Raw genomic sequence first — 72,089 nt, forward strand, 5'->3', positions numbered from 1 at the left:
ACTGCTAACCAAGTTCAACAGCCTGGAATGCACATTTATTCAATGATCACAATGTATTCAGGATTATCACATAAACTGTCTCTAAATTTAAGTAAGACTGAAGCTAGCACTCTACAGCATCAGTGTCAGATAAAGCTCAGGAAGCAACAGCAGCAGCAAAACCAAGTTACACTGCTTTTTGTCTTACAGATTGTTTCTCTAGTATTTATTGAGTGGTGAAGTAGCTGTAGCATAGAACTAAGGAGAATGATGGAACTTAGAGAGGGCAGATCTTTTGGCAAATGTGTAAAATACAGTTTAAAAAATATCTTTACTGCAAAGTCAACAACAGGGCATGCAGTAGCAATGGCTAGGTGACAAATTGACAAGAGTTTTGTTTAAATTTGTACATAGGGTATCTTCAGATTCCAAAAGCCTTAGCTTAATATTTGTAAAGTCTTAATTATCATGAAATATAAAACATTACTAAAGTGTCCTTTCTAATATTAAAATGTGGCTTTTTCATTTACTGATTTATTACCTTCATTCACCAGAGGTCTGATTGAAATTCAGTCACTTCACAGGGATTGAAGGTCAGGTTTATTTAGTGAAGGACCAAGCATTTCCATCTCCAAACACAGAGACAGAGCAATTGCAAGCATTTAGTACCATATGGAGTCAGATTAAACTATGAACAAAGTATTTTCAGACAGTGAATCCATGAAGAGTTTTACGGCTTTTCCATTTTAAAATACACATACTGTGTCAGCCTGTTCCAAAAGGTATTGACTTTGTTTCTGCCTTTTATTCCTGAGGGAAAAAAGAACACTAGGAAGAATTCACAGCCTTAGAAAAGTTTCTTCTTTATTCTCAGCAAATTGCACAAGGACTAGGACTCTTTTCTTATTTACTAATAAAAACCAAGCAAAACTCACAACACAGTTTAGTTTAAATTCAGCTAGACTGTGTTTGCTATTTGAAGTTGTAGACTCCTGACTACTAAATGATGTTGAGTGAATCTCTCAGGATGCAGCACTAGCAGACCCATCGGTGATGGGACACTCCAGGAGCACAAAGCACCACCCAAGAGGAGCAGCCTTGTGGCCGGTGACTTGCAGGCCTGGCAGCTGAGCACACACCAAATCAGCCGTGCCCTCTGACATGGCCCACGACTTTCTGTCCTCATCCCAGGCAATGCCCATCTTCATCCAACACTGCACCTCCTGGCTGCTGCTGATATGGACTATACAAAGAAGATTCAGAGCAGCCACAAAGCTTTGCAAAGCAGCAGATGCTTGGATCATTTTAAAAAATATGCACTGGGTGCTGGAGTCCGGTCTGTCTAGTTTAGTCCTGTGTCTTTCTTCACCATGCAAACATACTTAACCTGTAGCAAGAAGGAAAAGAAAAACCAGTTCCAGTTGTCCAATATATGGATATATATACATATTTATTCTACAATCACTAAAAGGTTGTATAACTTCCAAAGGTAACAGGAAAATAATGCCATCTAATTTAGACTTATGTATTTACTAAGGATGCTACTCTTTCCTGAGATGTTTTTTTTTTTCAGCTTGAAAAAAAGCACTCCATTTGTTTCCTCTAATGCCCTAATCACTACATGAGGTTATGCTTTTTCTTGCCTGTTTCCTGCCCAGTCTTAGAGAAGTCCTGCAGAGCTGACTGTCCACAGCTCACTGAGGGCAACAGCACGGGAGAGTACTCTCATGATCTCATGGTGAAGAACTAAAACTGAGTGATGCAGTTTTCCTCAGGAATATTTAGCTTACCAAGTAAATGCTTCACCTATTACATAATCTTACATAAAGAGACCGGGAAATAACATCAAAAGTTAGCTGCAAGCTCCTCAAACATAACTTCTCAACATTCTCTTTTTTACCTGCTCAGAGTTCAGGTGGATTGGGACCTGAATAGAGCTTTAGGTGGAACACAGTTATCATTCTACTCAGGACAGTAATTAAAACAAAAATAACCTGGATTAATTCTTATTTTAAAAACATAGAGATGCTTTTTTAACATTCCAGATCAGAGGTTAAATAAAATGTTCAATTTGAAAAATGCTGGTTTGTAGACTGAAAAAAAAGTGAGATTTGCCTGACACTGCAGAATTAAGATATTAAGAAGAAAATAACATATTGGTCCCTTCAGGTGAAAAATTTGCAAAGCAGAAGCCAGTAGTAGATCAGATAAAATTGGTTTTCTGTCCTAAAGTACAGAATTCCCCACGAGTGTGGGGGAATGAACACCTAATATAACAAATGAACACCTTAAAAATACAGTCATTATTAGGGGCAGAGTAGGACAAATGCTGTATATTGCAAAGTTAATGAAGTTATTTTTGTGGCCTAATCACTGACATTCAAGAGATTTTTCCTATGAAAATCAAGATGTAAATTTTAATTTTGGATATGTATTAGCTATTTGCATAGGCAAGACTGTTTCACTAGAAATTTACATGACTTCATGTGCTAGCTTAAAACATTTTTAAATGGAAATAGCATGAATGTATCTTAAGCGAATGTTACATACATTCCAACTAAATATATATATAACATTAATTTCTCATTGCTGCTATTCTTTTCTGCCATCCTAATTCTCTTTTTTCCTCCCTTTTTAGTGAAACTGTTCTTCCTTGCAGTATGCAGGAAAATTAAAGTTCCAACACACTTGGAAGCCAAAAGTTCATTTGTAGTATTCATTAAGCAGTAAGCAGTCAAAGAAGTTTATTAACTTTATCAACATTAAGTTGATAAAACAACAAAAGTAATTACTTTTACTGGTGGAAAATCCTGCAATTGAGTGCGAGCAAAGTATGCAGTCCAGTAGTGTGCCTGAGTTATGTTTCATGCACTCATATTGTCACACAATCTTGGCCTGAAAAAGGAAAAAAAAGAAAACAACTAAAAGCAACCCCAGAGATTTGTATTTTGAAAGCTCCTTCCCTTCCCAAACGGAGAAAAATTTTAAACACTCACGCTTTATTTTATGTGCTTCCTGGCAAGGCACATTTGATTTGTTGACAAGGCTGCTGAACAGTTCTTTAACATGCAAGAGATCATTTGGTCATCTCTACAGAAACAAATACAGGTGTTCTCATCAGATGACCAAGTCTCAAAGCAAGTGAGATTAACCAAAGATGTCAAGATCTACTAAAATCGCAGTAATTAAACTGTTGTAGTGACTGGAGAATATTTTGGGCATACCTGCCACCTGGTGTTTGGAAAACATCATGTCTGAAAACAACCTGAAAATCTCTTAAATCTGAATTCTCATTAAGACACAAACACGCATTGATGTATTTTATATGGATGAAATACATAAGCAGCAAAAGGTTGGTGTAATTACCAGCATCTGTCTAGAAAGAAAATGAAGACAGTGCTTTAATGTTTCTTCCAGCTCCATCTCTACTGACTACAGAAATTCTTTAACTGGACCTACATATCTCCTGTCAGATAATGGCACCTCTGGTGAGAAACATCCTGGGCAACAGCCTTATAGTACTTCACAGTCTGACTGTAACCTACAGCATGCCAAACCCAAAGAACTGACTTATATGAGATGGAGCTAGGTAAGAAAAGGACTAGTGATATATAGTACTGAGTAATGAATCATTGTCTGAAATTACTGTGATGAGTATTAATTTGTCTTATCTAAAACATTTAAAATGCCCAAGTCTTTATAGTGGAAGTGGCAATGACACTAATAGTTTTGCATACTTGATATTGATGCTCACTGGTAAAATTCAAAACAATAAGCATGTAAACTGAGATAAACCATGTTTATCTTTACCTAGCAAAAGGTTACTTCAAATGGTGGCTAAAGCTTTAGTGCAGACAACTGAACAAATCACTGTGCAATTCAGTGATATCAAACTGTACTTATAGCACATTGAAATTTTTGTCTCCTCCTCTGCAAAGCAAGATTTAAATACAACTGTGTTTCCCAATGATAACTCAGGGTGAAGCCACAGTCTAAGGTCAGTCTCAGCAATATAAACAGCATTTAAGTTTGCACCCTGGCAAGCACAAACTGGAACTATTTTTCTGGAATCACACCTTCGTAGGGCTGCCAAAAATGAAGCCAAGTGTAGCATTTGGGTTTGTCTTTTTCTTCAAGGCAATGGAGGTCAAATGCAACTGTGTCCTGAGGTGCCCCACTCCATTTCAGTTCTAATGACTTTGAAAATGACATGCACTAGAAGATCAACACTGTACATTTACTGTGTACACACACACTCCCGGCTGTTTGCATCAATAACTTTTAACTGCAGTGCACATGGGAACAAACACAACCTCTCAACTAGCTGAGATCCATGCAGCTCTTGAGGATGGCCTGTGCACGGCCAGGAGCTGGATTCAATCCCTGTGGGTCCCATCCAACTCAGGACACTCTGTCACTGAGTCTATGATTAATTGTCATTAACTTCTCCCAGAATTTAGTTACTGTCTAATACAGGGCTCAGTTGCTTTCTCAGCACCTGAAAAAAGTCTTTTCTAATGAAAACACAGATCCTAACGTGGAACTTTGTAAAGCAGAACATGCTCTTCCTGTCGTCTGTTGACTGACTACTCAGCAGACAGCTCTGTTAGCAAATTAGAACTATTTTCTTATTTTTGAGAGAGGAGTCTAATGACTCTTCTAGGATCTTTGCCGAGAGTGCAAAGGAGAAGAAAAAAAATACAAAAAGTTGAAAGAAAAACCGAAGAAAAAAAGACCACTAACTCCAAACAGAAAATACATCAGTGGTCTAGTATGCTGATGGCTACTAGCAGTGGAGCCAAGATCATTGCTTCTGTATCCTAGGAAACTAAGCTGTTTATTGGATGTAAACGAAAAAAAAAATATTTCAGGCTCCCACAAAGAGCTGGATTCAAAAGGTACATCTCCATTATTTTGGTCAGTTCAAGTCTGTTTGAGCAGACCTGTTCATGTTAGTCACAGCTCCTGCAGAACCTCTTTAATATTCCATTTGAGTTGGTCATCATTACTATTATTTTAACTGACAAATATGAAAATAATAATGTTGTATACACCAAAAATTGTGCTTTCCATTCCCATTTTTATTTCAGCATGCACAACATACTGTGGCTCATGCAAGTCTTATTCTCAGTGCACAGCTCTGAAAATGGCACTCTTCTTCAGCTGCTGCTTAAAAGGAAATTGGCTACTGAATAAAGAAACCAAAGCACTTAGGTAGCCAAAAATTGACAAATTTGGATATTCTTCACTGCTAGGAAGGATCTGTCTGGATACCACAGTACAAGCTGCTCCTCAACCTATGTGTACTCACAATACCATAAACCAAGTATGCCAAGTAGCTGTTCTGAATGAAAACCTTAAGTCTACATACTGAGTGATGAAACTTTCACTTTACCAAGCCATGTAAAAGCCCATCAATCATCAGTTGTTTCAAATATGAAGAAAGGAGTGCTTTGTTCTAAAAGGATTGATGAGATCATGTAGATTTTAGGGGAAACACTTGCAAGTGACTTAAGAATTATGTGGCAAGGCTTTGGTAGTGAGGGGGCTATAGGGGTGGCTTCTGTGAGGAGCTGCCAGAAGCTTCCCCTGTGTCCACCAGAGCCAATGTCAGACAGCTCCAGGATGGACCTGCCATGGCCAAGGCTGAGCCCAGCAGGTGGCTGATTTAAAAAGGGAGAAAAAAAACCTGCTTGGGCAGGGGGAAGAGGAGCAGAGAGAGTGAGAATGTGTGAGGAACAGCCCTGCAGGCATGTGAGGAAGGAGATGCTCCAGGTGCTGGAGCAGAGATCCACCTGCAGCCTGCAGAAGAGCTCACACCAGAGCAAAGGGATGCTCAAAGGAAACTGTAATCCCGTGGGAAGCCTGCATTGGACTGGCTCCTGTGGCCCCTTGGAAAGGAGCCCACGCTGGTACAGGTTTGCTGGCAGGACTTGTGACCCCATGAGGGACTTCATGCTTTGTGAAGAAATGTAGCCTGTGAGCAGCTCTCCAATTGGAGGAATTAATGGAAGACTGTCTCTTGTGGGAGGGACAGCAGGCTGGAACAGGGAAGAGTGAGAGGTAGAGACAATATTTGATGAAGTGAGTGTAGTATAGTACAAATATGAAACAAAATCCTACAAAACAGTACTGGAATAATTTGCTGCTTCTGAGCATAGTCTGTAGCATTGATGCATTTGTATGTGTTAAAGCAGCTTTGGGGCTAGAAACTCTTACCTGTGGATATACAAGTTATTTAAAATCCTGTTTTCAGAAAGTTTCCATTGTGCTGGTAAAGAGAGACGTGCCAAAAATCACTGTAACCAGACTTAAATAACTTGCATACCTTTGTATTTCAACCTCTGCCTGAAATCAGAGTATGCTAGTTACAGTAGCTTACTTACAGATGTTGAAGCCCACAGCTGGACAGAGACAAAAAACATTAAAATAAAAACCGCATATTTTATTTTTAGCTTTAAAGATGCATGTCTAAACAATCAGTAGAAAAAAAAAAGTAAAAAAAGTAAACACCAGCATTTTGTAAAATCACATTGAACTAATACAAGACTTAATACAAAGTTTTCATACACGACTCAAATGCAGTTTTCAAAGAAAAAGTAGTCTGGTCTTCAAGACCACTTCCACTTGAAAAAAATCGTTAAGTACCCACAGATTTTAACTATAAAACAAGGATACATTCTTTCTTTTTTCTTCCATTTTTGGAGTTGATTGCCACAAACTTCAATCATTTGCCAGTGAAATTCTCATAGTCTCAGTTACAGAACTGAAGAGAACTCATACAATGCCACGACTGAAGTCTTTCCATTTTCAGTACACACTCAAGTCAGCACAACTTGTCACATATCCTTAGACTGATCATCTTCTTCAAGTTTTCTGATTTCATTCTTTAAACAGTTGATGGTTTCACGACTTGCTTTTAGTCTTTCTTTAAGCTCAGCAATTTCAAAACTAGTCTTCTTTTTGGCAGCTTCAAGCTTCTCCCTGGTTTTCACTTCAAGATCTGCAACTGTGGCAGTTGATAAAGAAAAAATATCTATTTTAAGTGCCATGAAATTTGCCTTTTTTTTTTTAACTGAAACAGTAATTTGGATAGCATTTGTCCTGAAAGAAAAAAATCTGTTACTATTAGCTTTAGAAATTCAATGCTTGTAATCAAAATGGTATCCACATAAGAATCTGGATTTAAAAAAAAAAAGTTTGTTTTGCAGCCTCATTCATCCCTCAGCCCATCAGTTTTGCAGATAGCTATATAATTAATAAAATAATTTTCTACATATTTTTTTTAAAGATTAGGTGAAGAAAATAAAATCTGACATGGTGACAGCAAATACATGGGAAATTACAGAGAACTATGAATATGTGGTGCCCAGTGACAGCACGCAAGGCCACAGGCACAAACCGAAACATGGGAGATTCCCTGTGAACATCAGGAAATTTTTCCTGTGGAGGTGACCAAGTGGTGGCACAGGTTGCCCAGGAAGGTTGTGGAATCCCCATCATTGGCCACATTTAGAGGCCATCTGGATACAGTCCTGGGGAGCCAGCTGTAGGTGGCCCTGCTAGGGCAGGGGATGGATATGATGCACCCAGAGGTCCTTTCAAGCCTCTACCATTCTGTGTTTCCTTCTCCATGTAACTGTAATAATTTTCTATCTCTCACTGGAGTTTAATTCTACAGATCTGAAAGTTTCAGTTATGCTGCCCTGCTTTAATGAATATCTGACATCAAGTACCTATTTTTTACTATTTTTACATTCACAAGTTTTAGGACAAAGATGGTAAAGCCAACAAGTCCATGAAGGCTGTGGAATTCACTCATATCCCACAAATTACATAGCTATGGGCAGTGGTAAATATTATCTGCTTCATTAGCACATTTTAAGGAAGTCTTTATACAAAGAAACCACACTGAAAGTTTCTACCTATTGTCTGGAGAAATATCCAAAAATTTTAAATGAAAAAAGTTTAAATTTGGATGTTTTTATCCATCATATTATTAAACATTTTCTAAACAAAAACTGTAACATGTAACAATAACAAAAATCCACCTCAAGACTAGCTGAACTGAGGCAGGAAATACAATTGGCTCACATATGCACAGAGATAAGCAGACATCAGGCAAATAGGAACCCTAACTTTGAAGAGCTTCAAATTCATAATCACTCGCCATTCTTAGCTCTGCTGGCCAAAAACGACATGACATTTGTTGTTGGGTGAACAAAAGGCCAGGTGGGGTGGACTGCAATGGATTAATGTTTGTAATTAATAGGGCAGGATTTTGGCTCAATAAATACTACATCTTCTACTCTCAGAAAGCAAATAACAGAAGAAATATAGATGATCAGAACAGAAATAAACACTAAATGCATTACAACTTATGAACCAATGGATCTTTAATTTAGTTTCCTTAGTTCCTTTAATATTTTTGCTTATATTTGGAAACAAATTGGATAAAAAGGACACAAAAACCATTACGCTGTACTTAAGAAGTATGTTTGAAATTACCAACATACGTAGTTAAAGAAGTAGAAGGGAAAAAAGAGCTTTCAGACACTACTCTTTATCCACAAAGAGTTGCTGTTTTGACTTAAACATCACTAACTGTTCCGTACTTCAGGCCTTCAAGTGTGACCTTTGCTTGCAGTGCTGAACAGAACTGTACCATAATGTGGCCTCCATTTATCCTCTGTTTTAATTCATTTCAAAGATGTCAGAGTAGGTATAGTTCATGCCATCACTCTTCATACCAAGTAATTCCTAATTCCTTTTTTTTAGAGCCTTAGGGATAAGAAAATCTTAAAGTTTTCAGGAAAGTATTACTACCCTTGCAAAAGCTGAAGTTAAATTTAATGCAAAATTACCATCTTTTTGCAGCATCCAAATCCATTGTACTGTTACAGCTCCCCCCCAAAATACATTAAAAGTGAGTCAAACTATTGTTATTTCTAAAGTTTAAAATATTTTAATTTTCAACTTACACTCTGTTTCATGTTTATAAGCACCTAGTGTTAGTTGACGAGACGTCGTTAACAGCTGCTGCATCATTGCAGTAGGATCTTGAAATATCTAATGAAGGAGAAAAATACATGGTATATGGTATCACTAATACTCTTCAAAATAAAGTGAGGATTACAATAAAAATGCTCATACCATTTCATCATAGAATTCAGAAACTACAGTTTTCTTCCCCAGGATGGCATTGGTATCTGACTGAAAAAGCTTCAGCAAGTGATATAAAGTTACCTATTCAAAAGACAGAATTTTATTAGCTTAAAAATTGTAGCAAAATAAAAAACTTGTTCTACATATCAACAAGTAGTATTTGTTCCTACAAAGTAACTGTATAAGATTTAAAAATATTTAGGAATGCAAATATAAATGTCATATAGCTTCAGCAGAGTTACTTTGAATTTAACATTAACTTTTAAAACATGCCAACTATCTAAAGGCCTCTTGAGACTAAAAATGTCTGGGAAAGTGGTTTAGGACTGGTATATAAAAAATACTAATACCACCATTTCCAAATGGGTGATTTAATTCAAATTGACTTTCTCAATTAATCAGTTAGAAAGTGCTTTCTGTGACCTTATCCTCTATTGAGAAAACGAAGCACCAGGGAGGCTGTGAATTGCTTTTCACTGAAATGTCTCTTTCTGGGGTTACTCTTCCATCCCTGCACTGCAAATGGCAGGGTGGGGAGAGGACTGGAACTCTCTGTGCAGCCCTGAGGAGCCACTGACCACCTGGCCTGGGAAGGGCACACACAGCCCACGCTTCTCCCCTTCCACAAACAGGCCCAGGAGCCATGGTGGAACAGAGCAGTACCTAACTTCCCTTGGGACCTCCTGGAAAGGAAGAATGTGACAGGCTCCCAAACAGCCTTCCAAGAACAGCAGCAAAGAAAAAACACCCAACCAACCTTAGGAGAGCTTGGTCAAGCCGTGAATGGAATTAATAAAAGTCAGGGTGCTACCGAGCCCAACAGCACGGGAAACCCATTGTGACCAATCACCACGTATTCCAGGAAAACATGAAATTCAGTTTCACTCTCATTCAGCAAAAAATGGATTAAAAAAAGGATTGTTCATGTGACAGAAGGAACTCAGTCCTTCCCGAAATAAAAATCCTTTTCCCTAAAACAGAGTAATCAAGTTTCCTACTAGATCTGAATAAACAAACCTACAAGATATGGCTAAAACACAGGAATGGAAGAAAGAAATTAATTTCAGCACTTTACGCAACTACAGAGTTTCTTAACCTGGTCTTCTTAGGCAGAGATTTATGCTAGTATAGTAGCCCTGCTGCTTTTTGACTGATTTTGATCTGACAGAAAAAATAAAAATTAAAATACTTAAATATCCTAGAACTTGGAAGCTCTGTGGAAGAGAAATCCTCAGTGTGCTCAACCCAGGTAAGGTGCAATATGTGGTCACATGTTAGTAAATGTCAGAGAAGCCAAGCACAGGAAAAGCAGTCATGAATACCAGGAGTGTAGCACAGAAAGAAGAAAATGTGACCAATCCTTAGAATAATTTTCTACAAGAAGAGACTTTTATTACAGTGAGACTTATTTTGTCCAGCAATTTCCTAGAGCTGTCGGCCACCATAGTTAATTATTTAAGCTTTGTTAAAAGTTCAGTGTACTTACAGGTCTTTCATTTGGATCAATGAAAAATATCTTAATGATTATTTCAAATTCACCCCAGCCTGTTTCGGTGATTTCATATGGTGGTTTGGTAACAACTGCAATAGGCAACACAGAAGTGTTAATACCATGATAAAGCCGGAACAAAAGCCCAATCCTAGGAACAACTGCTGAAATGCAAAACCCACCTCTTAAAGGATTACCGTAGCTTTCATGCAACTTGAATTGAATTTTTTTCACATATGCAGACATGTCCTAAAACAGAAACATTGTTATTTCTGATTATTATTATTTCAGCACACCAAGCTACTATTCAGTCATCTATCCTATGTGCCTACATTCCTTCTGATTTTAAATACTATTTCTTCTGACTTTAAGCACAGAAGGAAAGCAAAGCGGTAAATCAAAAAATTAGTTCTTGCACACAGTTCTCTTTTATTTAGTTTCATCCCCATCAATGTTCTCCAGTCTTCCCCTACACTGGAAAGATCACTCCAAAAAACATAAACGAAGCATGCCTTTCCCACGGTTTTCCTTTTTGGAAACCCACCAGCCTCTCTATTTTCTCAGCTTACAGCCAAAGACCCTTCTGCCCTTTCCTCTAATCCCGGCTTTTCAAACCCCCACGTCCCGGTGCTGCTCGGCAGGAAAAGATCTGTAACATCACGGAGCGCAACCCTTACCCCAAGGCCATCACCACTAAGCCATGACCCAGGTGCCACATCCACAGGCGTTTTGCACATTTCCGTGGATGGCAGTTCCCGGTTTCCTAGCCCGCCTGTTCCAAAGCCGCACCAGGCTTTCGGGGAAGCGGCTCTGCCGTACCTCGTTCCGGTACGGCTTCACATACACCGTCCACTGGTGAGTGTGACCATCCTCCTCTCTCTTCTTCCCAAAATACCGCGCGACGTTGCCGTACACGATCGGCTTCACGATGGTAACGCCCTAAAGAAAGGAGCACAAGCGGACAGAGCGCGTTCAGAGAGGCGCTGCCGTACCGCGCCGCCCCCCGCGGCCCGAGTCCCGCCGCGGCCGCCGAGGCCGCACCTTCACCCTGCCGCCGGAGTCAGGCCCGAACTCTGCCATTCTCTTGAACATATTGCCCGGGGGCGCCGCCCGCCGCCGCCGCCGCCCGCGCCCGCCCCGTCCGGCCCCGCCGCCGCTCCCGCCGCCGCCGCCGCCCCGCGACCGCCATCCCCCGCGGCTTCCGGGGCGGGGCCGCGCCGCTGCCGCCGCCGGCCGGGGCGGAACGGAGCGCCCGGGAGCGGGCCCGAGCTGCGCCGCGGGAAAGGCACGCGTCCATGGACGGGACCCCAAAGGGCGCCCCGCTTCCACGCCCTGCACAGGGACACCTTCCGCTACACCGGGGTGCTCAAAGCCTCCTCCAGCCTGGTCTTGGAACGCTGCCAGTGATGGGGCATCCACGGCTGCCCCAGCAACCTTTTCCAGTGCCTCAGCACCCTCCCAAGGAAGAATTTCTTCCCAATATCAATTTAAAATCTGTCCTCTTTCAGTTTTAAAGTCATTCCCCTCGGCCTGCCACTACATGCCTTTGTAAAAAGTTCCCCTCCAGCTCTCTCACAGGCCCCCCATAGGTAGTGGAAGTCTTGCTCCGAGGCCTCCTCCAGGCTGGCCCCAGCTCTCGGAGATGACTCTGAGGGGGTTTGTTTCTTTGTGGAGCTGCTCCGTGCCTCAGCTGCACCCTCTGGTCAGCCCAGCTCTGTCCCTGTGATGGACTGGAGAGCTCGGTGGACTCCTCTGGAGAGCAGCAGCCAGACCCTGCCTGCAAACCATTTTCCAGAGCATCCCCCGGCCCCTCCCGTGGCCATCCAATTCCTGTGACAGGCTGGGACTCCTGGCAGACAAGAACACAGTGAACATCCTGCTTAACCCTCTCTCAGAAGGTAAAATTTCCTACCCTCTTGCTTGTACGATCTAGATTGTGTGAACAGCACTGCTCAGCTCTGAAATGTTACAGCTGTTTTCATTAAAGCAAGTTGGCAAGACTGGCAGCTGGGCCAGTCTTTTACAAGTGCTCAAGCTCTGTCTTCAAAGAAAAATTTTCTGAGGTTAATCTAACTTCTAATTAATAATTGGCTTCTGTGGAAGACTCTTTATTCCAATAACAAGATGAACAAGAGGGGGAATGGTGCAGTTCCTGATCTAAAGAAACCTTTTCCTCTCGACCATTTCTGCTTTAGCTTTTAAAGATAGAGGAGTAACCAACCTTGTTAATCTGTCAGAAAGAGAACGGTATTTAAGAGCATCAAAAACTCCATCAGAAGCTATCATACAAACCCTGTTAAGACCCCATCTGGAAAAGAGTGCACTTTTCTGTTAAAAGTCTATACTAAAATGGGTTGGGTTGGGAGGAGCCTTAAAGACCATCTTGTTCTCGTGCTCGTCCCTACTGTGGGCACAGACACCTTCCACCAGAGCAGGCTCTCTCAGAGTCCCATGCACCTTGGCCTTGAACACTTCTAGGGGTGGGGCATCCAGAACTTCTCTGGGTAACTCATTCCAGTACCTTACCACCCTTATAGCACAAAATTTCTTAATATCTAGTGTATTATCTCCTCTTACAGGAAAAAAAAAAAAACCTGAAAGGCTAATACACAAGAACAGGGCAAATTGGTGTCAACACCATGTGCCCTAAAGAAGGCTAGAACCTCCTTAAACAAATTTGTCAAAATAAAGGTAGAGAAGATATTAACTAGCTGTTGCAAATGCCTTAGGGGGTTGGGAGTTAACAAGGGAAATAACAACAGGGCGAGCAGTATCAGCACAAAAATCAGATTAATATAAACTAGCCAAGAAACAACTCAGGCAGCAATTTGCTTTTGTAACCCCTGGAGCATGGGAGGAGCAGGATACTCGTCCTGTAAGAAGTGCAGGAGCTAACACCCCAGACAGACCCTATGAGGTTTTAAGATAAAGCATGGAAAAAGTTAAATGATGCAGATGCCTGCCCCAGGACAAGACTGAGCTTCATATCTTAGGCAGCATTTTCCAGTCTTTCTTGCTATTTTGCTTTCTTGTGAGGCCTTGCAATGGAAGGCTGAAACACACCCACACCATTCCCAACCTATTTTTCCTATAAGTATGGCCAATCATAGAGATATAGGTTGATTGAAATAATTAAATTCCTTTTTTAAACCTGATACAAAGATTTGTTCACCAAAAGAATGGTTAATGGATTTATTATCTAAACATTCACAGGCTTGAATGTTATTACCAAGATGGAAGCACATTTAAGAAAAGAAGTGGCAGAACTGGAGAAACTGGCACTGGACATGTACTCTGTGACAACTGAAATGAAGGAAATCATCTCAAATGCACAAAGCTTCAACACACTCACTGAATTTCAGAGTCACATTGTGACTATGGAGGGAAAACCTTTGTTGGAACATGTGGAATGAGAAGAATCTGCATAACAAAATGACATAAGAAAGACTGGAAATGGATGGGATTGTTTGAACTAGACCACGTTAGGCAGGTTCCTGGCTGTAGCAAAGGGCTGGCAGCACCCTGAAGAATCTAAGTGCTGAAATCCACTTCTACCAACCTGTTTTTGGGAGCTGCTGGACATAATGTGCCACCATGCTGTAACTGTTGAGCCCAACCTGTGTCCAAGTGTGCAGCTTAGGTGAAGATTTTTCATATGCCACTGTTGTGAAAGAGCCACATACCGGGAGCTGGCTGCTCCTCAGAACTGAGCTCTTTACCTGCCAGCTGTCCAGATGGCACACACAACACTGTGATACTGGCATACACAACAAATAAATAAAGAACAACTTCCAACTCCAGATTCTCAGCAAAATTACCGGCTTCCTTGGCATCTTTACCCAGGTCAGGTCATTCCAAGATTTAATTCCAAAATTGTGAGGTTTAATTTTCCTTTTTCTTTTTTTTTCAAGTTCAAAAGAGATGGCTACATTTTTATTCTTTGTAAGGGGATTACATACAATCTCACAGGAGTTGACCTTGCAGAAGTGTCATGTGAGACTTTCCTCAAACTTCTTCCAATCCTGGAAAGGACAAACTGTGTGGGCAAAGAGGCCACCTGTCCCAAGGATCAAGTGCAGCTAGAGGTAGCACAAACCTGGCTCCAGCAAGGAATGGTATACCATCATCTTTCTCACTAACCCTGTTTTAACAGACTATTAATTTAATTTGATGGTAACGTGGTTTTGGCAAGTTGCTACTTTTCCCCCTAAATAAAGTTGCATTTTTAGAAACCTTCCCTTCTTCAGTAATGTACCCAAGCGCCCCACAGTTAAAAATTTGAACTAGCTATTGCTGTAATTATAACCCAAAAAAAGGAGACGATTATGTAGAGGTTTAAATTTTTTTCTAAATTCTTTTTGCGTAAAAGGCATAAAACTAGTTTTAAATATGATAAATTACTTAACTAAATGGAACAGGCAGGGGATAACCAGGAATTAAGAGGGCACAGTAGGAATCCTACATGACAAGATAAGTTTGTTTTCTGAAGTATCATACTGTTATCACTGTGAAATTAACAACAGAAAAATTTTCCTGGACTCCTGCTGAGATGGAAGCCAGCAAGCAGATAGTTTTTAATCTTATAGAGAATTTATACTTACATAGAGAGTCTCAAAATGCAGCTTTTAAGAACTGCTGATAAAACACTGGCCTTCTCTGATGTTTTTTATTCAAAGTACTTTATGTATTCAAAAAAAGAACCCACCAAACAACTTAGACATTATTTTTAACAGTATCTTCTGCAGGGTTCTGTTAGTCATTCCACACTATTCACCATTTTCAATACCCTTACACTACAGGTCTAGGGGAAAGTAGGGGCTATGCTTCATCTTGCAAAGAATCCAGGCTAAATCACTTTCAGGAAAGTGAGAACTGCAGTTTTAATTACATAAAGGCTCCAATTAACTTTTTGAGGTGGGAGCCCAAGTTCCTTACAGCTTGACCCATGAATAAGGATTCTGTTTGGCATGAATGGTCTCCTTTTCTATCCCCTCCCACCAGTGTGGAGCTGTAACACATCCAAGCAGAGCCATATATTTTTTAAGAGAAGCACAGGCTGCAGATAGTAAAAGGTGGCAAGGGTAGCTGCCTGTCGAAAGAAGTAAATGGCTACAGGGAAATGGGACACCAGCAAGCCTCAGAAATCAGTTTTAAGTATAAGAGCAACCATTCTGAAATGTGGCAGCTCCAGAGAGCTCACTGCTCCTTCAGAGGCAAATGCTGCCTGCTCCACAGGGGAACCCACCCATCTTCAGAAGGGTTTTAGAGGTGCATTCCACTACAGGCAACATTTTATCTCCCTGTGTGGACAATATCTTTTCCCTGTGTCTTAGCACCAAAGAAAGGTTTCTAAGCCTTCAAGTATTTCAGTACCAATGTATCATATAGGGAAACACACACAGGAAATTTAAAAACAGTGCACTCAAAAGACATTCAGACAATAAACAAGGATTTGGATTTTTTCATGAGATGTCAAGGTAAGGAAAATAGAGGTTGTTCATTTTGTGGAAAAGGGGAGTAAAAAGTGATGGCTATCTTCTTAAATTTAGGACAGTTCGTTCTGCTGACAATGCAGACACAATTAATGAGATTATTAATTAAGTGAATAGAAGTGGTTTTTTTGTTGCCACTAGATGGCAGAAAGAGCCCTTTTACCCTCTTTGATCACATCTACACCATTTTGAACATACCCTTACAGGACACCTAGGGGCCTATCTTCACCACTAAGATGCTGGATAAAAGAAAAAAATCTACTCAATGACTGCCGGTGCTAAGTAGATTAAAGTAGTTTTGAAAAAAAAGTTCAGCAATATATAATTTTTAAAACCATCTGTTTACACTGGGTCCTTTCTGTAAAGCTGAGAAGCCTTGTTTGCGAAGAAATTAATTTTACTTCCCACTTACACCAAGTGCACAGGATTTACAAGACTTCCAGCAGTCTGATGGGAAGCAAAGTGCTAAAAATTTTCAGCAAATTGTTCACAAGAGATGCATAAACAGGTTCAGATTGAATTAATTGAAAGGAATAGCAATCTTCTATCTGCAGCAAAGAGCTCTGTTTCTACTGGGCTGCATTTGTTTTTCACACTCTCTCGAGGAACAGAAAGAATGGAGAAAAAAGCTAGCAAATTATTGATCAGTTCCTTGAACACCATACACTTTTATGCTTCAGCATTAGGAGCATGAGCTGATCTGCATCTGTTTTCCATAATATTACACATTATGTTACAGTGTCACTTCTCTGATTCACTTCAGGCTCAAACAGTAATTAAAAATCTGTCCAGCAGAAGAGCTGAACTGCACCAGCCCTTCACCCTCACTCATCCCAAGGACAGCACCGCATCTCTCAAGCTTGCAACATCCTTGACAAATGTGCTTCATTCCCCAGCTGTCACTCCACAGCACAGCTTCTGCACCTTTCACAAAACCCTCCTTTCTCCCCGAGGGGAAGAAAGGAAATATATTCCCACCTTGCTCTCACTTTGGTCTCTGTTGTCTCTTTTGTACATCTCCCAGCAAGTTACTTTCCCTGGACACAGAGCAGGCTTATCATCTCCCCATTCCCAGCCATTTACTTACATTTTATAGAAGCCATCACTTGTTTTTGTATCTTCCAAGAGACAAAATAGCTAAAAATTCAATGTGACAGGTAAGTTTTCCTCCTTATGCAGTTCCAGTTCATCTGTCCATCTATTGTATAACAAAGTCTCCTGAGCAGCTGCAGCCTTACCTATACTCATAGAACATGAACATGCATTAAGTCATAAATTCTTCACTATGTCTGGAGTAATCTCTGTAGTTAGTCAAATACATGCAGAAAGTAGTATCATGCTTTAAGAACTTTAGGATGTGCTAAAGCCATTGTCAGAAGTGTTGAGTGTGCAGACTATATTCCTTTAACAAATTTGCTATGCTGACCAGGAGGTTATCTTTACAAAAATGCTAACTGGGCAAAACTTTCTCAACTGACTACTTTATATCTAGGACCATGATACTGCAGGCCTTCCAGGGGACTCAGCTAAATCCCAATGCAAAACAGAGGTCCTGGCCCCAAAATTATTAAACCGGTTTTTCCTCACCTTGTGTGTTGTGATTTGTTTTAGTCCAGAATTTTGGGGTACAGACACTCTGGTGCCTGCACCCGAACTTCATGTAATAATGTTTGTAAAAAAGGCATCTTTGTGATCATGAACTACACACATACCTCTGTCTTCCTTTACTCAGTCTGCACTGGACAAACATACCTTTTCTAGCTTCATAGACTTCGCTCTGCTTATCTGGGTGTTTGATTTGCTTTCTGCTGCTCCTCTCTTTTGCAGCTTACCATTTTTCCTGGACAAGCTGCAGTATTATTAAACTGTCTGAATGATGAACCAGGAGAAAATTAAAAGACAGAGAACAGCATTAATACTCCAAACCTGAGCATCTCTTTCCAGCCCAAACAAGGGTTAAAAAACACTTCCAACTCCTTGCTCAGTGCCTGCTTCCCTGAAAGTGCTCAAGATGTCTCACTTCCATAGAGATGAGTTTTTAAAACTAAAGCCTCTCTCTGATCAGTAACTCCTGTACTGACAATAAATAAAGCAAAATGCCAGCTTTGCAAGAGAAGAAACTTCAGTAGTGCTTTCAGTGAGGCTGGTGCAGAAGAGGCACAGCAGCAAAAGGGCAGACTTCTTTCTGTAAAAACATCTGGAAAACTCAGCTGTCCCACTGCCTGGGATGCAAAACCCTCAGCAGGTATGCACAGGAACTGCAGAGCTTCCTCACAGAAAAAGTTTCTACAGTCCAGTAGTCTCCCTTCAAATGTTTTAAGTGTAACAACAGAAGGCTCACAGAACTATTTTAGGCTCCCCTGCCAAACCTCACAAATGCCTTCTACCTCCCTCTCCTCCCCACATAACTAACAGTCAATATAAGGGCCACACAGCGAGGTTACTCTGCTAACTGCAGCCATGTTCAGGAACAGGTTTATCCTGGTGTGGGTGATTTTGGGTTTTTGGCATTTTTATTATGTTTCCAACTGTCAGAGGATGTAACAGATGGGAAGAATTAGCTCTCTTCGCTGAGGTGGCAAAGAGGAGGCTTCTGCACCAGATTCCACATTGCTAAGCATTGGGTACTCTCCAGTCGGAGAGAAACAAGCAAGGACAATAATCTGAAGCCTGGATTCCACCAGGATCTCTCCCTCCAGCTCACTGAGGTCTCTGGGACTTTCAATCTGTAGCAGTTATTAAGAAGATCCTGAAAGAGGTTGGAGGCAAGGTTCTTACAAGCAGAATTAAGCAAGAACACTTTCCTAGTCAGCATTATCAAATTATTTCTATGTCTACAACTCAAAGGATATTTTCCCTAGAGAACTCTCATGGAAGAAAACAAACCCCATACTTGTTACATTCTTTCCCATTCTCCAATACCATTTCAAAGCATACCTTGATGGTCCTGTGTCCTGGTAAGTTGACCTATGCTTGGACACCTCCACAACGAATTCATCCACGTACTACTGAATCCTCACTGTGTTTATCTTAGAGTATACATCCCATGTTTTGGGGGACAGGATGCTTTACACTTGTCTCACATTTCAGCAATTGGAACTGCTGAACACCCTAACCTGGAGGAAAATTGCAGGAAGATACTTTCAAAATCAAGAGTTCACAATGATTTCCCCCTCTGCTCTTAACCCAGAAGAAAGCCTGGAGTCCCCTAACCCCACCAGCCACAGCCCAACACCATTTCCATCTCTGTCCAAATTTTCACATGGTCAATGAAACCAGGCTACAACACATAATCACATTAAGAACTCAGGTTGTTACGGTGAATTCTGACACAGTACAGTAAACTCAGTGGCCAAGCTGGCTTTGCTATCCTATGGTTTGCTATTTGGACAAATAATGTCTGAGCCCTTTCGAGCAAGTGAATGCTCTTTCCATTACTGCAGGTTTGGAGCACTGCCCCAAGAAATTCAGGTTAATTTTCTAATGAACATTTTGTTTTCCTCAAAGAGACTTGTACAGTTCCACATGGGGTTTAAATACAGTCATGAACGTTGTGTTCTTCCAAGCCAATTAGATTAAATTTTTGACTGTTTTTTTTAAACTCTGATTTTTTTCTGACAGGAACACCAGCGTTCTCACATAATCTTACCACTGTCAAATGGCAGAGGGTCATCACATGCCAAAGGTGGAGCCAACAGCACAGACAATGATACCAGTAATCTAAGATGGTACAATGGATCTAGCTTGGTTTGTGCCAGAGTGAATGAGCTTTATTACGAATTATGGAAGTTCATCACTAGAATGGCACAGTATGGCAATGCAAGTGGCTTTTTGTTTCTAACACAGTGATGTGTTTTATGTAACACAATGTTCTGCTTTAGCAGTTAAAATATTTGCCCATGTAACCCCAGTATCAAGAGTAGTTTTAAATCATCAGAGGATGGTTACTGTCACTAGTACCAAATCAGTATTTTGCATGAAATGAGCTGACAGCAATTCAACCTGCCATACAGCTGTTTTACAGCTGCTGTGTTTAACACTCACATGCTCTGTAATGATTAACATTTGCCAAGTTAAGTCAAAGCAAGAAACCAGATTAAAAAGAGAAAGTCCACAGCTCCAAACATTACTATACTGATGTTTGAGTCTGAAAATGTAACTTTAAGATACTGAAATTGCTTTATATACATGCTTATTTTATCCCCTTTAGTTAACAGACTTTATGTGGGGGCACTATATTTTACATAAAAATAAGGTTAGCTTAAAAAAAAAAAGTCTGCACTACTCACTAGTTGTAAACTCTGCAAAAAGTCCAAATAAGGATAAGAGCTAGTATAAACTATTTCTAGATTCAGAAGTAATTACAGCACAGAACCTAGCTGCAAGTATCTTAGAATGTCCACCCTCCAAGTTTTAATGTCTGAAAATTTGATAAGTCTGGCAATAATGAGAATTGTGAAGAAATTAGACAAGCTGAAATGAAGACAGACAAAAGTATTTTTTAATATAAAAATGGTCTTTATTTCTTCAATACAAGGTAAACTACTATTGCAGTTTAAGACCAACACAAAAGTTGGACAGCAAATTGCTTAACAGTCTCCTAAAGGCTGAAAAAAAGAAACCTATGAAAGCTAAAAGTTGTGCAATATTTCAAGTATAACATCTAAAAAAATGTAATTATCCCTAAATTTACAGATTATTTAAGTACCTCTGCTGAAAATGTATTGAAATCCACATTTGCTAGGATACCATCTTACCTTGCAGAGAAATAAAGGTCTCCAAAAACTGCAGTATTCAACAGACTCTTTGGCCTGCCAGCATCAGGGAACTGTTTGCTATATATATAAAATCCTTTGGAGTCAGGCATCCATTTCCTTACATTTTGCATTGCAATTCTGCATTCCACCTTGGACAACCCCCCTCCTGTATTTCAAACCATTTCTTGAATATTTACTCATATATCCTTGTGCAAAGCAGGAACCAGGAAATAGAATGGTACAGGAAGACAATACAGCCTTTTGTTTAGAAAGTCAGCAGTGCTGGTAATCATCATAAAAATGTTAGAGTTTACCAAATAGGAATGTATTTCACCTTCAAAACACTTGGCTTTTTTTTTTCCTTTCTTTATTATTTTAAAAAAGGACAACTGCAGTAGTAAGGAATATGAATTTGCAACCACTTATATTTATAAAAGCACACACATTCCTCATTTTCTTACATCTGAAGATCAAAGGAATGTCTGTTTCATAATGTGATAATAATATGCACAGTTTAAAATATTTTCTATTACAAAATACTGTGTACAAGAGGGTGAGGCTGAAGTCTATTGAATATACTCTAAAGTGTTATTACTGAAATTATGTAAAAATCACATTACATGGTATGAATAGATAGGAATTTTTACAACTTAAAAGCTCCATTCCATCAGGATCAAAAGTATATGTTTACTATTTTCAAGAGACTTCTGTAAAATTAGTGTATTTTGAAGATTTAAGCACAGGCATATGCATCATCCCAGAACCCATTGCAATCACTGGGGCTACAGAAAGGGTTCATGAATTAACAAACGTATTATATATAAAATGGAATAAGGAGCTTTATTGTATTTTGTCCAACATGGGGGAAAACAAATCCCACACAAACATCAAACTGATGAGCTTCTATACCCCAAACAGCTCCTTAGTAAATTTAGCCTCTATAGCTAAATGGAAATCTAAAAATACATGGGATGTCAGACCTTAATAGGGTATGGGGAAGAAAGGAGAGGAAGGCAAAACAGGTACAAAACCAAAAAAACCCCAACTCACCACCCCCATCCACCCCAAGCTAGTCTGAAGTATTAATTGCAAGGCATCATAATTGCAAGAGACAGTATTTCTGCATAAACATCATGATTCATCAGCATGGTGCAACCACTATGTTCAAGACCTGTGCAGTCAATTACCAAAATAATTACACTGACCTGCACTTTCGTTCTCTAAAATCTTGAAGGGTTTATATTTCAATGCAGAAGCAATTTAGTGTCTCAGATCTCTGAAGAGTACCAGTCCTAAACGTGCATGGTTTATATTTAAATCTACACAACTGACAGTATCTTAACGAGCATTGTATTAGGAAATTTAAGGCTGTATCTCAGTTCACACAAGAACCAAAGACAATTTTAACAGGCTATGTATAAAATTCTGTAAATAAAAATGGGAGCAATGTCTGTTTAACCTGTACACAATGAGCAAGTGGATAAGGAAAGAAAATCAGGAATTAAGTATTTCTACAAAGAATGCCATGTATTTTACTAGAAACACAGATGACAAGTATATACAACATTTAAATCTCCAATTATCCACATACAACTAGGAAAAAAACATTTACAAGGGTTTGGGTATGCAACTAAACAATCGGGTAAAAAATACAGTTAGAAAAACTAAGCCTCACCAATTTCAAAGGAACAAAACCAGTAAGTACTCAGTCCATAAAGAAAAAAGCTAATGTCTAAATTTAATAAAAGTATCTTGTTTAACACAAAAAACAACAGCTATCCAAGCTTATAAGCCACACTGTAAATAAAAATCTGAAGTTCTGACAAACATTTTCCATAATGCCATCAGAACAAAAAATATTGGCACAGAAAGCAAAAAAGAAATGAGGGGGAAAAAAAAAGACTGTACAGTTTCCAAAATGTTATGTTCTTCTTTTTAAGTACTTTGACCTGTCAAAATGCATAATCCTGTAAAAATTTTACTTTAAAAAAATCACCCTCTACTTCTAAAAAATAAACCACCAAAACAAGTTCTGTTGGTAAAGCACCACCACCCCTAAGTCACTACTTGTTAGTTTTGTCTTTCAAGATAAAGGACGTAGCCTTAAGATAATATTTTCAATGTTACTTATAAACTCAATATTTGAAAAAAATTAAGTATTTCCTCAGAGATTATTTCATCCTTTCATCAGCAAAAGGAAATGAAATACAACTGAATGAATATTAAACAGCAGTAGCCATCATGGCATCACCACCATTCAGCAAGTTTCTAAACTGTCATTTCCTGCACGTGTACAGGAAATTGCAGGAACCTTTAGTAAACCAAGACTTGGTAAAAATTCTACTACAGATCCAGTTACACATGATGTACATTAGGCATATTCCTTTTTGGTGTTTATCAGGGTCTTTGGATTTTTTCTGTACATTTTTTTTCTTTTATAAAAAAAAAAATCTAACAAAGGAAGATCACTACAACAAGAGAGTATTACCTAAAATGCAACACAGTACATTTATCGGTTAAAACTAAATCTGGAGAACAGGCAGAAATAATGGGCTTCATACAGGGATCTCATCTCTCAGGTCACAATGGTCATTCTGTTTAACTTACATTATTTACCCCCTGCTATTCTCTCCCTGCTATTTCCATTGCCAGCAATGGAAATATGTGAATGAGAAATGACAATCTATGTAAAAAGAGCAACAGTCTCAAATCTATTTCAATGTGGACTAAAATATCAGTTCCTACATAAAATGCTTGTAACATTACTTTTTTTTATTTTAAAATTTCATATATCTACGCAATGGAACATTACTTACCTGCTGCTTTTCCAGTATTAGCTATTCCCCATTTAACTGCTACAGGCAGGTAATTTCTTCCTTAAAGTTATTACACACAGTAGTAAACAATGTTTTTAAGTAAAGAAAACAAAGTTACAACAGTACTGTTTGTAACCAATACCTATTCACAAAAAAAGCAAGAAGTGATTCATGACTTGCTTGATACAACTTTCAGTTTTACAAAATATTTAAAGGCAGTTTTCATTTTCAAACAGGATTAAACAAACACGTGAAATATCTTCTCAGAAGCAAATAGTTCAATTAACACCAGTGATCCCATGTGTGAGGAACTGAGGTACACAGTTTAAGAAAAAAAGAAAAAGGGGCGAGTCTGAAGTCCAACAGCATCAACCTGGCTGCAGGAAACCTGGTTCAATAGTAGGTGCCAAAAATATTAGAGCATTTCAGGCTTATGCAAAACTTTAGCAGTTGCACAAGCTACTGGTCCCAACTCAGTAAAGCATAAAAATCACTCACATATGCAAATACGACACTTAAAGCATATGTTTACATTTCTTGAAATTTATGAAATATAAGCACATGCTTTATACGCTCTGGAAAACCAAACAGATTTAAATGCTTTCCTGAACAGGGTAACATTTTAAGTCAGCTGTAAAATCTTCAAAACTGGTAAAAAAGAAATCAAGAGGCTTCTAAGAGTTGCCTCTTAAAGCCATCTGAGGTCTTGAAACTTAACTTAAAACATTAAGTGCAGCTATTTGAACAAGTGACAACTCCAAGAGTGTGTCTGTTACATAACGTTTTACAACAGACTAAAAGTGAGCCTTTGCACAAGGCTGACTGAAATGAAGCTTTTGCAGCTTTTATGAAATTTGCTTGCATTTGACACTTGATGAAATTTAAAACAAATTCTTTAATTTGACGCCTACTTTCACTGAGTGCTCCATTAATTTGTTTTTAGGTAAATTTACAAAACCTCATCTGACAAATTTAATCAGTGCCATTTTTTGCTGAAGACATTTAAAATATTGCCCACTGGTGAACAAGGACATACAAATGTACCTTCTCTTTTATATGCACGTGTGAATAAACCCCAAAGTATTAAGAAAATACCAAACCCATGAAGTCATAAAAATGGTAACATCTTGTTTCTTCTGGCACATTTCTAATATACAACTATGTACAGACTGCTACGGCCTTGGGGGTGGACAGGGAACACACACAAGCACTATTACCATAAAACTGTAAACAACTGCAGGATTTTGGGTGTTTTAAACCTAACCTTTCTACCCCTTATTATGGGCAGTTTAAGTTCATATGAACAGTTTAAGTTTATATTAACTGTAGTGTCAATCAGGATCAAAGCTATACGAGAGATAAAATTTTCAGTGTGCTAAAAATCACAGACCTGGGACTATCTCTCCTCAGAACAACCGACCACAGAGAGCTGCAGTTTTTACAGTTTTATAAGTCAATTAGCAAATTCACAAGCCACCTAGGTAAACACTGCTAAAAAGCAAAACAGAATTAAAGGTTTTACGTAACCACCTATTTTTGTATCAAAATTGAGTGGGAGAGCGTGACATTAGTATGTTTAACTCGCTGAATCCAAGATTAGGTTGAGGCATAGGCAAGAACTATTGCGATGTTTCTGAAGACAGCATCAATGTTTTCATTGTAACATTATCTTTAAATATTGCTGAACACATGACTTTCCCTGAGGTGTAAACATCAAATAACTTGAACAGCTTTACACATCAGCCCCATTAAACAGTTTATTACAACACTACATCTACTGTAATCAGTGGTGCTGTGTACAGACATTATATGAACAGTTTAACATGAACAAACTACTATAAAAACAAGCATTTACTTGACTTTTTTCAATTGCTTGCACATTATAATTGCCAAATGTATATAACCAGTAATAAAGTTGCAAAAGCTATAAGGTTTAAATCACACAGGTTTCCCTCAAATAAAACAGTTAAGCAACATAAAAAAGTAAAAGAGCTACTGGTTACCATGTATGCAGATTTGCTTTATTCAGATCTATTCCTGTTCATATTATCCATGAATCCTTACAGGCTCAGTTCAATCACATGAAGCAAACTGCTGGACAAGCATCTTTCCTTGAAGAATGTATCTTGTCTTGCACGCTGTTCCTCTTCCTTCAGCTGTAATGTGTCAAAATTTGTGATGTAGATTTTGCTACTCCCCAAAACACACAGAAAATTGTTGGCTTATCTATACATACATAACTTGTGCATCTACTTCACCATGATGTTAACTAACATAAAACACCCAGAAGCAGTAGCTACTCATTTGAAGTTGTTTTCTAATACATTAATTAAAAATAAGATTAATGTTGTTGAACAACGAAGTTGAAAGAATATAAACTTCACAGTTAAAGTATTGATGATAAAGAAATAACTACTGCTTCTGTGTCTGACTGCCAAATTTATATAGAACACTTCCTAAAGTATGCATTCTGCAAGAGTAACTGAACAAGAATTTAAAGTAATTTTACCACAATTAGATTTTTACATTTTTACCTGCCCACTTACATAAGTTTTAAGATGGTTTGACATTTAAGTAATTAATTGATTATATAAAGAAGTGGATGGCTCACAGCTCAGTAACATTTAAAAGCACACAGAATCTGACACCAGTACTTCAAAAGACTAGTGGCAAGCTGGATGGGGTTCACATCTAAAAATACACACTTGCAGTTATGCACAAGAACCCACTTTTCAATTAATACAATGTAGATTTGCAGGTTTCCTCACCTACTTGCCCTTGAAAAAACCCCAAGCCCTACTTCCTGCTCTCATCTATTTTGGCAAATCAGGGAACCACACAATTCAAAGTTAATTACTGTAAGAGTTCACAAAATACTTGGGATAGTATAATTTCATACACTGGATTTCAGTTGAATTCCATTACAAAACAATTAGCTATCTTAATTTCATTAATAATTCACAATTTCAACACTCAATTTCAAAATAGTTTCAATCAAGTTCTTTCAAAAACCCAACACATTAAATTATTCATTTGAAAACCAAGGCATTTAGAGAAGCAATTTCATGAACGTGCAACAGTACACAGCTGTCAAATATTCTTCTATTAGTACAATACTTTCAAAGCTGGGAAAACTAAGTATGCAATTTTTCTTCATTTCCTCAAAATGACTGTTAACAATAACTTTTAAAAATTCCAAAGTATAACCAAGTATATCCTATACACTATAGTATGCACAAAAACTAATCCCAATCAGTAAGCGAAATGTCTTCTCTTATTCAGAGATTTTGTTCCCAGGTCCTGAATGCATCAACAACTAATTTTGGGGAAGCTCCTTCCCCAGAGGCCAGTGTTTCCATGGGAGTTATGTACTTCTGAAAATAATTAGTAGCAAAGTGACAAAGTGCTACCTCCACAACAAAAACACGTTCGGAGCTGTGAGCTAAGTTAGCACAAATAGACAGGAGAGAATCTCAGTTTTCTAGTGGAGAAAGTCAGTACTTGACAGCTGTGAGAATGCACATCAGAATTTGCTGCTCTCATCATACAATTGCTGCAGCCAGAACTATGGATCTTGGTTATGTCTATGGCAACAGTTAACAGATCCAAAGCACCCTATATATGATTTAATACTACTATAAGAAAGCTTCAGTTCCTGGGAATAATTTGCTATATCTGTAAAGGTACTTATGGATCTACAGGAACTCTAAAGAATGCACAATAAGGTGAATTTAGGATTAATGCTTTTTGGTATAGGGCTTTTAAGATGGTCAGCGCCACACTGAGCCTTCATTTTTAAGAACGTGACCAACTAAAATCCAAAGTAGTGTACATTTCAGTTCCAAGTATTCTGCCAGCATATCTTGGCAAAACTGGAAACTCTTGTGGTTCCAAAAAGAAATAAATCTGTATGGATTATACCTGCATGCTCAGCTTTTTTCAGTATTCTACAAGCAAGTAGAATATTGAAGAAACAAAAAACTTTTAAAAAAATTTAATCTCTAGTCAGTATTTCTTGGCATCTTTTCCATCTGCCTCAAGCTCATACATAAGCTATCTGTCCCAAGCACGTGTTAGATTTGTACAATTGAACACCAGACAGCAATCAATTTCTCAGCATTTCTACCGAAATTTACCAACTCTCTCCAAATTTCAGACTTAGGTGTTGAATAGAAATTTTGTGGTTTAAAAGTTAGGGGTTTATGCCAGAACATTGCACAAATGAAATCCCAGAACTTGAGTGATCAAATATTTCTATATTTATGCAAGATGCAACTTGAACACTTTTTTACCCACAAAAACACATTCTTACAACAAAACCCCAGTAGATTTCTTATATATATATATATATCAAAGCATCTTGCTATAGCAGCTCTACTTTTTCCCTTTAATTCCAATTATCCAAATATTCACATAAAAGCTTTAAACAGCCCTTAAAATTTTGAAAATTCTACAGCAATTTTAAAGCTGTATATACATACAACCCTCAAGTTTTATTATAGTAGTTTATTTTCAGAGATTGGATTTCAATCTCACATGTTCACATTTCAGTAAAATGCACAAGATACATTTGTTATTATATCCTAGACGCTCCTATGAATTACTTCATGTAATTCTCCTTTATTTTATTCTATACATGAAGAAAAAGCAATATACAAATAAAAAAATCCCAGAGAAAATACCAGCTTAAAAGCCAAAAATTTCTTTTTAATTTAACCTACATTCCAGAACATCACAAAATACCCCAAATATTCTGATGCTTTAGCTGTAACATAGTGAGCAAGAAGGAATTTCAAGCTTGACTTTCTATTTGTCTTTCAGCATGTAAGCACAGACACTCATGTGGTTCTCTTCTGTTCACTATACACGTACAGACCATTTTATCAGCACTAGCATCTTCTCACATTTGTTGCCTGTTACCCCCTCTTATTTTGAGTGTACTTACCTGCTGTCTTTGCTCAGTCTTAGTGTATAATTTAAGATCAACACAACAACAATTTCATGACTGTATATCAATAATTTTACATGGGGGGAAATCCTCCTAAACTAACTTAATTTGTCAGGTATCTTTCTTCTATTATCCCAGCCTGTCTATTCATCAAAACTAACTGATGAACAGAGAGGGGCGTTCAGAAAATTCCATCTTTAGTTTACAGGTTAAAAAGATACTAATTATTGGCAAGTATTTTTCACATTCATATATGAGGGAGAGACTAAAAGGTAGATCAAGCTGCCACATGTGTCTCCTCTTTTTTTTTTTGGTAAAAAGAAATCTTAGTTCTCAAACCACAATGAGCAAAAGTAAAAAAGTTTTTTTTTTTATTCTTTGAAGAACATTGGTTCTTCATTTTCATTACTGTACATTTTCACTACTGTATTTCATATGCATAAAAGTTTCTTGGGGAACTTTTCACACAGAGCAAATTTGTCAAAACTAATGAATTCACAAATAAAGAAGCCCAGGATATGAGGAACAAAAGAATAGAAGTGTGTCTACACACACCTCAGAAGTCAGTAAAATTACAGCAACATATTTATGGAAAAAAAGTAATAAAAGTTATTCATTTGAAAATAAGTAGCATAAGATATTCTGTTCATTTTTTAAATCCTTGTTTCACCCTCAAGAAAATCAATTCATCACTGAACATTAATAGACAAACTCTGTATTTCTGCAAAGCACCAGAGTAATGGTTAAAACAAATTTTAAGAAGCACATAAACCAGTGGCACTGCTTGCCTCTATTCATGCTATGCTGGATTGCAAATACTGAATCAGATGCACAAAGCATCATTTCTCTGGTGAATGCTAAACACAGAGGAATAGTGCCAGCCCCATATAAAACACACAGTTTAAAAAAAAAAAGAAATTAGGTAAACAGTATCAATAATAGCTCAACACTGAGACCTGATATAATTCTAAACAGGTATATATACCCAGGTCTTGAACAATGTTACCACATGATTCATTTAATATTGACTAGAAGCTTATTATTAAAAATAGCCTATTAAAAGCAAGCATTTGCCAATTCATTCCAAGTTTTCTTAAAAGGCTAATTTCATACTTCACTTGATGTTTAAGTGGTTATTAGCATAGTTACAGAACCATTCCAACTTAGAGAAGCAAAAATATAATGAATACTATGTACTATGTAAGCCATCAGTACCATTTCCCCTCCTACTAACACAAAAAATTCCAACCATGTTATTTCTTGAATCACTCTAAAGCTGAAAGTAATTTCAGAGTGATCTGAGAGCAGAAGAAGCATACAAGCCTCAAACTTCAAATTATTTTGCTTACAGTGGTTTGAGAGCAGAAATATCAGAGAATAAACATGAAATATGGAGTACAAAGTCTACATACATATCAACTGTTACAATGTTGTGGTTTTGTCTTTGCAATTCAATCCAAATCCAGTTTAAATAGGAAGTAACCAATCAACCCAGTAACAAAAACATAAAATGAAAAACTTAACATTCAGCAGTTATAGAAATTCAGACAGATTAAGGTTGAGACAATGTATCAGCTAGAAATACATTATTGATTCTCAGTTTAAAAAGAAATTCTGCCTAACAAGTCAGGACTCATGCTGATGAAGTTACATTACTATTCTGTTTGTACACATTAATTCTTCTAAATATCGTTCTATTGGGTTCTCAGTTTTCTTGATTTATACAGGTTAGACACTTGTCTTAAATCCATTGTTCTATTATTTACAAAAATAATATCTTTTATATTTATATTTGCTTTCTATGAGCAAAGGCAAGATGTTCCAAAGAAGCATTCAGTTTATAGTAATTCAGGAGAATGGGTTGTCAATGTACATAAAGTTTTATTCAAGTGAAGGCACAAAAATCTTGCAACAATTTGATTTTAAGTCATGAAGTGTACAAACAGAAGTGTAAATACCTGATATGGTACAACTAAAGTTTTTAAATTTTTGCTGTTATAAACATATTTTGGAAGTTATTCCAATTTAACCCATCTCTATAAATGTAATACAGAACAAACAGAATTTCACTGTTCACAAAAGTTTTCACAATGGACCCTTAGAATCTTTCTGAACTAGACGTGTAACATTTTGGAAAAAATGCCAGTACAGTATCACAGTCATGACTATAGGTACACAATAAAGGAGAAATATAGGTGCCATTCATAGGGTGCAGGCACAGAGGCAACTTCATGTTTTCTGGCAAAACACAGTAATACGGGGAATAACTCGTTTCAGCACTGTTGATATTTATTAAATGACTGAGTGTTAAATCAGTTTATGAATATTATTCAATGTAAAAAATGAAACAAAAAATGTATGGGAACATACATCTTAGTGAAAATGAAACATACAAACCAGGAGATAACTGTATTTCTTTTATATGTGCGTGTGTGTGTATAAATATATAAAAACAAAACTACAATAAAGCTCTTCTTCATTAAGACAGCAACAAGACAAACTGTTTACAACTTAACTTAAAAAAATACCAAATGTTTTAATTTACATGTAGTATACTAAATTTGCCATTTAAATCAAGTTCTTAGGACCTATTTTCTTTGCACAAGGGAATCTTACCAAGTCCCCTTTTGAAAGAAAAGAGAAATCCCAGCACACAACAAAGCTGAAGGATCTTGCAAATATAAAGCCCACCTGAACTGAGACTGAAATCACAGCCTCAGTGCAAATTATGCTTCAGAAATTATAAAATGCAACTTAATGCTGTTTGACATATATTCTCGGGGTAAGAGTAGGAAATCTGTACTTGGCACAGTAAATCTGTATCTATGTGCATAACATTAAATTCACAAAAATCAAAGCTAGATCAGTAAACTATGCCAAGGGTTAAAAAAAATTATCTTTCATTTTTCATTCCAGGCTATTAGCCATTTTTAGTATGCTTTATTCATCTCCACCAGAAGGAAAACACTCTGGAAATGTAGCCATTACTCAACTCAATGGTTACCTCTATTAGTAACAACTATTTGCAAATATCAAAAATATGCAGCTACTATAAAAGGTAAAAACCCAGTTCAACAAAAGAAATTACATTTACTGTTGTTATATCTGTAATTTTACATTCTCTTATTTTACAATTAAGAACCAGAGTTGATTTTTTACTAAATTCCAGAAATATTTCTACCAATCCATTTTCAATGGCAAAAAGTAGCACTAACAGAAATATACTGCCAACTTTATTTCAGCTGCCATGTTTCACCTTCCTATTTAAGCCTTTGATTCCCCTTCTTTAAATCTGTTATTTCTTTTTGTGTCCCCTGCTGGTATATGAACCTGAGACAACATCCCACTTAACTCTCAACACACTTAGAGCATTTACTACCATAATTTGTTCTCTCCCAGAGGAGTGGCAGTGACACAAAAAGCCTGACTGAAAAACTAACATTTAACACATACAGAACTGTATTTTCACTTAGGACTATACTACATTTTATTTGACTTTTGTAAGTTTTGCTCTGTAACATCTATAAATGAACTCCCATCAATAAAAAACACATGCAAATCTGGAAACTAAATCTGAAGTTAAATGTAAGAAATGGAAGCTGGGCAGACAGGCACGTCTACAAGCTTCAATTTCAGTGCAGATGTAGTGGAAGGTTCTTTCAAGAAGAGAAAATGTCACTATAGAGTCACTACTAGGTAGGGTTGGTTTTTTTCAATTGTCAAATATAAGGAATCATGGGAATTAGAAATCAACCCTAAAAATGGTACATTATATAATGTCAACATTTCTATGTATTTTAAAGCAGTGCATTGAAAAGAATCATTGTTTAGCGTGCTACTCTAGCTGTCTAGACATTTGATGCATACAAGACTTCAGATACATGAAATAAAAGAGCATGTTAGTTTGTGAATAACCAGAAAAGAATCAATTCTAGTGTTACATATTTGTTTACTAGTCTTCAGAAAATGACTTTACTACCAGAAGGGGGACAGACTAAAAAATCAGGGTGGTGGGCAGCAACTGATAATAAATTTTACTGAAGGTTAATACCTGGATTTAGCTAGAAGGCAGAAGATACTGACAGGTCACATTTCATAACATAAAGAACAAAATCTGGTTATATTTCCTGAATTTGACTAAAACTCACCAGGAAAAAAATAAAACAAAGGCAACACAAAACAAAACAACAAAACCCACAAAATCACCACCAGCACCTGTGCAAGGACAACTGTATGGACACTGAAATAATCCACACACAATCTATGAAGGGCTAAGTGCTACAGTCTTTACAGAAATATAATTTAAAATACAAAATTAATATTTTTAAATACAATTAAGAAATAAAACTGTAAAACTCATATAATCTTTAAAGATTACAAAGAGAACAGTCTGACTTATTGCCTTTTTAAGGAGTGGTTCAATCACATTTCATAAAAACTGGGAACACTATTATCAGCCAAAATAAGAGAAGTGGCATGCAGAATGTAGAAGATAATTGCACAAATACCTGCTCCCTCCCAAAATGAGTTAATTACCTGTTATTACTTACCTGTGTTCATGTCAGGTGCTGCAAGAAGAAAGTGATTCAGTACATACCGAAGGATCATTTAAATACAGACATGAATGGTATAAATAATCTCCAATCTAGAGTGGTTATTTTAGTAAGTCGGTCAAGTTGAAGAAGACAAAAGAAATGCTCACCTTCTTTAACGGTGACGATATTCTCTCTCTCTGTCCCGCTCCCTGTCCCGATCTCTGTCACGATCGCGGTGCCTCTCCCTCTCCCGGCTCCTTTCCCGGTAATAGTCATCGTGACGGTCTCTACTACGTGATTTGTGCCGCCTACTTTTTTCTCGTGACCTACTGTGGTCCCTCTCTCTGGATCGCTCACGTCTTCTAAAAGAAATTACTTCATTAATTTTTTTCTTCAAAATATTTGCCATCCCCATGCCGGTTTTGTACTGTGCTTACGAGTATGAATTTGATCAAAAATAGGTATAAGGGTAAGATCTGTTCATTATGATGCAGGTATGTTTTTGTATGGAACATTAAAGATGCCTGGTACAAACAGTGGTGGCTAAGAACTCAGTTACAGGTAGTAAGGGGCTCCCACTTTCTAATGTAGCAAGGAAAAGTCAAAGTACATACTCAGAATGGACAATGACTGAAATCAGCTGGGGGAAATGCACCACATATCAAATGATCACTACAACATGGCTACTAATCTGCATATGGAAAATATGGGCCAAAACCAATAAATAAAACTAAGAGTTAAATTGAAGCTAGTCAGATCAATTTTGAAAAGAGGGTTAATTAAAAGGCAGCTTTCCTAGGTTCAGGAAAGCCTTATTTGGTTCCTTCACATATTTCCTGTGCAACTCAGCAAATCACTGACTTCTTACAAGCCCTAGTTTCTTCTCTGTAAACTAGTCCTGCACCACACCTTCTCTTTTTTAAGTAAGAGCAGATGGAAGAGGAAAGTTTTACCTGGATCCAGAACCATAAGACTTGGACTCAATTCCATGAAGGCAGTCCTGAAGAGAGCTAATAAGTACTTTGCAGCGATCATCTGCAGATACTTTGGACTGTTTGATTAAGGAAATCGCAGTTACCAAGGTCTCTATAGCACTTCCATAGTCCCCTGAAAATGATGTAAGATCAAGATCAGAAAATTATGCAAATTAAAACACAGATTTTCATCTGTAACAGTATTACCATTTTGAGTATCTTCTCTTAAACAGCCATCTAGACAATTTACTCTAACACCAAATATTAAAATACTGTCCTGATCAGTACTCAGAAGGTTTTCTTAGAAACTAACTGAAGCACAGCACAAAATCAGTCATAAGTTGTATCTAAATTCAGTGTTCTATCAGGAAAAAGTGGCTTCAGACCTTTCAGATTCCTAATTTTTAAAAAATCCTATAAATTCTTTTCAGTTGGGTAGAATAACAAACACATGAATTGAGTTTTACTAACCAGCACTGGCATCTGATACAGCTCTTGAAATGGCACTGCTTGAGATTGCCCTATTTCTATTCATGATTTCTTCAAATTCTGCTTCACTTAGAGGTGTCCTCGCAGCATCCATTTCTCTGCAAGCAATAAAACTAGTATTTTTAAAATGTTAAGGAGAACTTCAGAAGCTATCATTGCAATTTCAACAATCCAAGTTTGCAATTTTAAGCAGTGACAAACAGAAAAGAAAGCAGGATCTGGGTTTGGTTTTGGTTTTTGTTAAGGACCATCGTTACAATACAAAATCCTGAAAGCTTAAAAAAAACCCCAAAAATACCCCAACAAACCAACCAAACAAAAAACCCCAAAAAAACAATTAAGACATTGCTGTATAAATAGACTTTTTTTTTGTTCATCCCATCTATTTCAAACATTCGGCAGCACTTAATATTGTGCTTGACAAATATTTACAATTTTCGTAAAATCCTTGAAGGTACATAAATAGATATTCCCAACTGAATGGATGTGGAAATACATGTACATAGGCAATGCAGCTTTGAGCAAAATTAGAGAAAATTTTCATAACAGTACTGGAATCAGAACTATATGATCCTGTTTCCCAGATCTTAACTAAGACCAGAATGCTGTAACTTTTGAAAAACAAATATAGTTATCATCTTTAAAACACTCAATTTTCTGAATGATAGGTCAGCATTTTACAGCAATTTTTTTTTCTTAAATTTCTGGTCAAGTTTAAGGTACTCCAATTTAATCTCCCTACTAGTCACAGTAAGGAGGAAGCAATAAAGCAGAATCCTTGTACTCATTACACTTCAATTATCAGCTACCTATACAGGGTTTGCAAAGTAACAGAAGTAAACCTAAATTTTCCCAAAAGTTTTGCAGTGTCCTATTAGCCAGTCTCTGTGTCACATAGAAAATTTGGAGAAATGTGTTAAGAGATAAATGCTGAGACTGTCAAACTGGCCCACTGCTTGATATTTCTAGAACAGTGTTAGTTCTTCTGGTAGAAAGAAAATGCAGAATAATAAGCAATGCTATCCTCTTAATTGCAAGAAGTGGAACAAGATCCTATAGCCAGTTTAGCATAAGAGGAAATGTCTAAAAATTCATACCTCCCTGAGTTTTGAGTATTATTTTTCGTGTGCCTCCCATAGAATGGAATATGTAATTTTTCTCTTATGGACATGTTATTTCCAGTGAAACGCCTATGATATATAATTAATGACAATTTAAATAGTTATGGATGATAGCTTCAACATTATTAATGAAAATACTGGACAGTAAGTTATACTGTCCTATTCCCACTCCTTCCCTCCCCAGACATTCTATAAACTGCAGACAACCTTGATTTAGTCCATCAAAAAACACCCAACACCTTATAGTCTTATATTTTAGGCAATTAAGCCAAATGCTTGGATTTCTATAGAGTTTTTTTGTATGAACATCACATGTACACAAATGCTTGGGGGTTTTAAACTTTGCAGTAAAAAAAGAATCAAAGTACAGTATCTTTGCAGGAAACATTTTAAGCCAGAAAAGCGTGTCTCATGCTAGCAGTAAAATTATTACTGAAAAATTCAAATCTAACTATGTAAAATCATCTCAGAATTTATGCCAAAATTTTTTGACAAATACAAATATGGTGAAAATCAAGAAACAGCAGCAAGACAGAGATGCTTGAAATCACAGATGAAAAAGATGTTTCAAACAAGATGTGAAAAACTTGACAAGTCAAGTCAGGGACTTAAGAACTCTGTCACAGATAGGATTAACCACAGGAAAAGCCACTGCTACAAACACAGCAAGATTGCACCGAATGAGCAGAAACATCTTGATAGGAAAGGAAGGTAAAAGTCTTGCAGTAAATTCACACCTGGCTTTTAAGACACACACTAAATTTTAATTAAATCCTGAAGAAAAAAGGGACAAGCAACACTGCTGAAAGATGTAAATGGTATGACCTCAACATATGCACATATTCAAAAAGGAAAACTCAAGAGCATTCTTAAAAGGCAGCCTGCAAAGCACCATGATACAGGTAAAAGTCAGAATTTCAAGTTAAGACAGAAGCACAACCAGAAGCTGCTGCATAAGAAATTATATATAAGTTTACATGTAGAACACATGGAATGATGACACTGCCAAATACAGCGAAGACAAACAGTTCAGAGCTGAAAAGGGAAGTGAGATTACTGGTGTTGCACTTCAGGATTTTCCTCCTGCTCCAAATATGTTTCTCAGATTTAATCCCTTGGAGAAGTTAAAAGGGGCAAACTACAAGATTGGTGGGATCCTTTCTGGCCCTACTTCTAATTGTTCCTAACATTTGCATTAAAAGGGAAAAAAAAAATCAAATGCTTCCAACAAGAGGAGTAAAATCTGCTACCCAAACACATTAGACAAAAAGAACTCACCTTCCAGGTGGCCCATAGTCACCTCTGTCATATGGTGGAGGTCGGCCATATGGGTCTGTCGGAGGTGGGCCACGGCTGTCTGAAGTGGGTATGCCACTATTGGCAGGTGGGGGGAAGAAAGCTGGATTCACATGTGGTGCTGGTGGTGGAGCACCTGGCGGTGGCCCAGGGAGATGTGGAGGAGGAGCAAGAGTCAGGGGTGGCCCAAGAGGGCCAGGTGGACGAGGGGGAAATGGACCCGGAGGTGGAGGTGGACCCTGCTGAGGTGGTGGTGGACCTGGTGGTGGCCCATAGCCTGGAACTGGTGGTGGAGGGCCTGGAGGAAGTGGCCCAAGTGGAGGCTGACCAAAAGGCTGTCCTGGAAACAGAACTGGTGGTGGTGGACGATCACCACGATTAGGAGGTCCAGCTAATGGAGGTGGGAGGACCTGACCAGGTGGTGGAGGGCCTGGTGGGCCTGGTGGGCCAGGAGGACCTAAGGGTGGACGTGGGGGAGTTTGTCCAGCTAAAATAAAAACAAACAAAAAACAACAAACAAATAAAATTGAGTGAATAAATACAAAGAAATAAAATTCTTCAGGCTTTTTTTTTCCCCAGAAAACAATGACAAAAAAGAAACCAACCCTCCCTCCCTGAACACTGTGCAACATGTCCAAGACATGCATGTTCCTGTTTTGGGTCCAGTAGCTTAGAAAATTTTTAACTAATCTGTATCTATTGAAACTAGACATCCAGAGATATCTAAAAAGAACAACATTATCTTGTACACCGACAACTCCCCTCCTCAAATTACTTCATCACCTGCTGTTTCCAAAACCCTCAAGAAGATTACAAAAGCTAGAAAACATTACATCTTACTGCAGCTAGTCATTCATGTGGGGCTTCAGATAAAATACATATTAAAAATATGGGAGAAGCTGTATTGGAGAAAGTAATGTAATTGCAGTACCCAAACATTCCTTTAGATTCTCAACTGTTTTTTCAATTTGACTATGTCCCTTGGACTGTTGGTAGACAATCTATTACTGAATGACATTTACTAAAAAATATGTCAGCTGAAAAAAGAACTTCACGGCAGTGCAAACCTAACTGTTTAACGTATTTCTTCTATATCAACTACCTAACTAAACATGAAGACCTCCTCTTCAAATTTCTGGTGTTTGAAGTGCCTACTAACTGACCACTCAGTGGGCATGAATCAAAGCTGAATTTCTGATCACATGCAAACTTGTACTACAATAAGGAAATCAGTTACTTTACACTCCTCAACACAGGCAATTCTGAGCACATACAGCAAATCACAAAATCTCAACTACCATACACTGAAGCCAAATCTAATTGCTAATGTATATTGACATCGTATAAATAATTTATCTAAAAAAGCTCTTGCCTTGCTACCAAATTTACTAGGTCCAACTTCCTGTTGAATATCAACAAATGAACAGTCAAGTCCTACAATCTAGCTGTGAACACTGATTATGGCTCATTACTGAATTGCCTTGATCTTAATCATTTCCCAAATAAGTATGCCATATTGAAACACATGTAAGACTGGAACTCCATATATGCATAATTGTACCTGGGAAAGGTGGTGGTGGCCCTCCTGGCCCTGCCGGTCCAGGGAATCTGTCTCCACCTGGAATGGCACCTGGAAAACGGCCCCGACCTCTGTTACTAGGTGGAAATGCTGCTCGTGAGCTTCCTCCCGGGGGACCAGCTTTACCTTCCCCAGACATCTGGCCAGACTGTGTGGCTGCAATGGTAAAGCACATACATTACATGTCATTACATAGATCAAAATAGGTTGAAGTATTTCAACTCTTGACCCAAAGTTTTATGCAGTGCTAAAGCGTGACCTTGTGAGCACCAACTTTCTTCCCGTACACAAACCCGATGCATTTGGGAAGGAAAACATTCTTTGCTAAAATACTAAGCCTCATACTAAAGGAAGAGGATTGGAGAGACTGCCAGTCCTTCCTTCAATGAAGCCCAACGCCACATTGAGAAACACAAGACATGGTGCTAAAGTACAGCATGGAACCACTCTTCCCCATTCTATCATAAATACAGATCATCCACACATCAGAATTTAGTCCAGTTTGTCTACAAATGTTCAATTTCTAAATGATCTTGAGCTTTTTTTTTTTAAATTATGTCCACAGGAAATTGAGAAAACATCCACAGCTGTTAAGACAAGAGTTGCACGAAGCTGCAACCCTCTGTCAGAATGCAGCAGCTCTTCAGTGTATGAAGTGATTTCTTTAAACAAAGACAGAAGTTCATTCACCCGGACTCTAAGTATTTTATGGCTATTTTAAACTGTGTAGAAATTACAAGATGCTGGGCTAAAAACCTGCCATTCTACTTTTTCTGCTTTTCCAAGAGAGCACTTAAGAAAGGCTTACTTTTCCTTGACTGCATTTCAAATTGACTCAGAAACTGTTTATTACACGGAGTTACAACAGGATTCTGGCCATGCAATTCTCTTTTAGGCAACAAATCCATCAGCTTTTTGGAGGATGCTTCCGATCCCACACCCACAAGGGCAAACCTGAAAGGAAACAAAAACAGTTACACCACAATTTGTTCATTTTCTGACATCCTGATATCTCATGAAAAAGATTACACACAGTAAGCAAAGGAATACTTGACAACTAGACACCAACAATGTCTCACAGGTCTTAGTCCAGTTTTCAGAACAGAGAAAATAATTTATTCTAGGACATAAAAGAAGGAAACAAAACAGCAAGTACAGGATGCATCAAAATTTATCCCAACAAAGGCAGCTTTTTTGGCAGAGAATCAAGAGACTACATAATGAATTCATATGATGAAGTTATTAAGCATACACTCATACACTGTGCTCATTGCTGCCAAAGAGACAGAAAGGCACATTCAAGCAGTGAAATTTAGGTTGCCAGTGAAAAATGGGCTCAAGTACTTACTTTAAATAGCTAATAGAAAATAAAGATGTAAAGAAAGATTGAATAATGAAGGCTGGAAGAACAGCATTTACACTGAAGAAAAACAAACATCACCACCACACCAAAAAAAACATCTAGAAAGTCTTATATGAAGATCACCAATGAGCTTCAACTCACAAACTAATGAGATACACAGTACTATCACAAAAATTTATACCTGAAACTTAAGTCATTAGTATGAAATTATATGCCAAATCATTTCTGGATCAATAAGCTAAGATGAGCAGTTCAAAGACTGACAATTATGAAAATTGAGAACTCCTTCCTCTCCCAAACTTCAGTCCACATATAGAAAAAAACAAGTTCTTACCCTTTAGACTGGCCATTAGCACGATTTTCAAAAAATTTTATCTCCAAAATGTCATTTACCCCCAGTGAATGAACTGCTTCAGTTAAGTCTTCATCTGTTGTCCACTGAAAAATATTTTTAATATTCAACTATGAGAGCTTATCTAAAACACCAGGCAAAGGGCAACTAAATTTTCCATGGATTTTTGAGTGTGCATGCGTGTGTGTGTAATTGATCCAGAGGAATATTTTATTCAGGCTGTCAATATATTCTGACTCTTGGAGTAGTCATTTTCATTTTACAATTCAACAATTAGTTCAGCTAATTCACACACATTTTGCTGATTCCATTCATGTACTTCAAAATGGGATAACTTAAGTCAACAGTCAGGTCCTTTACTTACCTGTTAGCTCCTGAAGTACTGTAATAACTAATGAAAAAAACACCCACAGTAAGAAATTATCAGAAACGAAAAAAAATTAATTTTTTTAAATTTATCTTTTAAAATAGAATTTTGCATATGTGGGCCCTGAAGAACTTGATTTCATGTAACCAGATAAAAGCTCAACTTAATTCAGCACTGACCAGCTCTTGCACTGTTTGCTTTACTGCAATTGATTTTAAAATACTTTCATTCTAATGAAAGTAATTTTCCTAAGGGCACCTTCAGTTCAGTGAGTTATCATAAACCTGTTCTTCTGGGACAGAGAAATAAGCCTCAAGACAAATACCTGAAAACAGTTATGCTGAAAGAGTCACTGCCGATGGAAATGGCCCTGGAAAAATGTGAAAAGTAATTTCAAGAAAATCCCAGAGCAACCTCCTTTTAAACTAAAACCTTCAGCAAGAGTTTAGGAAAAATTTGGCCTGTTTAGTAACCTTGAAGTGTTTACAGGCATGAAGTATTTAACAGTTTAAACTTGTTCTCCTCTTTCATTTGGTTCTCTGAAAACCTTAAGGACACAGTAGCACAAATATCCTTTAATAACACTTAAAATGTGACAGAAACTCTCAAGTTTATATTTACTGAAGACTTTCATGATTTTTAAGACATCACGACAGCTCCAGACAGGCTCTCTGAATTTCAGGTAAAAGGAAAAATGATCCCACAACCACAAATGAAAATGGAAGAAAATCAAACCAACAACAAAGACAACTGGGTTGTGATACACATAATATTTCAAATAAAACATTTTAAAGCAAAAAATTTTACAAGTAGTTACGTCCATAATTAAAATTCCTGTCTACAACTAAACAGCAGTAAGATACTTACCCAAGTGAGATTTCCAATGTACAAGGCAATTCTCTTTCCAGTATACGTATAGACAACATTTGGTGCAGCTCCTTTACCTACATCATCCCCAACAGATGGCGGAAGAGAATCCATGTAATCACGATCCTCTGGAGCATCTCCATTATTTGCAGATGGAGAAATTACATCATCATATAAATCAATCTGATCATGCCCACCATATTCAGCCTCCTAAAATAAAAAAGACATCTTGATTACAATTAGTATTACTCTTAAAACTTATTGAAGCAAAAGTTGTGATAATTGCCATGTTCCACAGACACAGTAAGTCTGATCAACCACCTACACAACATCCCTGTTGAAAAGCTAAGCACCAGTTTCCTCCACATCAAAACATATAAAATTCTTATGACACTTACTACATTCTAAACTTATGTGGAAAAAAATACTTCTGGCCACTGTTTTCAATGCCAATACTTTTGCCCTTGTAATATAAGCAGAAATCAAAAAATCTACAAACCCTACTCCCAGAATTGTATACAATAGAATGCAGAAGTTTCATGCTTTAATCCCAGATTGCAACTAAGTACCACACAATTGCTTACTCACTTCTCCCTCCCCAAACACTCCATGGGACAGATGAGAAAAATCAGAAAAAAATAAAACTTGTGGGATAAGAAAAGTTTCAAAACTGAAATAAAATAAACTGCCTGTGTCTGAGCAGTGATCAGCCTCTTCCACCCAACTCCCACCAGTTTATGTACTAGGCATGGTGCTCTTCCACCTGATGCGTTCCTATAATACAGCAGGACCCATCAATAAACTAGGTATATTGCATCTCATTTTGTGGTAGTTTATTATATAATGGGGTCCCTCAGCACGTGTTATCTCCTCCTCTAGTGACATTCTGACATCTTTGTCTTTTAGACAGTCCACAATCATTTCCAAGATTCTTGGGCAACTGGGATATCCTCATTATATGGTCACTGCAACCCATTTATTTCATGTAGCACCAGCTACACTATGCGAAGACCACCCCCCCTTGAACATCCAGCCCAGCCCTGGGGAGCTGGAGGAGCTGTGCTTCAGCACCAATCCCTTCCAAAGCAGCTCCTTGATTGGACTCCAGTATCTCTTTCAGCAGGAGTACAGGAGGCCTCAGATACTCAGTCTCCCCAGTTCCATAACAGAGGGCTGGAGATGGCCTGGAGTCTCTCCTGGTGCTTTCTGTCAGACGCTGCAGGTAGGGTCATTTGCCCTGGCTGCAGTATAGAGCACTTTTTTACATCTTGCCCTGCCCAGACTGGCCTGGGGGCTGCTGCATGAACTATGTCCCATTTAATTTGTTCAAAAGCTTTTTGTTGCTCAGGGCCTCATTTGAAATCATTCTTCTTCCAGGTCATTTGATAGAGAGGGCTTACAATTAGACTGCAATCTGGAATATGTGCATTCTCCAAAAACCCACAACACCTAAGAAAGCTTGTGTTTTTTTCTTACTAGTTGGTGGAGACATTGCTGATGTTTTGTTGATCACATCCATTGGCATCTGACAACATTCATCTTGCCATTTTATTCCTAGAAACTCAATATCCCATGCAGGTCCCTTGACCTTGCTATGTTTTATGGTAAAAACAGCTTTTGGAATAATTTGGACGTTTTTCTTCCCTTTCTGAAAAACTTCTGCTGCTGTATGGGCCCACATGATGATATTATCAATGCAATGCAGGTGTTCCAAAGCTTCACCCTGTTCTAATGCAGTCTGGATCAGTCCATAGAATTGGCAGCGCTGTGTTTCCACCCCTGGGGCACTGGATTCCAGGTCTACTGGACATTCCTTTAAGTGGAAGTAAATTGTGGCCTGTCAAAGCTATTGAGACACATTAGCAATGTCAGCTGTGGCAAACCACTTGGCAGCTTTTGACTGCAGCTCATATCAGAGTTCCAGCATGCCCAGTACAACAGCACTCAGCCAGTGTGACTTCATTCAGGCCACCATAGTTCACTATGGTTCTCCATTATCCAGATCATATGGTCCTGCTGATCACTGCTTGATTCTCCAGTTGATAAATGAGCTTGTGAATGGGAATCACAGAGTCTCGGTTGGTGCAATGCTGCTGCTGGTGCAACGCCATGGTAGCGACCAGCACCTGTTCTCTGACCTTCAGCAAGCCCAACAGAAGTGTCCTCTGAGGGAACAGGCAAGGCAGGCAGCTGCTTAACTTCCTCCACCTCCAAAGCAGTGGTACTGAACATCCACCTTTTGGGTGCTTGAAATACCCTCTCCTAAGGCAGTCTGTGCCAGGGAACCAGAACCTTTGGGCCAGACACAGAGAGTGCTTCTGCCACATGTTCCCGGTCCAGCTCACTTCAGCCTCCAGTTTAGTCAGCTGTTGGGTTCCCCTCTCTCTCCAGAAACAGAAATAGGTTCTGCCCCTGCAGAGCTGGATGGCATTGGGGTACCCTGTGCACTAGAGCCTTCCACTCTTGTGGGCCTGATGTGCCAGGCCACGGGATCCATACACTCCTGCAAACCCAGCATATGAAAACAGCATGCTCGGACAAGCTGCCACAAGGATCACATGCACTGGAATTCTTCTGGGTCTGTGGGTGACTGCACACTGTCTGGGTCATAACAAAGGTACTGGATACCTCTGTGGTGGCCCTGGGTGACAGGGAGCATCTTCCTTAAAGGGATGTCTTTCCTTCACACTTCACAGGAGTCACCTCCCGAAGGCTGAGGCCTTTGCCAATCACTTTGTCAATGCCCCCTTCCTTACAAGGTGATCCCAGCTGCTTGATTTCCCTACCCTGATTCCAAGCTACAAGCCCTGTTCCCCAGCATCCCAGCAGCCAGGTGATCACCTGCTCACCGGGGTGATGGCTGAAATCTCTTTGCATATCCCACAGCTCTCTCAGGGATAGGGATTGAGTGGTTCCCTCTTGTTCCATCTCTTCCTCCTGTTATTGTGATGGCCCTGCTTTGTTCTCCTTTGCTAAACAAATTCTCTTCTGTCCATTTCTCCTGGTGAGAAGGGGTGACTGATACCAGCAGGGTTGTGCTCTGGGTCAGCTGCATCACCCATTGCAAGGGTTGGAGCACCTGCAGCACCTGCCACAAGGCCTGAGTAGCCACAGTGCCTGTCACACGGTTTGAGTAGCTGCAAAGAGTTGTCTAACCCTAACCAAGACCTGGCATACAATCATGATTCCGGGCAATAGAGCCATGTTTCAACATCCCAAGGATATTCAAAAATTTCAAGAGCTACTGTCATTAGTCTGGCAGAGAAGGGGAATATGTAGGATCATGATTCCTCCACAGATTGAGTCTCAGAGGATGAAAGGTAAAAGGTGTAATCATTAAGAGTTTACAATAGATCACTCACAAAGTACAAAGATGACAGCAGAGCTGAGTACAAGTAACAGATTACTTTCACAACCAGCAATTCTGTAGTATCATATGCTAGTGTTCACAAGATCAATCACATCACATGCTAGTGTTCACAAGATCAATCACATCAAATGCCTTGGGTTAGAAGAAACCTTAAAAACCATCTAGTTACAAGTCCCCTGCTGTGGGCAGGAATATCTTCCACTAGACCAGACTGCTCATGTTAAAACACAACACAACAACATCAGACCAGTTCCCACAGGTGAAAAACAGCACAACAGGAAGCACACACTGGAAGTAAGGAGTTAAACGATGGAGCTCTGAGAACAAGCAGAACAACTGCTTGAGAGTTGAGAGCATAAACTCAACATTGTGTCCAACGACTATTAAACTAATTAACAAATCCTTAAAGAATTTTGTTCTAGCATGTTCTGGTCAGATTTGTTGTTTTCTCAACCTGTCAAGCCCCATGATGGGTGATCAAAAAAGGGCTATTGTGCTTTAACTCCAGCTGGTAACTAAGTGCCACACAGGCATTTGCTCACTCCACCCCTCAAACTCTGTGGAACAGGGAGGAGAATCTGTGAAAAGGTAAAACCCGTGGGTTGAGACAGGAACAGTTTAATAACTGAAATAAAGTAAAATATAAAAAGAATAATGGCAATGATGAAAAAGAAGACAACAAAAAGGGATGAAATAATGCACAAGCCAGTAAAGTGATGCCTAACCACTGATGCTCACCACATGCTGACCAATGCCCAGTCCATCCACAAGCAGCAATTGCCCCTCCGAGCCAACTTCCCTCAGCTCCCTGTACTCTCATACCTTCCTGCAGAACAGAAACCGCCTCTGCCAGGTTTTGGTATCAGAGATATTTCAGCACCCACTATGAATTTGTATCCAGAAACTCACAGAAGCATCCTAGACAGAATAGTTCAAGGTACCATATATGGCAGCTAGAGATAACCAAACTGGACTCCACAAAACACAGGCCACAAAGGTGGAAATGCTTGCTGTAAACCCAAGATATCCACAACCATGATCAGAAGATCCACCGTCTTAAAAATATAAAAATATTATCAACTACTGCTCATACAGGGAAAGTGTAACTAAAACAAATAATATAATTGAAAAAAACCCCAACAGGTAAACTGAATTTTGGCATTGTCAATCAAGTGCATTTAACCCTCAGTAAACTGCATCGTCCCAATAAACTTCAATAGAAAAATCTCTCTCTAAAGGTAAGCTTATCACAATTAAATTAAGGGTTTCATATTTCACCTAGTCTATCCAGTTCTCAGTTTGATTCCTCCTACCATCATAGCTAATGAAATCAGGTACACAGAACTGCCTGAGACAGGCCCAAACATGACATCTTACAGCTAGACTAAGGTTGATGTCACAGGGCAATTAAGGAAATCCTCTGCTAAATGTACAGTAACTCTAGTCATCTATGTATATGAATGATTACTTCAAGGAAGTAGAATTTAGTCTTGGTAGACAGATGCAAAAACACAATTACCAAACTTACAGCAGATGTATGTACACTAACCTATCTCTCTGAGGTCAACATTGCCACAACACCAGAGTGGGCAGCAGTCCACAGCTCTGCTGCAACAAGAAAGTCCTTTGAAACAGATCATTTGTATCACACAGGCTTTCAGGTCTCCATCAGTGGAGAGAGAAAATTATTAAGACAGCAGAGTCTGCATGTAATTGAGAGGGGGCAGGGCAGGCCCAATAGCACCAGTGTCTTAATTTAAATAAATAAGGACCCAAGAGAAAACCTGATGTTGTTCACTAGACTTTCTTCTCACATCATGCTGGTTTTGCATCCAGCATGGAATTCATTCACTTACCAATCTATCAGCAAGGTGTGTGCTTTGATGATTAAGAATGATCTGAACCAGCAACTCCAAGTGTAAACAGAAGAGAGCTGTCCTGGTGGATGTTGCACAAGATGCAACAACCCTTTCTCTTTCATACCTGTTCTGTGGAAACTTACCTAAACACACCCTTCCTTCCCAGATGCAGAAGAGGGGAAAAAAGGACAGGAAGTGTTACTTCCCTAGTCTCAGCTATTTAAACAAATATTCTGCCTGTATCAGGAACCAGTTTTCACCTCTTCCAACTTTCTTAGTTACAAGAAGAACACCAAGCATGAAGAGAAATTATTTCTTCTCAATTACTGTAACTCACAATCTTGCAGATAAACATGCTAAGAAACAAAGTGAGCACTGCTGTTCTGGCCCCCTCTAAAACTAAATCAGACAGCAATGCAATTTCCAAAGTCTATGTTTTAACTAGACCACAGTCTGAAATACTTCATCATAAAATCAGGACTGAAATTCCACATTCTGCGCTAATAGGTGGTATTGGGTGAAACATTCCCGTATGAAAGACATGAACACAATGAACTTCACTGTCAAGAAGGGACAAACTTAACATGTTATTTCTTATTTGGAACTTAGTGGTCATGCTCCTCTGAGCTGCAGAGAACTACTTACTTCCTTTACAAGTGCTGTTTTGGAAATGGCTTTTGTTGTTATGTAAAATTTCTTTAAGCTGCCCATACATCTGTTAGACTTGCCTTTTCTGCAGAACTTTGTCCAATTCAAGCATTAGACACTAACTGACACCTCAAAAAACACATTTGAAAAATCAGCGAGGTAAATAAAGTTTCATTAAAAATATTTACTGTTGCTTCTGGGGAAAAAAAAAAAAAACCAAAACAAACAACTAAACTATCCAGCTTTCCCCTTACTGTTTTTTTCACTCAAGTTACCATATTTGTGGTCAAAAACTCTAAACACATGTTAGTATCCTCACTTTAAAAAAATAAATTTGTAGGTCCTGAAGAATAACAAGTTAAACACATAAAAATCTTTCTGGTCTTGATTAACTGCCTGAACATAGAAACTGGAACATTAACAAAAAAGGAGGTCTTTGATACTTCTAAGATAGCAAACTGCCTATGGCAGAAGTGGACAAGTTTGTTAGACCATAGGATTCACATTTTCTCTACAGGCCCAAATGCTCTTGGCCTGACAAACGGCACAGCACTAAAATTTAAGCAACCTGATCCCTTGTAAGTAAAAATTACAGAGTAATTACAGAGTTACAAAGAATAACTAAACAGTCACAAGTAGTCAAAAATACAAACTAAACATACGTAGTATCACTGTTCACATTAAAACAAAGCGAAGAGGTGCCAGGTAAGAAGGTCTGAAGTTTTTCTGCAGTTTAATACTTACCAATATACAGAAGTTACATCTTCCCAGGGCCCCTTTCAGCAGAACTGACAAAATGCATATGCCATCACACGTTGTGGACATATTTTATAACACATGCAGATCTGCCAGCTTATGTTTCTTCTGACCAGGACAGCCCTACTGAGCAGAAAGTTATACCACAAGGTGTCCATCCCCTCTCATGATAAGACACCTGTCTTTCTGATATAAAGGCTATTCTTAATAACTGGCTTTAAATGGCCACTAAATGCTAGCTTTTATTAATTATCACACACAAAAAAATTCCTTTGTGTTACAGATCTGAAGACAGTAACTAACACATTCCTAAGACACTGTAGTTTTCAGATAATTACCCTCTTAACTGCTATTCCATCTAAATCAGTTTTATTATCCAGTTACAAAATACAAAGTCTTTCATCCCTAATTTGTTAGCATTTAAATATCAAAATAGAACACTACAGGCATGTTTAGACATATCCACAATGCAACTATCCAAGTTTACTCACTAAGAGTATAAACAAAGTAAGCACCTTGTCCACAGCATTAAAATATTATATGCTTAAATTCTTTTGCATCCTCTTTCTGATCAGAAAGATTTTTACATGTGTACGACAAAAGTTTTTACTGTTTAACTACATACATGGAAAGGATAAAGACATGTGGAAAAAAACCCTCCAAGCATGAAAATGCAAAGCTGATCAGAGCATCAGGGAACTTGATAACACATGGTCAAATTTTCATGACCATAAAAAAGCAACCCAGTTTGTTGGCCAAACTGGCAGGAAGCCTCAGGTCAGACCCAAACTGGCCTCCTACACAAGCTCCTTATTATCTCTGCACCACACAGCAGTATTGTAGGGTTTTATGTATAAAACCACACCCTAATATTTCCTAAAGCATCCCAAACGTACTGAGGGTCTTCTGCCCTTGAGAGAATGCCATCTCCAGCTATTGACGTGCAGGTGACAGTTCTAACAAGCATCGCAGATCTCCCTCTCCTGAAGAGCAAGATGTGCAACATGTAGGGAGATGCTTAAGGTAAAATAGTCCATGCAATACCTATTTCTAACAGGGCACAAGCAATGCATGCAGGAAGTACTACATTTATGAGGCTGTCACCTCAAAATGAGATTTTAAATATATAGGTAAGACTGCTGGATAGGGAAGTCAGCTTAGAAGAAAAAAATGAAAAATTACTCAACCAAGTTTTCCAAGAAAAAGAGAAAAAAAAAGAAACCACAATTTAAACAAAAATGTAATTGGTCAGAGCCAAATTGACTAAATTGACTAAAGCTGTTAGCCCAAGGACAAAAAATAATATTTTGATGAAGTAAGTTAATAAACGAGTAAGAGGCAACAATGAAAATGAGCTTCAGCTGGAATAGGAAAGATGCATTCATTTTCACTCAAAATATCCAATATCAAGTTAGTCAGCTCATTGCAACCAATACTAAATACAACCCAAGACAGTTTACAGCTGTCATGCATCTTAGCCAGCCTGTAAACCCATGGCTCTGTGGTCTTTATTTCACCTTTATAAGCTATGGTTCATTTAGCACTAATCAAGCAGAACCTTATCTTCCACCTGCTTGGAAAAAAGGCATTTAAAAAATCCCAGAATAGCCTCAAGGAAGAGTACCTTGAGGTGTAGAACAAGACAAAACAAACAAGGGAAGTTTATCCAGTCACAAGTCCTAAATGAAGGGTTAACTCCAGATGCAAACACAAGTCTTGTCCCAGCTCGGGTATAAATACAGTTATGTACTGCTTACATAAGAACAGCAAGCTCCACAGTACCTGTTTCAGTCCCTGTTACCGCCAAAACCAGTGGAAAGGGTTTCTGTACTCCAATTTTAAAAATATTATTACATTATTAAGTCGCATTACTGTAGAGCAACAAAATCAAAAAACAAATTCATTTAACAGATAAAGACAGTTTATTTTACAAATATGATGTTTGTAAAATGCTCCCTACATAACCAAATTAATAATGCAAATTACTTTTCCCTAAAGCATTTTTTACTTGTCATCTTCACACATCCACAGAATTATGTTCCATCTTATCAATTTAAGCTCTCAGCTTCAAACCAGGAACAGCACTTCATGAATAAAAGTTTCTATGCACCTTTTCTCAATTATGTCAGAATTAAGAGGCAGTAACTAATACAACTCGCCTTCTTTTATATATGACAGAAGGAAATAGGAGAGTGCAGAGGCATCAATCTCCTACAGTAAAACTTTTATATTGTCTCAACACTTGCTCAGTTCAACAATATTACTTTAAATAGAAAGTCACAGAAATGAAATTTGGAAAAGAACAAACAGCAATTTTTGGGGGTGTGTGACACAGATAAAAACACAGTAGAAACCCCCCTAAAACAAACAAACAAACCAACTCCTCAATCCAAGCTGATGGAAAAAGGGCACTAGCCTCTTCTCACCTTTCTGCCCTATATTTTGCAAGATTTATGAACTGGAACAACAGACTGCAGAAATGCAAACCCAAGAGGGAATCAACTGGGGTGAATACAGCGAAAAAAGCAAAAGGTTTTCCTGCCTGCTGGATTAAGCTAAACTAAATTATAACAAGACTCTCTTCATTCATACCACCATGGTTATAGAGAATATCAACAGTAATGATGACCTGAGACTTGAGTAGACCAGGACCGTGTGAGTGAAACAGATCATCCCCATCACTTTTGTTCCAGCACTATCTCTTTACACTATATTTACAGCACATAACTATTCTACTCTGAGGGCTTCTGCACACACGAAATTACACAAACAATACCAGATTCAAGTGAGGGTTTTTCCCCTGAAAAATCTGCTGTTATCGGTTTTATCTAGAATCGACTAAACCAAATTCAAGTTATCACAGAATCTCAAAAAACGTACTCTTCTGCTGAATGATGTCTGTCCTAGAGTTCATTCCTGTTTAAATTCATACAGTGGGTCTTCAACTCTAAGGGAGAAACCTTCACATGCAGACAAGCTAAGAGCAAATCAGCGCTTTTCATCATCTCCTTTTAGTATGGCATTCTTTCATAGTATACCTTTATGAGATTATTAATACTTAGAATTACTGTATTAATCGATATCTGAAGAAATAGTCTTCTGAGAAAGCTACAAGTTGCTAAGAAAGTTACTGCTACCTGTGAATTCCAAAGCCATTACTTATTTCCCAGTTCTCCGTAGGGCATACGGCTGGGCCCCGTAAGCGCGTGAAAGTGCAGTTCTTCCCGGTTATTTATGCTCTGGGGCAGGAACAAAGCAATCTGGGGCAACTCAACCTGGAGAAGTGCAGCACTGGCTAACAGGGCAAATGGCATGCAAAACTGATACAAACACCGCGTTTCGGTAGGAAAAGTTGGCACACGGCTATTTGGTAAAGATGAGGGGCAAAAAAAAGAGAAAAAAACCAGAAAAGTGGAAAAACTAGAAAACTACTTATAATCCAGAGAAGTTGTTTTTTTCATCTATATTTCCTCAGCAAAATATGAACTTGTCCTGTAAAAAAGGCTTGCGCCACTTTTTAAAATGGACGATAATGACAAGCAAGAAAAACAAACGAACAAAAAAGAAAATATAAGAAGCTGGATAGTTTCTCCAGCGATGCAGAATAAAGCTGCACGAGTTCCGCCTCCCCCGCAAAGCGCGGCCGAGAAGCAGCCGCCGCTCGGCGGCTTTTTGATTCATCTGCGAACAATGGCAGCGCTTCCCCTCGGCCGCCGGCGGGAAGGGGCCGCTCTCCCCGCCGCATCCGGGAGGGTCCCGTCCGCCGAGCCGGCACGGTAGAGCCCTCTGGAGCGGCCCCTGAGAAGGGAAGGCCGAGAGGGAAGAAGGCTGGTAAGAACCGAAAAAGCGAGGGAAGGACGGAAGGAAGGAAGGCGCTCGGCCCCCCCGCCGGCAGCGGCCGCCTCTCAGCGCCAGGCGCGCTCTCCGCCCAGCCGGGCCCGCCGCCGGCACCCGCGGCCCGGGCGTGAGGCCGCGCCCGCCCCGGCCCCGCGCAGCCCCGCGCTCGGCGGCGGCAGGAGCGCCCGAACAATGGCGGCGGCGCGGCCACCGCGCTGAGGGCCCTGCAGGCGGCGCGGCTACGAAGGCGAGCGAGGGCGGGGAGCGCGGCGGAGAGGCCGCGCCCGCCGGCCGCGCGTACCTGGTTGAACTCCTCGCCCACATCGGCGTAGATGTCGATGTGGTCCACGCCGTCCGCCATGATCCCACCCGGGGCCGCCGCCAGCCGCGCCCGGCTCCCGAGCCGCCGCCGGGAGGGGGAGGGAGCGGGGAGGCGGAGCGTGGCGTCACTTCCGCGGCGGCGCAGCGGGGCTTCCGCCGGCGGCGGGCAGCGGGCAGCGGGCCGCTCCTCCCGCCCCGGGCGCGCCCCGCCCGCCGGGGCCGCCTGACGCCTCGGCCCGGCCCTGCTCTGCTCTGCTCTGTGCCGTGCCCTGCCGTGCTGGGCGGTGCCGTCCGTGTCGGCGCTGCGGGGCACAGGCTCGTGTGCCGCACACAGTCACAGCGCGCTGGGTGCTCCGCAGCCAAGGACCGAAATTGCCGGCTGAAACATGAGCACCGTGCTGCGCCTTCAAAGAGGGCAGCGCTGGGCTCCGGAGCGCAGTAAAATGAGCGGAAAGAACACAGAACAGGCACACGCCGAACTGCATTGAGCCAGGGCTATACTGTGCCGCTGCAGAGCTCTCTTTTTAACATCACAAAGTGAAGATAATTAGTGTCAAATCAAGCGGTGTTCTTTTTTTCGGTGTTAAGGTTTTTGTTGTGCATTCAGAGCTGTTAGGGTTCCAAGACAGCTTCAAATTAATTTTGAATGAATGCTCTGTTACCCAGATCTATGTTTAAGCTCCAGGTGATTTTTGGAAACATCTCCTGGTTTATGAAGGGCAGTGCACATAATGCTCTACACAATAGGCTATGTTCTGCTTTGTACATTATGTTCCACGTCCAAAAATAAACCTGCTTTTTATACTTTATCACAAGCTGACAATAAGAAGCCTGTGCTTCTCAGACTGAATCAAACTGATGTTAAAACATCATTGCAATGAATAAAAGTGTTATTTTTAGCTTGACTCAAGTTTCTTGTTTCATGACTGGAAGTGCTTCACAGTGTGTGGATCAGCATCCAAAGTGTACTGGTTTCATCTTGGGTCCTGGGCCTGTGTGCAGATCATCTCTGTCTATCTTGCAATCCCACACTGCTATGTCCATGGAAAAGAAATATGAACAGACCAAAAATAGCTAAAAAATTAGAGATCCAAAACAAAGGATGTATTGTGGAGCACACCTGCTGACAGTCTAGATATATTTCAGGTATGGAGATTCTTGGGTTATTCCTGGTGTTCTTATCCAACTCATGACATGATGAATTTATCAACTGCAGATCTTGTGTCATTCCTGCTGCTAATTCCAGAAGACAGAAATACTATATTTAAGGGTTTTTTTATTGGAGTTTCTAGGTTAAACAAACTAGCAGATTGTGAGCCCTTTGGTAAAGTTCAGAGAAGAAAACATTTTAGAGGTGGTAGTTAGGAACAAAAAACAAGACATATTTATTGAACTTCTACTGTTAGTTGCAGTTATGATTTATACTGGTACATTTGATCACAGGTTAAAAGTACATCTTCACATCTATGAATGCACAAGTTGCTGGTGAATGAAATGATTGATTGGTTTTGCAAGGAGAATCCACTCTTCTGGATTTCTCACAGTCCATGCAGATACTGTTAAAGTGTTGAGATCTGATTGGGTTCACATACTTTCCTAGTGGTGAACTGATTTAGTAACTAGTCTTCTAGAGAATAAAGTGAAGCACTGTGACAGTTACCACTTCTGGACATGCTAAATAAAGTTGCTGAAATCAAGAAGTGCCTTGCTGTCCTAATGATCAGATTAAAAAATAACAGCAAATAGTAGTCAGTCGTGTGCAATGGAATGTTTTGTATGCTCCTGAGTATTACCCATAGATAGTTTAAAAGGGCGAGGAAATGAAATATGAATGAAAAAGTCATCATCGTCACCTCAGAACCACCTCAAGGATTACCACTGGCATTTGAATGATCCCATCTGGGGCCTTTGAAGAGGCAGGAGAAGACATCAGAAACTGCTGTGCTCATTGTGATAATGAAGGATGATCAGTGAAGCCTGTGGACCCCCATATGCTCTGTCATGCTCAGGGGGCTTTTCCACTTTGGAGCCTTCTTAAATAGTTTGACTTGCTAGATATATTGTCCACAGTCATTTACAGAGTATATTATGATAATTTTTATTCTTTTATGTGTATTACTAAGCAAATCCTGTTGGCAGTGTAGGAGACTAAATATTATGCAAGCTGTTCTATTTATTTGCTGTTGTGTTTTCATTCTTTCCATGAGTAGACTTACTAAATATGTCTTCCTCTTTCTTGTGGTCATCAATAGCTTCTTTGTGAATTACTGTGCCTCAAGGGAGCAACTTCAGATTTGATCTACTCCAGTGAAAATGTTAATGCTTTATGTATTGTACACGTTTAAATTATTTAGACAAAATGTTGCTGTCCTTCACCCCCTAAAATTCAGGAGGCTGAGGTGAAGCATGGCTGGAAATAGAAATGTGATCATGACAGAAAGAATTTTTGGCAGTACAGCATAGTCTTGGAGAAGTGTCCTCATAAATTTTGTTGGGGGCAGCAGGAGCCCCGACTCATGAAGTAATTGCACACCTTCCAAAGCCTCAGCCCACCACGGGAACAAGTGGCAGCAGATGAACTGCTGTCTTCCTTCAGTTCTTCTTTCACACCGTGGGATGTTCTGTCACTTGATGATGACAGCTGGAGCTCCCTTAATAGCAAAAGAAGGGGGAAAAGGGACTGTAACAGTTCTACATAAGAAGGTAGCCTACAAGTCCCTCTTTCTCATGGATACACGAAAGTCTATTTATTTGTATATTGTTCCTTTAGTCTCTTGTGCTGTTAATGATGCAAATTCAGATATAATCCTCATTTTGAACATAAAAGCAGCAGCTGGTTCTCTGAGGATCTTGTGACACACATCTTGTTAGCTAACAGAACTCTCCATACCTTCCTCTTCAAAGCATTTCAGACCTGCAAGACAAAGGGGAGGAGAGCTATTTTACCCAGCCCTTTTTATTGTATGTGATTATCTCAAAAATATTTAAATATATTACTTTAGTTAAGAGTGGCAGAACCAGTTTCAATATAACAGTGCTTTTTAAACATTAACCTATTTTTGCCAATATCAACATGGCAAAAATATACATTTACATTTTGAAAAATAAATTTATGTAGAATTCACCTGAGGAATCAAGACTGAGAATGGATGGTGCAGGAACTTTCAAATGGACTTTCATTTCAAAATCAGCATAAACTTTTCATGCAGTAATGTTATAGGCAACAAAGTGAAAAGCTAAGCTATATAAAAGGGCTGTGTTAATCAGGATAGTACTCAAAATCAGAGGAGACCTCAGCTTAGTTGAGAAATGTAGTGTATGTTTTGTTATATAAACTTATGTCCTAACTATGTCAGTCAAACTGTAATGAATATGTTTTGTTTCTTTACTTGTAGTCCTGAAAGCTTTGATCTTTCCAGATCCTCTTGAAGCCAATTTACAGGCCCTTTTTTTTGTTTTTCTCCCACTAAAACATCCAAATGGTGAATGTCTGTACACTCTAAGCTATAAGAAATTGATTTTTTTTCCACTGAAATGCTTTCATTTATAAAATTCCACAGACAAAAAGTGGGAAAATTGTTGTATTCTAAATGAGATGGCAAACAGGCACAACTCTGCATATTTGCTTTCAGAGGCCAAAATTTCAGGTTTTGTTAACTCTTGTGTAACTGCAGGCTGACATGAAAAGAGACAATTGTGTTCCCAACAAAGGTAGCAACAGGCTGTGCTGGGAAAGAGGGAATATTACCTCATCTTTTGGTTGCAGCTCACAGTTAGATTGGATTAAGTGTAATATAAAACTGCATCCAAAGGGCATCTACAAGAACTCCTACTGACAGAGCTATTGTAGGAAAATAGCTGGCATTATTCATTGCTTGCTCTGAGTTGTCTTTTTATAGGTATTCAATTGTTTTAGGATCATACATGTGAGCATTGTGCTCCATCTTTTTTCCCCTCTGTAAGTGCCTGTCAGTCTGCTGATTCTCTTGGTTCAACTGCTCACTCCCTGGTTCAGAGCCAAGTTGAAAATTATGGTTAATCAGGATATGATTTGCAAATGGTATGCATAATCTAACCCTCAAGGCAGAAAAGTTTATTAGAGAAGGTAAGTATAGTGCAAAAGGTGATAATAAATTCAATTGCCTCATTTGAATCCACTTTCAGATGAGCTGCTAATCAGAGGGCTCAGTTACCTTCAGCAAAAGTATGAAATTGAATTTCCAGCTTAATATCATATCCTATTTTTTGATAGCTTCACATTCCCTTGTTTAAAAACCTGTCTCTAAAATTTCATTTTTACCCTTAAGACTGTCACTAATCTATTTTTCCCTTCTGCAGTTCAACTCCTCTTCTAAATTGATTGAAATCTCCTAAACTTGTTAACGGCATTAAACACATCTTTCTTTCTCTGAATTGGCTGTATGCATATACAAATAAAGGAACAGCACCACGAAGACCACTTTAGGATGTTCTTTGATATTTCAAAGAATTTAAGCTCAAGGATAACTTTGTTACATAGTTTCTGTTTACTTCTGATACCAGGAGCCACTCTGAATTTGGATAAAATCTTCACTGCTCACTCATGCATCGTGCATGCCTTAGTGCTTTGGGCACAGGCTGTCACAAGTCTGTTCTCCAGGCTTCCTCTTTGTCAAGCTGAGCTATTTAGAAATAGATTTTCAGAGAAGGAACCCTACTCCATAATATTCAGGTTTGGTCTTTTTTTAAACTTGAACACTTCCAGATTTCAGGAGGGGTAGTACCTGTCATTACTGTGTTATAAATAAGCAGAATGAGTCTGGAACTGGAATTATTCAAAGAGCAGGCCAACATTGTCACTCTGGCCCTGATCCACGTCCCTGCAGCTCTGCTGAGCGATGTTCACAGGAGCACTTGGCAAGGGTCACAGAGGACATGTCCCTGCCTGTGCCCTCTGTGAGCTCCTGCAGTAGGGACAGGATATCAGGTCCCAGCCCCTATCCCACTGCTGGGATTGCACCAGCAAAGCTGAGTGTCTCATTTGTGGCACCAAGATTTTGAGGAGATGCTGTCCCATTTGTGCCACTGACATTTTCAGGAGTGGCTGTGCTGGGGTATGGTAGGGAGGTGCAGTGGGATGGGCTGTGCCAGGTACCTTTGCAGAAGTGCTATAGGGAACAGGGATCACTCTCATCTGCAGCTTTCATAGGGACCATCCTGCCTGCAGAAGCAGCAGAGGGGAACAGAGGGTCGGGTTTTCCTTTCGACAATCCCTAGGAGTGCCAGGGACATGAGGCTGCACAGGTAGCAAGGAGTTTGGTCTTGAGGATACTGCAGAATAAATAACCATTTAAAGTCCCATGGCAGCTTCTTTGTGCTCTACAAATCAGGGACTCACCCCAGAGGAGGAGCCATCACCATAAAACAATTATGTGTGCATTGATTGCAGTTGTTACAGAACAGAGGTTTAGATTTAAACACCACAAAGGGAAGCAAATAAGCAGAATATGAATTGATGAAAGCCATGTGCACTGTTGGGCTGATACCACCAGGTTTAATGTCAGAATACCTGTATGTCATACAGCCAAGTTATGGTTTCCCAGGCCATTCTCAAGGACTGCTTCAGCATTGTTTTCATGGGTCTGAATAGAACATCCTTTTGCTGTTAACAGCTTAGTGGCAGGAAAGTATTCTTTATTCTCAACAAGGTTAGTTCTTTAGGAATTTTAAGGGTATCTTAGGAATAAAAAATTTGCATATGTAATAATTAACTTCTGGCATAGAAGGTCTCATTCTGAATTAGCCCAAATTCATTTTGAGTTACCAAAAATACACAAAATACTCATAAATACTTAGAATTTTCCCAACACTTTAAATCTGAAGTAATTATATAATTTACAAGTGCTATGATTTATGTATTAACTCTCTCTCTGTAAGTTAGTTAAGAGTACCATGGCACTTATTTTAATCAAAAGGAGACATTTGAGCTCAAATTTCCAAAGTACCTATTGAATTTGTGAGAATCAGACATCTAGAATGTCAGTCATTGCAGTACCAGCAGTAGTCAGGAAACACTGGTGAAGTTTAACATCTTTTTATACTTGAGTTGCTCAAAATCAATGGACATTTTAAAAAATATTGTTTTTCTCTTCCTGCAGGTGTGAGGTCACAAGATATCATTACTAAAGGAAACAAAAACCTAGAAAATTTCAGAATTAGTGGAAGAACACCTCAATCAATGCAAACATTCACCAAAAAAAAATGTGATTTGACTTAGTTAAAATGCAAGTAACTAAATATAAACTCCTGGTTTCTGCCTGGAATCCATTTGGGATAACTGAAGAGGAGCAAACTAGGAGAACAGTTGGGAATCTATTAGAAGAAAGATCTCATCCTAATATTAATCTGATACTTTATTGCAAGAGAAAATAAACCAGTTCCTATAATTGTAATCTTGTTTCATATGTGTGTCTTTATTTCTTTTCTTTATTTTCAAGTAGGAGTATATAATTTTATTATGAATTGAGCACATATATATTAGGAGCAATGGAGAAATTCACAGACAAAAAGAAAAGAAATTGTATCTGTGTTTCAGGTAGGAGTTATGTCTCTGTCAGACATTTTGCATTGAATTAAAAATCAGACATGAAAAGATAAAAAAAAGAGGAAAAAAAAGCAAGACATATCAGAAAACATGGGATTTGTCAGCTAGATATAAAATGGCTCTAATGGCGGTTTCTATGGCAACTAAAAATGAATGGCTCTGAAGATAAACTCAGTCATTTTTTTTTTAGCAGAGGTAGTAAGGTTGCTGTCTACTGCCACACACCCCAAATAATATTCTCTGCCCCAAGGTTGAACATGTAAAGATTCAGTATCACCAACATATAATTTCACACAGATGAACTGCAACAGCTTTTAGTTGCAGGGTTTCATCCATGATAGAGACTCAATTGCTCTGCCCTGAGCAGTGAAGCAGAGCCCTGGTTTACTGAAACTAAGCAATTTATTTTCTGAACTGATGCTCATCAGTGCTCACCCATCTTTTACATTTCCCAAAGCCAGCTCAGCAGTTTTTAACTCCTTGGAATGATGTACCCTTTCTTTAATATAAGTTTATTACACATCATTGCTATGGGATTCACAGCACCCTTCCAAGCTGAAGCGCTCCAAGCGCTCAAGTGGAGGCTGCCACTGGAGGAAGGGAAGCTGGCCTTCTGCAACCCCTCCTCCTCTGCCTGCACCTTCCCTGTGTGCAGTGGCTGGCTCATGACACAGTTTAATCCTGAGCACCCCTGACTGGGTGGGACAGATAAGACTTTGTTAATTCTGGCTCCCTCTCTCCTATTATCAATGCCCTCCCTGGCCGTGGTATCGCAGAGTGTGCCACACATGCTCACTGTTTCATGCAATAGAAAACCTCTCCTGGTAAGCTGCAAGGTGGCCATCCCATTCTTTCAGACTCTTTGAACTGAGGAAAAGCAGACAAAAGAGCAGTTATGACTCGGGGCCACAATGGTACTATGTGTGGACTGTTCAAGGGCCAGGGATTTGTGGGGAGGAAGGAGACATTCTCCAGAGGGACCAGCTGTAAAGAAAGTAGCTGCAAGTCCCCCTGCACTGCTTGGCACTCTCTTAATTAGCAGTAAAGTCCTGGCTTGTGTAGACTGTGGTGAACTGGGTCACAGCAGTGATCTGACTCAAAATGGTGAAAAGAATAAAGCTGACATGAGGCTTTAGGATCCTTTGTGTGACTAGGTGGGAGTGGTGGGGGCTGCACACACAAGGGTCTGGAAAGGGCAGGGTGACTTCTCTCAGTGGCGATTCTGGTTTATGGTTCCAAACAATAGTGAAAATAAGGCCTTGCTTAGCACCTTAGCTTGTCTGTTTTGTTGAAGTTTTGTTGGGCTTTTTTCCCTCTGAAGTTCTGGTGAACTGGCTATAGCCAGTGAAAAATTATTTTTCTTTTTCCTTCAGGTGCATGTGCTACAAATATGTTGAACAGAGGACTTTCAAACAGGAGTGCCTTCAAGCAGTAACATATTTCACACCAGCTTACTAAAAAGCCCAGTGTCAAAGCAGCTGATATGGAATTAAATACTTAGGGGAAGCCCCATCTGAGACACAACTAACTTGCATCAGTCTTTATATGAGATGACCTCTCAGTGAACTACAGCACCATGTGTTTTATTAAGGTCTGTTTTCCATTGCTCAGTAAAACTTCCAACATTTACATTTGCAATACAAGTGAAAAGGAGCAGGGTGCACAATGCAGTTCACTGGAAAGAGGGAATTAACCAGCTGTAAATCTCTGCAGCCTTTGCAGTGCAACTGTCAGCTGCCAAAAGGTCTGAGGAATCAGCAGGAAGGGCAGGCTGGTTTGGAGAAGTAGAGAACAAAGAGAAGGGAGCCCCATCAGTCTAAGACACAAAGCAGTACAGTCTTGTATTAAATTTGATGCTTGGTGATGCAACCAGGTGCATCTTGGATGTGAATTCTCCTGACTTTATTTGGAAGCAAAGGTGTTGAGAAAATATGAAATACCATTTGGCTGCAGGTTCAGTAAATTAGTAGATGTGGTCTAGAGTATGAACAAAAATCATAAAAATTATGATTATTATACAAAACCTCACTTTTCAGGGTCATAGTTTCTTTCTTTGCATCTAGAAAACTAAAGCCTGACACAGAAATAGTGCTAGCACCTTTTATTCCATTCTAGTATGTGATGTATTTACACATTTGCATGAGAGTCTCTGGAACATAATTACCTCTGAGTTAATAAACATGTAGAAAAACTGGATGATTGCATATCATTGATTACTCTGCAGGGCTGTCCAGACTACGGCAGCACAATGAACATGGGCGACAAAATCTGAGCTGTGTGTGTACTACACCTGTCCTAAGAGCTGGTTATGTCCCAGTCATGATACCAACATGCCTGAAAGATCTCTGAAAACTGCTCTCTTTCTCTGCCCTTATCTTGCTTGAATCAGAGGAACTGTCTCTGACTAACATCTGTCCTTTCAGTGTGTTCCAGTTATCTACAAAATGACAAGGTTTCCATGCCCAGTTCTGTCTTTGAGATTGCAATGTGAATGTACTGGGATATTTCATGTATGTTCATTGTATGGAGCACTGGGATTCCTGTGTATGGAAATCTACAACTTTGCATTCCTGCTCTGGCAGATGGGCACAAAATTCGACTCTGTGGCCTCTCTTTTGGTAGGAAGGTATTTAAGATTAGCAGAAAGTACATTCAGTGGAGTACAGAAAAAAGCCTTCTGTTTGGCCATCCTGAGCTCTGAAGCAAGATTACACACCCTCAAAAATCTTCATTGTAGTTTATATGTCTGTCCTAAAACTGTATTCTAACTTTTCTGTTTTAACTCTGGATGTCCTTCCATTTATATTCATATATGACATGACTTTGAGTGCTTGTAAACTCATAGATGGATTTGATTACAGTTACAGTGGAATATAAATAAAAAATAAGCTCAGGAGAGGGAAATTTTAGAATAGATCTGAACTCTCTGTGTCTATTACTACAGTAGATGGCACTGTAACTTAAGTCAAATGAGTAAGTCATGTACTGGGGATCTCACAAACCTCTAAATAGTTTCTTTAAGCAATTTTAAAGAGCACTCCAACAAGGAGTAAGGATCAGGCTTTTGGCATGCATCTGTGTTGTGGCTGAATTCCGGTTTTAGATTTTTCAGGTCAAATTGTTTCCTTAGGAAAACTCTGAATCATGCATTTACATAATAGTTTTTTCCATCTGCTTGCATTTCTCAACTCAGAGAGTTTTATTGTTACTTTTAATATTTCACTTGAAAACACATGCATCTTGTTTTCTTTATTAACTTCTGTTACAATTTTGGGCTGTTACCAGCAACATACAACATGATGATCTAAACTTGCTATCTTGTTATTACTAACTGAAACAGTTATGTCTTGCAGGAAATTGTGAGGATAACATCCTGGAAAGATACTTCAAGCACTTGGCATTTACACATTAATAGGACTTACCTGATCTAGAATTGTATATCTGACTCTATATCCCTGATACTGGACCCCAAAATTGTTTACTGATTGGGCTCTCATAATATCCCAGGAGGTAGGATAGCAATTTTATTTATATTTCTAAATAGAAAATCAAAGAGGAGACCAGATAACTTCACCTCATTCACCAGGGACTGTGTTAGAGAGGAGACTTGCATTATATATGGAATGTATCTTTATCTCAGCTATACATAGAGCATATTTTGGTTCTGCATATCCTATTTGAAGAAAACTGTGCACTTTCCTCTACACTATTATTTAGATTTTTCAGATGTTTTGCAGAATGAAGGCTTGGTGTAAAGTGATTGTTGCTGTTAAGCCATATATACTTTGGAAAAGCCTTAATGTTTGATATCCAAAATAAAGATTGTTAGACCAACTAAGGCATTTGTAGCTGTTACTAAACCTCTTTCTTGTTACTGATCTTTTTTTCTGGTGTATTGAGAAAAATCATAGAGCTGTAAATAAATCAATTCTCTAGCTTGATAATATATTTAAAAGACAAGCTGAATCTCTCCAAGGGGCAGAGGAAGAATTCCACAAGAAAGCATAAGAGATGTAAATCTTCCCATGATGTATCATTTTATTGTCCAGTGTATACAGAAATACAGCTGTGGCAGCTACTGCATTCCATCAGGGTCATCACTTTCTTCAAGATAATTTTAGTTTTCTATGGCCCTTTGTTTCTTCACTAATACAGAGCCAAGATAAAACCAGATCTTGAGGTGTAAGTTTTTTTCCTAATGTTCAAAACGAAATGCAGAAAGGACTGCAGTATGTTTTACCATATTTAGTTGGCGTCTGTATGTCTGTGTTCATCAAACAATTATGCTGCTGATAGTATTTCCTATAATGCTAGGACATGGTTTTTTCTAGTATAACAAAACGAATTTTAAGACAGCAACAGCTAAATCTGAAAGTCAGGGAGAACAAGATATTGCCGTCTTAGGAATACTATTAATTTGGCAAAGACTCACAAAGCCTTTCCAAAAGCTGAATCTTCTGTGATTCATTTGCACTGGGGTACACTAGATTGCCAGAATGAAAGCAGAGAGCACGCTTCAATGAGGAGAAGGAAAATCCTCAGAACTGTTACTCATAATGTATTTTTTGCTGAAGACTGATTTATTTTTTCCTACCTCGACACATAAACAATCACAAAGGAAACCTCAAATAAGCAACTATTCATAACTGAGACATAATTTGACACAGTAAACAACAGGGGCTGGATAAGATAAACAGTTGAAACAGTAAAAGAATCAATCTAGATAAGTACAAACTGCAGGCATGGATTTTGTTCCAAAAAGAGCAGTTACCAAGGACTATTTTAAAATAAAAGATTGCAATGAAAATCTTGAAGGAAAATATGCCCACTGTAGTTTCACAGGTGTCATGTACTTCATATTTAAAATCTTTGCATAATTATTGGTAACAGGCTTTCAAGCAAGATTAAGTTAGTTAACCTTCAGAGGAACCTTACTCATTCCATTGATGGGGGCTCCTGAAATAGATGCTTCAATTCAAACAGTGTGAATGTTCTTGTTGGGTTGCTATAATTTTTTAAATATATTTCATTTAGACATTACATATGTTAACTTGTTTATCAGATGGTAGAGTTACATCACTAAACTACAAGGATTTAATAAAAGTATAAAAATCCTTAGCTCCAGGGTACTGCATTAACTCCGAATGTTTATAGTTTATTCTAAGCCATTAACATATATAATTGAAAGAATAATCTTGAAAATATATTTTTATAATAGTGGTTGTATTAATTTTATAGTCAGAATTATCCTTTTCATCTGACCATAACAGATTTACAAACTAAAAAAAGCTTGCCATGTATGTACTGAATCTCTGTTTGATTCTACTGTGCCAGAACATATATTAAGTTTTTTATTTCTTCCACAAGTCCTGTGAGGTTATGAAAAGACTTGTAAAAGAATTCTTCAGTACCAACTCCATATGGGTAGGCAGTGTAACTCTGCTTTTGACCCCTTGAAGATTCTGGGTTGACTCAGACTAACAATTCTGCTTATGGAAAAATTCATTTTAAATTGATTATATCACATTTTAAACACATTATTTGCACGTATCTTTTCTAGCCCCTCAAAACTTGCATTACAGTTTACTTCTTAAAAAAGGAATTAATGGAGAGAGAACCTATCCCTGCTCTTAGGTCTTCAGCTTTCTCTTCATTTGAGGCTGGGAAAAAATTGTCCTTTATACTTCTTTTGCAGGAATGGAACACCTATGCAAAACTGGAATAAAATTGAAGCCTTATGTTTTAAAATGTTTTCTAAGAGATTTGTGTACTGAGCTGCTGTACATTCTGGCTCAGTTATAATCTGATAGTGAAATTTTTTACCTATATGATCAAGGAAACATGGCCAACAGATCAAAATGATAATTCTTTGCTTTCCTATTATGGGGAACACATTTTCATATACAATCATGTTCATATACAGTCCATATACATATTTCTTAATCTAGGATTTTTATTTTTCTTTTGTAAAGTAGGAGAAATTCTAAATGTTTTCTATTGCGTTTACTGCCCTTACCATAAATAGTAGTTTTATAATAATTCTTTGATTTCACATATTACCTGATATGTGACTATATTGACCATGACTCACATGGGATTTACTGGTGTTTTCTATTAATTTTTCTTTAATTTTTATGGAAATTCAACATTTAAGTACTCAGTAAGTTACTGTTTTCTTGTGGGCATGTTGATATTACATCTGCTATGATGGATTTAACAGCCATATGCCAAATGAAGCACATTCAATTAACAGAAAAGCTTAAGGAATTAGGAGGGAAGACTTCAATGTAACACTTTCATTTGGAGATGGCAGTAATGGGTAATCACATGGGGTTTTGCTTTTGTAATGCTTGGTGCTGTGCCAAAGCTATCAGAGTTTTCAACTTTTTTTTTTTACCCAACTTCTAAAGCATCTCCCAAGCTCTCAGCAAGCTCTTTATCCTTAATTGAAAACAACTCATTGCCTGTAATTTCTGAAAGGAGAGAAAATATCAAAATATTTATCTTAGAAACAAAATATTGGATCAAACTGTGTCCTGTAGATAATTTGTTGGGACAAAAGGAAACTTGGCTGGAAAAGGGGAGTGATTATGTAAAAAAGATTTATGACTTATACAGTTCTCTGCATTGGAGTCAAATCTCCAAGTAAATGAACATTTCTTCAGGTTCTATCTTATATTGTGTCATTTTAGAGTCTGTGTGGATGAAAGTGGGAGGAACATCAGGGAGGAATATCCTGAAGAAACAGCAGACCTTTCTGTTTGCTTTCAGATATTTTAGGGAATGCTTTACCAACATAAAAAATAGGCATCAGCTTTTAATTGTTAGCTGGATCTCAGAATAGGCTAAGCATGAGATAAACAGATAGGGAGTCTAAAAAACCCCTAGAAACAAATATAATCCTTCTGGTGGTTCAGCAGCAGCTTTCGAAATTCATGCAAACCTCAGGAAGCAAAAGATGATAGACACAAATGGTTGATTAAATCTAACAGGGGAGTAAAACGTCCACTTCTGCAGGAGATAGGCAATACCTCTCCCAGTTGGAGCAGAGTGCTTGAGTTTCTCAAATGAGCTTGAGCTTTTGTTGTGTTCATGCTCACAAGGGAATGCTTAATGTGGATAATCTCTCTAATCACTGTGCAATCTGAAAGTTTATTTTCTCTGGAAAGGGCGCTGCAAAAGCTCATGAGAGATAGGATGAAAAGGGTGTGAACTCTGAGTAGCTGTAAACTGAAGGGCTAGAAATATCCTATATCCTGCCCTATTCCTTGCAGGGCAGTGGAAAGGAGCAGTAGAAGGATGGACTATTAACCTGAGACCAATAGGTAATACAGCAAACCTGTTACAGGAGGCATGGAATGCTTTGTGAGGGAATCAGTGGAAGCTGTATGCTCTGTGTATGGCTGGCAACAGAGATCAGGACAGCAACAAACAGTATTGAACTGAGTGAGGGAAGATATCACCAGACGTTTTTTCTCCTCTCTTGCATTCATCATTCTTTTGTCTGTTGGGATTTCCCTTTGGTTTATAGCCTGTACTTCCACCCTTCTGTGTGTGAACAGGTACACCTCTACTCTAAAAGCATTCTTAGTCCCTTATACTGGGAGCTTGCAACTGGAGAGACTGGAATGTTTTCCCCATGCATTCCAGGGTGGGTGGGGAGGAAAGGTAACTTTAATGTGTATTTTCAAAGATACTTTGTAAAAACATTTAAACTCTCTGCATTCTTAGTTGGAATAGTTAAAATTAATACTGTAACTTCAAAGAAAACAAGGATATTAGATGGATTTCATTGGTTTACACAACCAGGATTTATAATGTAGCAGTGTGTAGATTATTTAATATTTATCCCCAAAGCCACTGAAAAAAAATATTTTATATCTCTCTAACTATCCACTACATAGTCCTAGAATCTCAGGATTACTCAATAACTGAAGCTGGAAGACATGTCAGGAAGTGTGCAGCCCAGGGGCTGCTCCAAGCAACATGAGCCATGAGTTCATAAAAGGTTACTCAGGGGTTGTTCCATTGGGTCTTGAAAACTTTGAAAGATGGATGCTGTCCAGCATCTCTGGAAAATCTGTTCTGTTGTTTGACTTCCCTCAGTGTGAAAAATGTGTGTGCAGATACCAGTGTGTGTGGAGTTTGTGAGGCAATGTTTGGTAGCAGGGGGGCTACAGTTAGGGAACTGCCAGCAGCTCCCTCCATGTCCAACAGAGTCAATGTCAGCCCACTCCAGGATGGACTCACTGCTGGCCAAGGCTGAGCCCATCAGTGACAGCAGCTTTGACATAACGTGTTTAAGGAGAAAGGAAAGGAGTAACTGCACAGGAGCAATTGCAGTCAGAGCGCAGAGGAGCCTGAATGCATGAGAGAAACTGCTCTGCAGACATCAAGGTCAGAGAAGATGGAGGGGGAGGAGGTGCTCCAGGCACAGAAGTGGGTTCCCCTGCAGCCTGTGGTGCAGCCCATGGTGTTGCAGCTGTGCCCCTGCAGCCCATGGAGGGCCGTGGTGGAACAGAAATGCACCTGCAGCCTGTGGATGACCCCACACCAGAGCAGGTGGATGCCCAAAGGAGGGTGTGAACCCATGGGGATCATGCAGTTCACAAAGAACTGCAGCCTGTTTCTCATTATCCTACTCTGGTTTGATTGTTAGTAAATTTAATAAATTTGGAAAAGTCAAGTCTGTTTTGCCTGTGACAATAATGAGTGAAGGATCTCTCCCTTATCTCTACCCACGAGCCTGGGGAGGGGAGTGATGGAGAGGCTTCAGTGGGCACCTGGCATCCAGCCAGGGTCAACCTACCAGATGGTGTATGCCAGTGAGCCAGTGTTGTGTTCAGGAAGACACACAGGTCTGAAGCATACAGGGCTTCACGTGGATACTTCAAAATATTCATAGCAGCATTCCTGATTTATGTCTTTGAGCCATTCTGTGTGTGTATAAGTATGTGGAAGGATGAAGAGAAGGCAGAGGACTGCTGGTTAAACCAAGTGCCTCAAAAATGTCCAGCTGGCCAATACCCAGATCAGATTAATGTCTAAAAAAGGCTATAATCTGTACATTCAGGTGAGTATTTTATGATATGTAATACAAGAAACATCTGTGGCTCCAGCCAGCTTCTTGTGAAAGGGAAGTTCTGATTACAAAGCTGTCATAGCAATCTAATGCTAATCTTTATACTTAATGGAAATTTCAAGGAGAGGAGAACACTCAACAGTTCTTACCCTCTGGAGCTGGGAAGTGATGTGAATCACAACCCTTCAAAACCCCAGAGACCCCAGAACGTGATGATTCATGGGAGTAGTATAAAAATAGGGGGATTAAGATAGTAAAAGTTCTTTTTGTTGGTATGCTAGTTTAGATCCATATAGTTCACATTTTCTGGCTACACAGGCCTGAAACATTTTGAAAAATGCAACTACTTAAAAATCATATAAATAGCAACTGAGGCCATTGTATAATCCCATAAAACTATGAACTTGGTTTTATACTGATGAACAGGGTTTTGACACTGTAAAAGGGCCCTGGTAAGAGTCAGGCTCAGGAATTTTATTCCACGCAGATCAATACCTTCTACAGGAGGATGATAATTAAACCCACAGAAGCTAGGGCATGAGTTTCTGCTTTTTATTAACAGGAATCTCAGCTGAGAATAAAGCTGATGATTTTGTTTGAAACACTGAATTCCTGATCCTGCTGTACAGACCATCCCTCTTTCCTAATTAATGTAAAAGGGCCAGCATGAGAAGATGGATGGGTCTGACATGGACAGTCTTCTGCCTGCTACCCTGCACACCCTGAGAGCTTGCCTGACATCAGTGCTGTGTGCTACAACTCTAGTCTGTCCTTGAAATGCCCTTTGCACTGTGGTTTCATGGGGTTACTGGAAAACGGTCCTACAGATGTTTTCCTGAGTGCCTGTCCGTGCTCCAGAAAACATCTCAGTTACAGAGTGTTAAGGACTCTTCCAAAATGCTTTTTTTTCAGGGTGTAAAGGCTTTAGGGTGCCAGTGAAGATCTTGTGACAAAGCAAATCCTAACATCCTTCTTCAGATGTCATTTAGATTTGACTAAGCCGAAACTCCCACTGACTTCACTGAGCCGTTTGAGATTTGGCACTAGGACATTTAGCACATTGCAATCAGCCGTGAAAGCAGCAACAGAGCTGAATCCCATAGAGTAACATCAGAGTAACATACATTATTTCCATCCAAGTAAAAAGGTCTTCCGTAACTTCCTTTTCTGGCCAAATCTAAATCTAAACACATTAGTCCTCTGTGCACAAGTCTGTTTGCTTTCCAAGCCAAAATGCACTAGAAAAACAGGAAATAAGATATAAAACGAGGTTGCTCTGCTCTGTTAATTTGTCAAAGCCACAAAATGTGTTTTTCATTAGCTTTCAAGTATGGGGTGAAATGTTTAGTGCATCTGTCTACCCATCCCTCCCCTCCATCCATCCATGCATCTTATTTTTCCTGAGCAGAGCAAAAGTTCAGCACAGTTTTCAGCTATATGGCTTAGCATCTTTTGTTTAGAGAAAGCAACTGACACCAAAATTTTGATTGCATTTTGATCTTGCAAATTAGTTTGTCCTTGTGAAATGGGAGCAAAACAGAGTCAAGAAACTCATGCTTAAATGCTTGGATCTGTTGGTGCCAGTCTCAATGGTTCAGGAGGCAAAGTCCTTCCTAAATGCCTTCCTAAGGGCAGCTGAGAGCAAAGGGAAAAAAAAAAGAAAAATCTCATCAATTTCCAAGTGCACTTCATTACTCCATAGAAAACAGTGTTCACCCTTTCCACACCCCTTAACTTGCCAAACCTCCATGCAGTAAGACACTCCTATATCTCTTAATCTACTGACTGGGTTTTTAGAACTGAATGAAATTATTTGGTGACTGATGACTTTTGGTAGACTCTTAGAGAGGTTGTAGAGGTATGTGTACTGCATTTAAACCTTGGAAACTGTGGCAACTTTGGCAGAGTTCCATCAATTTAACATTGCTGTTTAATTTTGTAAACTCCAAAATTGTATAGATGTGGGAAATGCTCATCACCAAGTCTCAATATACCCAAACACTCCAATTTTAAACAAATAATTTTACTAGAAATACATGGTGGTGTTTCACTTACACATCTATATTCACCGTGTTTGTAAGGACTGTATGTGAGAGATCAGAAAGTCCCATTTACTTGTAAGTATATTAATCCTATCTATAGACCTAGGCAACTCTAATTCAAGTTTTCCTCTTAATTTAGTCAACTGTGTGTTGCTAAATACCATACACTCCAAAGAGTGTCCAAACATCTCAAGCAATTCCACTATTCTTCACAGAAGCAGAGTTTCAAGATAGAACCCAGGACCAAAGCCAAAATATGTCCCAAATTGTACCTAATTTCTGTGGCAGGAACACAGTCTTTCAATTGTAATTGGAATGAGTTCCAATGTGGTGTTGTACATTGCCCTGGATTTTTCCAATCTGAACCATCATCTATTGAAGATCACATCTGTTCCTAAGGCTGGAAGGTCACCAGATCACGTGAAGAACTTTGATATTCACAGTGGACCATGAACACCCTCACCCAAAATTGTTACCCTTCAGACCAGGGCTCAGATATGACCTCAGCTGGGAGGCCTCTGAATCCTTGGCTTTTCAAAGGTTCTGAAGGTTCAGCCTCTGGACATTTGCAGAAACACTTCAATTTTGACAGGGTTCAGCAATTTGTTTTCTGTCTCGTGCATGAACTGCTTGTGCCTCACCAGCATTCAGAAACAAGAGTTTCTGTGCTGAGCTGTGTCTGGTGCTCTGCTCTCAAAGCCCCCTCTCTCATGCACCAGTAGGCATAGTCTTGGCTGCTGTTTCCACTTAAATCATGGTGACACCATCACCTCTTTTTCACAGGATTGCCCCAGAGTTGCAGCTCTCTCCTTTGCCTGGGAGCATTAACAAACTCCTATTTCACGTCTCTTTTAGAGACTGCCTAACCACTAATCTGTTACTTACTCCACCTTCCAGTTGAGTCTGTGTCCTGTGAATATAAGAATTAATTATTTCTGATGCCTAAGAGAATACCCAGACAGAGCCTGGCTTTGTGGGCAGGATGCAACTTGTCTGTCTGTTGGCTGTACATGAGCAACACAGGAGCCATAACAAGGCCAGTATGGGAAGGGAACCTGCCCTAGAGGCAGCTCCTATGACACTGGACAGAGACCAGTTCTCAGCAGCTGCTCTTTTCCAGACAGTGGCTGAGACTTGCCACCGGCAGCAGTGGGACAGCTGGAGAAAGCTGGGAAGAAGGACACTGAGGGAGTGTGGGAGGGTGGGGGGTGGGCTCCAGCACCAGCTGGAGGCAACTGGAAGGGGCTATAAGGAGACAGAAAGCATTTCAGAGCAATGAGTGTGCTCACCTTCCTCCCCATCCTCTGCTCCTTGCACTCTCTGTGACAAACACAACAGCGTGGCTGGACCTGCTGGCTAGGGAGGAAGGATTTCAGAGTCTTGCATGTCAAAGAAGGCAGCACTGGTGAAAGCCACTTGCTGTAGCACTGATTAAACCACAAACAGCTTCTGGGAGCAGTTAATGGAGCTGAGGTGGATGCCCACCTGGGCAGCACTCCCCCTTTCCACCAGCATGTTTGCTACCCTTGGATGTTTCCTGCACCACTGGGTGCTGAGCACTCGGGTGCTGAGCACACTGTGCAAACACATCCACACCTTCCAGGAGTGCTCCCTAACTGAGGATGTGTCTGGCCATTATGTTGTCTCTGTGATTTATCATTTTCCAGACTGAACACCCTCATCAACATCCTTGTGTTCTCAGTGAGATGTTATGTGCTGGGGGAGGCTTCATCAGAGTCCTCCTTCCACATTTGTCATAACCAGGCAGCCTCTTTCCTTCTCCCATGCAAAGCAAAGGTTCAACTATCAGGGGAAAAATCTAACTTTTAGGACAAATTGTAAACTTTTGCAGCAAAAAGCACGGACAATTAAGTCCAGTGACTGATTCTTTATTACAGACTTTTCACTCCAGGTTCATGCATGGGAGGTCTGGATTCATGTGGTGCATGAAAGTGAGCAAAGGAGCTTAGAGAATAAGGGATTAAATCAAAGGGAGGGCTTC

The 72,089-nt window shown here is 39.1% G+C and overlaps 2 protein-coding genes across 6 annotated transcripts; both read right to left on the reverse strand.

The window, feature by feature from the left end:
* Positions 1 to 6,403: 6,403 nt before the first annotated feature.
* YEATS4 (YEATS domain containing 4) lies at positions 6,404 to 11,779 on the reverse strand. The gene is made up of 7 exons (XM_066550762.1): positions 11,675 to 11,779; positions 11,453 to 11,572; positions 10,816 to 10,882; positions 10,631 to 10,725; positions 9,133 to 9,225; positions 8,961 to 9,048; positions 6,404 to 6,988 (listed from the first exon to the last, which is right to left on the reverse strand). Exons 1-7 carry the CDS (start codon positions 11,723 to 11,725, stop codon positions 6,819 to 6,821), a joined length of 684 nt encoding a protein of 227 aa, XP_066406859.1. The 5' UTR covers positions 11,726 to 11,779; the 3' UTR covers positions 6,404 to 6,818.
* A 13,027-nt stretch (positions 11,780 to 24,806) lies between these two features.
* CPSF6 (cleavage and polyadenylation specific factor 6) lies at positions 24,807 to 52,482 on the reverse strand. 5 transcript variants are annotated; one of them, XM_066550051.1, is made up of 11 exons: positions 52,361 to 52,482; positions 41,590 to 41,799; positions 40,338 to 40,441; positions 39,449 to 39,594; positions 38,623 to 38,796; positions 37,044 to 37,548; positions 35,742 to 35,834; positions 34,627 to 34,742; positions 34,135 to 34,288; positions 33,349 to 33,540; positions 24,807 to 25,854 (listed from the first exon to the last, which is right to left on the reverse strand). In XM_066550051.1, the coding sequence occupies exons 1-10, from the start codon at positions 52,418 to 52,420 to the stop codon at positions 33,354 to 33,356; spliced, it is 1,749 nt and encodes a 582-aa protein (XP_066406148.1). In that variant the 5' UTR covers positions 52,421 to 52,482; the 3' UTR covers positions 24,807 to 25,854; positions 33,349 to 33,353. The 5 variants fall into 5 exon arrangements, with proteins under 5 accessions (XP_066406148.1, XP_066406146.1, XP_066406150.1 ...); XM_066550049.1 differs by having other exon boundaries at positions 33,349 to 33,543; XM_066550050.1 differs by lacking the exon at positions 24,807 to 25,854 and adding an exon at positions 33,193 to 33,214 and having other exon boundaries at positions 33,349 to 33,543.
* Between the last annotated feature and the right edge of the window lie 19,607 nt (positions 52,483 to 72,089).

This window comes from Molothrus aeneus, chromosome 5 (genome assembly GCF_037042795.1).
Source record: "Molothrus aeneus isolate 106 chromosome 5, BPBGC_Maene_1.0, whole genome shotgun sequence".
Lineage (NCBI taxonomy): Eukaryota > Metazoa > Chordata > Aves > Passeriformes > Icteridae > Molothrus > Molothrus aeneus.

Coding starts and splice junctions, on each gene's coding strand:
- CPSF6 (XM_066550049.1), bottom strand. CDS start 52,420: ATGGCGGACGGCGTGGACCACATCGACATCTACGCCGATGTGGGCGAG. Junction 40,442..41,589: donor ACATTGGAAATCTCACTTGG/GTAAGTATCTTA, acceptor AATATTTTTCAG/TGGACAACAGATGAAGACTT. Junction 39,595..40,337: donor GCTAATGGCCAGTCTAAAGG/GTAAGAACTTGT, acceptor GTTTCCTTTCAG/GTTTGCCCTTGTGGGTGTGG.
- YEATS4 (XM_066550762.1), bottom strand. CDS start 11,725: ATGTTCAAGAGAATGGCAGAGTTCGGGCCTGACTCCGGCGGCAGGGTG. Junction 11,573..11,674: donor ACTCCGGCGGCAGGGTGAAG/GTGCGGCCTCGG, acceptor TCCTTTCTTTAG/GGCGTTACCATCGTGAAGCC. Junction 9,049..9,132: donor CTGAATTCTATGATGAAATG/GTATGAGCATTT, acceptor CTCCTTCATTAG/ATATTTCAAGATCCTACTGC.